Source organism: Grammomys surdaster, unplaced genomic scaffold (genome assembly GCF_004785775.1).
Source record: "Grammomys surdaster isolate TR1022 unplaced genomic scaffold, NIH_TR_1.0 169, whole genome shotgun sequence".
In the NCBI taxonomy this organism is placed as follows: domain Eukaryota; kingdom Metazoa; phylum Chordata; class Mammalia; order Rodentia; family Muridae; genus Grammomys; species Grammomys surdaster.
This window is the reverse complement of record NW_021604617.1, coordinates 8641761-8704859: the sequence shown is the minus strand read 5'-3', so window position 1 is coordinate 8704859 and position 63099 is coordinate 8641761. Positions and strand designations below refer to the sequence as shown.

The following is a 63099-nucleotide window of genomic DNA, read 5'->3' as shown; positions in this document are numbered from 1 at the left end:
GTGTGTGTGTGTGTGTGTGTGTGTGTGTGTGTGTGTGTGTGTGTGTGTTTTGTGATTCAGCCTCTTAATACTTTTTGAGGGGTGGGGGAATGCATTTGAGAGTGGGTCTTTCTATGTAGTCCCGGCTGTCCTGGAACTTGCTATGTAAACCAGGCTGGCCTTAGCCTCACAGACTTCCTTCTGCCTTTGCCTCCAGAGATCCAGAGTTTATGCCACTACTTGTGGCCTCCCTTACACTTTGAGGTTATGCATTTGAGTCCATTCTAGGAGACACAGACTTCTTTCAAAATAAGTGTACAACACAGACTTCTTTCAAAATAAGTGTACAACTCAGTGGGTTTTGTTGTTACAAAACTGTGCAAACGGCTCTGATTGAGCGTTCCCACTCACACAGAGAAACCGTGGGCACGAACAGTCATGCCCTCTGTCTCGTCCTGACCCCTGATCCTGGTAGTCACCAGCCTGTTGAATGGACTCACAAAATACATGAAAAACACTTCTGTATAAAGCTTCACAGACAATTCTGGAATAGAGGATTACTCTCTCACTTTGTAGGCCAGCCTGGTCTGTCTTACGACCTTCCTACCTCAGCTTCCCCCGGACTAGAGTTAGATACCATGATTAACAATCTACCTTTAGTTAGAATTTGTTGTATTATTAAATCAAAACGAAGGACGCTTGTGTCTGAGATCCAGGACCCTGGTGCAGATCTGTAGGAGGGAGAAACTAGTCTAAACCCAAGGGAACGGCCATAGGCTGCTGTGCTTAACGATGGTGGCTTCACCTTTGGAGTGGGTGGCTAGGCGCTATGCCCAGAGAGATGCCCTCCCGGGGCTATATGATGGCTGTAATGAGAGGGTTGCCCTTCTGCATCCCCCATTTCCTCCTTATCCATCCCCCCACCCCACCCCCCGCCTCATCAGTCTCAGGGCACTGACCTGTGCTGTTCCTAAGTTCCTCTGTGAGAAAGCCTCCTGCTCTCCAAGAGGTCCAGATGTGGACTCTCGGTCTTGGGTTCCTTGACCCTCCTTTCTTACAGGTGGCGGGAGGTGTTTTTCAAAGTGAAGAAAACAGTTGGAGAGGCCCCAGATGGGCCCGCCAGTGCCTTCCTGGCCGATACCACCCACACCTCTTTATACATGGTAAGGCCTTGAGTGGGAGGAGAGCATCAAAGGGGTAGGAGCCCTATAGAACCCCTGCGAACTGCTTCCGACTTTCACAGGCTGGCAGCGCCCTGAGTCGTGTTCCACCGCTGCCTTCAGGAAGGTCCCCACCCTGGGACAGCTTGTCTCCTCCAGGCCTGGAGGCCTTGGTAAATGAGCTGTGTGCTGTCCTGAAGCCTCACCTGCAGCCTGGGTGAGTGGGGCCACACCAGGAGGTGTAAATCCGGGCTGTGAGAAGGGCCTGCTCAGAGCACCCCTGTAGAGCAGCATCCAGGGAAATAACTTGAGTAGTCTACCCCGAGTCAGGATCCATTAGCTACTCACTGACGCAGGCAGACTCCCAGGCAGCTGTCTCTGAAGCTGCTTGTCTGCTCGGAGACCATGGTCCATCCTGGCCTTTATCACTACACCCCCCCAAAAGACGTAATACCCCACTCCAGTGGCCTAAGTTCAAATCCAGACCCCTCCGTATGCTCTTCAAACCAGACCTATCAAGCTAGGCTTCACTGAGGCTGCCAAATGCCCTCAGTGCCTCTGCCAGAGCACCAGAGCTGCCATGGGGCAAGGCCCAAGTGTGGAGACTGCCTGGATGGGGGTTAGGGAGGAACGGGGAGAGACGGGATGCTTCTGAGATCCAGGGGTCCCCGTGTTACTGGGGTCTTAACGTTTGGACAGAAAGTGGGGGACAGTATCTATTCTCTAACTGCAGAGGAACACTGCTCACTGGAACCAGCTGTGTGCTTCTGCGGGGTCCCCCAGGCAGCGGGAAGACCACAGCGGTCACGGCTGCATGCCGCCGCCTCGGGCTCCATTTGCTGAAGGTGAAGGGCTCTGGAGCGAACCCCAGCCACTTCCACTGAGTTCAAATTCTGCCTTCCTCTGCGTTCCCTCATCCCCATTCAGCACCCTTAATACCCCAGCCCCCGTAGTGCAGGTCAGCGTATAGCCCCGTGATGCCCAGCTACTCAGAAGTCCTTTCAGGAAGAAAGGGTTTCAGGGCTGCACATTCCAAGGAATGGATAGGGTAAACAGAAGCTCCCACCTGGCCAGTGTACCTCCGTCACCCATCCCTGCTCTACAAAGAAAAGATGGCTTGCAACTTTTGACTCCTCCCGCCTCTCTGCCCTGGTCATCCTTCTTTCTCCATACAGACCCATCTGCTCTCTTCCCCAGGTGCCTTGCTCCAGCCTCTGTGCAGATAGCAGCAGGGCTGTGGAGACAAAGCTGCAGGCCACCTTCTCCAGGGCTCGCCGCTGCAGGCCTGCAGTCCTCCTGCTGACAGCTGTGGACCTTCTGGGCCGGGACCGAGACGGGCTGAGCGAGGATGCCCGCGTTGTGGCCACGCTGCGTCACCTCCTCCTGGATGAGGACCCTCTGAGCAGGTATGTATAGACCAGGCAGCTTATGAAGGGGATGCCCCCCTTTCAGTCCTCAATTCCTCACACCCTGCTAGCTTCTCAGAAATCTCACTTACCTGTCCTTGGGGCCAATTCTTAGGAGTGTCCAGAGGTAGGAGGATGCGGTCTAGCATTTTGAAGGAAACACTGGGTTGAAGTCTTTGTCTCCCTTAACGGTGTCCCCACCATTGGGGATAATAGTGGGACTTTGCATGGTGCTCATTCCTACCCAGTCTTGACACCAACCCTCCCCATACCTGCTCACCAAACTCAGGAGCTGTCAGGCATGTTCTCACACCCTGCCCACTTCCCTGTCTGCAGGTGTCCTCCTCTCATGGTGGTGGCCACGACAAGCCGTGTCCAGGATCTGCCCACTGATGTGCAGACAGCGTTTCCTCATGAGCTGGAGGTGCCAGTGCTGTCCGAGGGCCAGCGGCTCAGTGTCCTGCAGGCCCTCACTGCCCACCTTCCCTTGGGCCAGGAGGTTAACCTGTCACAGCTGGCCCGGCGCTGTGCGGTGAGTCTCTGCACAGGTGCCTTGACTCTGGGAGATGACAGGTTCCTTGTCACACAGGACTTTGTTTCTGCTGCCCCATGAGACTGGAAACCATTAAAGCCTCTGCTCCAGCTGGAGGCCAGACCCTACAGGCTCTGCCTCCTGTGACCTACCCATGTGTCCCTTTGTGTAACTCCCTAGGGCTTTGTGGTAGGGGACCTCTATGCCCTTCTGACCCATACCTGCCGGGCAGCCTGCACCCGGATCAAAGCCTCAGGGTAAGACAAACTCATCTCAGGTGGCTGGGAAGGTTGGGAGAAGGCAATGGACCCCTGACGGAGAGGGAAGCGCTCTGTCGTTTGTGACAGCCTTAATCCATAACCTGGTTGGCCTGGTCCTTTTCTCTCCTTAAGGCAGGGACTATGTAGTCTTGGCTGGCCTGGACTCACTGTGTAGACCAAGCTAGTCTTGAACTCATAGAGATCCATCTGCCTCTGTCACATGAGTGCTAGGATCAGAGGCATGGCCTGGAATTCTTAAAAATCTCTAGTGTCAACCTCCCCAATGCTGGGGTTACAGCTGTAAGCCTAGCCCCGTGTTTCTCTTCGAAGTTTGGCAGGTGGTTTGAGTGAGGAGGATGAGGGGGAGCTATGTGCAGCTGGCTTTCCCCTGCTGGCCGAGGACTTCGGGCAAGCATTAGATCAGCTGCAGACAGCTCACTCCCAAGCCGTGGGAGCACCCAAGGTCTGAATCCTGGGCCTTGGAGGTGGGACAAGAGGTCACTCTCCTTCCACGTCCCTAACCACTGCTCTATCCCCTAGATCCCCTCAGTGTCCTGGCTCGATGTGGGCGGGCTGCAGGATGTGAAGAAGGAGATCCTGGAGACCATCCAGCTGCCTCTGGAACACCCTGAGCTGCTAAGCCTGGGCCTGAGACGATCAGGCCTTCTGCTCCACGGGCCCCCAGGCACTGGCAAGACCCTGCTGGCCAAGGCAGTAGCTACCGAGTGCAGCCTCACCTTCCTCAGGTTGGCAGGGCTCAGTAGGAATGAGGGATGCCAGGAGCTGTAGCAGGTGGGGCGGGGGAGGACAGCAGTATTACGCGTGTCTGATGGGTCTCACTCGTCCGTTCTACTGCTCAGTGTAAAGGGACCGGAGCTCATCAATATGTATGTGGGCCAGAGTGAGGAGAATGTTCGGGAAGGTGAGTGAGCAGGGAGGGGCAAGCCTTGGGCCCCGCCCGTCCCATCTTCCCCAGCCGCTGCTCCTGGCTGGCCCAGCTGGGCAGTCGCCTGGGTGGAACTGTCAGGCCCGTTTGCCATCCTTTCCCCCTGACTTCACTCTCCTTGACACCACTCTCCTGTGAGCCTCTTTCTCAGTGTTTGCCAGGGCCAGGGCTGCTGCTCCATGCATCATCTTCTTTGATGAACTGGACTCCTTAGCTCCAAGCCGCGGACGGAGTGGAGATTCTGGAGGTGTCATGGACAGGTCAGGGGTTCTCCGAGGGAACGGAGTGCGGGATCCCAGGTGGGAGGCATGTGAGCTATATCCTGTATATCTGGAGTCGTATCAGTCTCCAAATCAGGCCTCTATAGAAATTGCTGCCCTTCTGGCTCAGAGCTGGAAGGGAAGCTAAAAGGAGTTGGGACTTTGAGGAGGCCCACCTGTGTGGATAAGGACATGGGACAGAGCTCAGTAAGGAACCTCGCTGAAGCAGCCTTCAGAGAGAAACACCGTTGGTCTGAGGGCACAGCAAGGACTCTCCAGCCTCTGCTTCCTCCCTCCCTACAGAGTCGTGTCTCAGCTCTTGGCCGAGCTGGACGGGCTTCACAGCACTCAAGATGTGTTTGTGATCGGAGCCACTAACAGACCAGACCTCCTGGATCCTGCCCTTCTGCGGCCCGGCAGGTGGGTATCCTGGACCTCTCTCCTCCACCTTTGTACCTTCACCTCTCACGGATGGCAGCCCTGACACCTCCTGTCTCTGTCTCTCTGAAGATTTGACAAGCTGGTGTTTGTAGGGGCAAGTGAGGACCGGGCCTCCCAGCTGCGTGTTCTGAGCGCCATCACACGAAAGTATGCTTTGTCGGCAAGCTGGGGCGGGGCTTATGAAGGTTAGGGGATGTGTGCCAGTCAGTGTGGCTTCTGAGGGAAGAGGTGAGGCCGGCTTTAACATTTCTGGTCTGGGTGTAACAGGTTCAAGCTGGAGGCCTCTGTGAGCCTGATGAGCGTGCTGGATTGCTGCCCGCCCCAGCTGACCGGCGCCGACCTCTACTCTCTCTGCTCTGATGCCATGATGACTGCCCTCAAACGCAGGGTCCGAGACCTAGAGGGAGGTGAGCCCACGTGACAGCCCTAAGGGAGACAGCCCTGGCCCTGGACTTCAGAGGAGGTGCTCTCCTACCTAGGCATAGGCCACGGCCTCTGTTCCTCAGCTAGGCTCAGGGCTCGCTCTGGCCTTACTCTTCGCTGCCACCCCTCAGGGATAGAGCTGCGGAACTCAGCACTGCTGCTCACCATGGAGGACCTGTTGCAGGCTGCGGCCCGGCTGCAGCCCTCAGTCAGCGAGCAGGAGATGCTGAGGTACAAGCGCATCCAACGCAAGTTTGCTGCCTGCTAGGCGCTGCCTGCCGCCTGCCGTCCACATTTGTCCACATGGCTGAAGGTACCTGCTGGCTGCCTCCTCCCAGAGATCCCCTGTGAGCCCTAGTGGAGGCCTTTGTGCTCAGGAGGAGAGGCTGGGCTGGCAGCTTGGGGCCTGGCAGCCTGCGATCTGTATTGAGGCACCAGTTCTGGCACAGAAAATAAAGTGTATACTGCCCCCTGCTGGTCTTGTGAGAAGTTGCAGTGCAAAAGGCAAGGTTATGGGAGGAGAAAAGTCTGGGGGAGAGGAGGGTTGGACACCACAAGAACAAGTTACTTCTGACAGAAACACAAGGCACGGGGGATTGGAAAAGACAGACTGTATTGTTGACACCCTCTTTGACTGACCCCCACATCTCTGCACCCAGCCGTAATATCGTGTTAGGGGATGGTCTTAGGGTAGGGGCCATTGCCAGAGCAGGGGGCTTCTGGGAGCCAAAGCCAAACTCAGTTTGTCTTCTTGAGCACGTGGATGAAGTAGCAGGGAATGTAGGCCTGGCCAGGCTTGTATGGCTTGAAGTCACCCAGGACGCTGTGCTGGCACCTGCCTCCAAAGGCTGCTTGGACCAACTCCGTGAAAGACGCCAAACAGTGTGGGTAGTAAGAGAGCCGGAACTTACTGCAACAGGGCCCCCAGCCAAGTATGAGAGCTGCTGGCCTCAGATATCCCCACCACTACCACCTCTGTCCTGCCAAACCACGCCATACCTGAAGCCAGGAGACCCATCTCTGCCAGCGCCTGGCACCTGCACTGTGTAGTCCAGGGTTACCATGTGGGCTTTGTTGTTCACTGCCAGCACTGATGTCGTAATGTCCTTGGTCAGGTCACTCTGAGGACATCAGCTGCGTTAGCGTCCATAAGCCACCATGGGACTTCTGCCCCCCACCCAGCTCCACCTCCCACTGGGACCAGCCCAACCTTATAGTAGATGTTCTTCCCTGGGGGTGCACAGCCTGTGCTGAGGATGTGGTCGTAGTTGCGGTGGTCGATGACCAGCAGGCCCCCAGGCCGCACCATGCTCGCAATGTTCTTTAGCGCCAGCCGGTGCTCGCTCTGGTCACCTGGGTGCCAGGCAGGGCCACAGACACCATCTGCTTGGGCCTCCAGCCCCACCCTCCCTCCCATGTCCCTCCCAAGTGCCAGCACTGAAGAAGACAGGCAAAACACAGGTCTTCCTTATCAAAGCAGCCGGCCAGCCAGCCGTCTGCGGAAGTGGGGGAGCTCAAGACAAGCCACAGCCAGGCCCACCAGCTTACCTTTGCAGTCTGGCAGGTGAGCAAAACTGTTCCCAAGACAGATGACAGCATCAAAGCCATCTCCTGCTGGGACATCTTTGTCCAGAGTCAACCAGTTGGCTTCTTCAATGACTGGAGGCCAGGGGAGGAGTTCAGAATTATAGCACAGCAGAGCAGCAACCACCTCCTCCCAGAGACGCTTAGGGACACGGGGAGTGAAGTGGGAGAGTGCCACTGTTGGAAAAGCCAGCTGTCCACTTAGGGGTTCTTGTAGGGAGGACAGACAGGATGCGGTAGACAGTTAAAAGTAGCTATGCAGGGCCTAGTGTATTGGTATACACCTCTAGACCCTGCTGAAAGGGAAGCTGAGACAGGAGAATCACTTGAACCTAGCCTAGCCAGACCAAGCAACACGGGGAAAAACATAAAAAGTGCTGGCAGTGTTGCTCAGTGGTCAAGTGTCTACTTAGCATGCCCAAGTTCAATTCCTAGGACCAAAAATACAACAGACCTGCTCTTACCACCTGGAATCCTACTCTGATGCCAAAGCCTTCCTTTTTAGGAAGATAACAGGAACTGCGCTGTGCCCTGAGGAAAACCAGTCAGCCCACCCGCATGAAAGAGCCAGGGCAGAGAAAGGAGTGAGCCTGGAGATGCATGCTGGGGGTCCTGGCTGAGCTGACGTACCCCACTTGTCAAAGGCTGGCTCCTTCCTCCGGTTCCAGCGCTCCTTCAGTGCATATTTCAGCATCTTGTCACTGGCGTCCACACTTGTCACGCTGAAGCCCTCTTCCACCAGCATAATCGAGTCCACTCTGGATGAGGTCAGAGATGGGGGACTGAGGACCACCAGTCAGAGGAGCCTGGGCGGCCCAGTGAGCATGACGTTTCCCCACACATAACACTCCAGAGTCCGTTCCTCTGCTTCCTGTCCCAGGCCATCTCCACGGACCTCAGATGACCCACTAAGAATATTCCTTACCAGGTAGCAAAAAAAAATTTTGAAAGGTTTTTAAGCCTTGCTTAAATAGTGAGTTCCAGGACAGCTGGGGCTACAAAGAGAAACTCTGTTTCAAAAAAAAAAAATGTTCAAAATTTAATTTTATGTGTCTTGCCTGACTATGTGCATCATGTGCACGCCTTGTGTCTGCAGAAGCCAGGGAAGGGTGTTGGGTACCAAACTCGGGTCCCCTGTAAGAACATAAGCCATCTCCCCAGCTGCCTCTTATTAGAGATACGGTCTCATAATATAACCCTGGATGGCCTGGAACCCACAGAGACCCACCTATTCAGGCCTCCCCAAGTGCTGGGATTAAATATATGTGCCACCACATCTGACATCAACACTTTTTTAATTTAAATTTTCATTTTTAATTGTGTCTGTATGTGTATATGTGGGTGCAGTGCCCTCCACGACCAGAAGGGGACGCTGACTTCCCCAGAATAGAATTACAGATTATGAACCACCTGATACAGCTGCTGGGTACTGAAAACCTGTCCTCTGCCAGAGCCATAAGGGTTCTCAGTAGTTGGACCATCTCACCGGCTCAGTGTTAAAAAAAAAAAATCGTAACCAGGCACTCTACAAATGTGCATTTAAGAACCTGGCATGCTGGTGCTCCTGGAAATTAACTCAGCCAGAGGTGTCCGTATGTGTCCTGTGCGGAGTTGGGAGTGTGGCCCAGACACTATCCTGGTCCGTGTCCTCTCCACCAAATGGGAGCCTTTCACCTCTTGGAAATGAATTTCTTTAGTACTGGTTAGAGAAAGCCACTACTTACCTCATGGGGTTTTGTTACAGTTTGCACACACGTACTCCTGGCACAGCACTTGGCTGTGCAAACGTGTCACAGATGTTCTGTTCACACTATCAGAGGCCATCACAGGAGGAACAACGCCGGAGCCAAGTGCCATCTAGCTTGACCCAAAGCTCTGCTCTGTCCCATGAGCCCTTCTTGGCTCACACCCTTGCCCCAGTCTCCCTGGCCCTCTCCCGCACTGGTTCGGCAGATGCTCTCCCATGCCCATACTACCCCGATGAGCAAGGACTCTTGATCCCCTAGTACTGCCTGCCAGGCTCCACCCGACAAAGGCTGCCCCGACTGGCCTTCCTGTGGTGCAGCGGTCCTAGGCAAGTCAGCTCGTTGGGACTCACCCTGTGCCACAGGCCACGTCCAGCACCCGGTGGCAACCGTGCTGGCGCAGCAACCCAAGCAACCACGCCTTGTACTCGGCAGTACGGCTGCGGGTGTCCCCGATGTAGAGCTGCCACACACGTGCGGCCTCCCCATCCGCATACTGGTCCGGGAGCCCTTCAGCCGCCACCCCCAGGGAGCGGGTACGGTACACGCTGTCCACCATCCTGACCTGTGCCTGGCTCTCAGGCCTCGAGCTCCGCACTTATAGTCCTCAGGCAGGGCGGCCCCACCTGGCCAATGGCAGGTGAGCGCAGGGACACGCCCCTGCTGGGCCCGGAGCCAGGCAGGCTGCCCCCGCAGTGAGGATGGCGCAGCCCGGCAATCCTGGACGTGGCTTTCTCAGTAATAAGATAGGTCAGATAGGACGCACTAGGGTAGCCAGGAGGAGCTAACAAAGTAAAGCAATGAGGGACCATTCCACCCCTACCCAAGTAGGAAAGGGAAGAAGACTTTGAAATCCACCCGAAGCAGAATTAGGCCATGCCCAGCACAGTAAGGTGTCTACATTATCACTACATATCATTTAGTGGAGGGGACACTCCACTAAAGAGAGCCACTGTGTCGGGACATCGTGCAGTCTTTGAGAAAGAAGCCGAATTGCCCATCCAAGTACAAGAGTACCTGGAGATAGGCCTGTATCTCTCCAGGCCCGTCCCGTCCCACCTCACCGGCCTGGAGCTACCTAAGGAAGCCTGGGCCTTCCAATCCATGGGCTGTATATTCTATACTCTCCTAAAGACTGGGTGTAGTAAGGTTGAGAGAGGAGATTATTTGTGCTCAAGAATTGGGGAACAACCTGGAAACATAACAAGCCTTCTATCTGCTCTCCATGGGGGTGCTTACAGGGTGAGGTGGTCAGGGACAGGAGTAAAGGCGCTCAGCGTCCCCACCCTGGCTAGCATTACTTCATAACTCGAGGGTCAGTTTAGTTCATCCACTCACTCTTTTTCCCCCACCAAGGACAAGAGCCCAGCAGGGCTAACGCAGGTTCTGGAAGATGTGTGCGACCAAAGACTCAGATGTGGAGAAAAACCTTCCCCACCTGCCCATACCCTTCCAACTCCACAAAGACTAGTTACAGCAAGAGAAGAAAGGAGTTTCTCTCCCTTAACCTTTCCAGTGCAGGGAGAAACCTGGAGATGGAAGTCACCCACAGTTATGTGACTTTTTTATAATGTGTATGGTTGATCTATGTCAGTACATGTCTGGTGCCCATTGAGACCAGAATAGAGCATCAGATACCCTGAAACTGGAATTACGATTGTAAGCCACTGTGTAGGTACTGGGGATATTGAATCCTACAGAGGAGTAAGTGTTTTTTTGTTTGGTTGGTTGGTTTTTGTGAGAAAGGGTTTCTCTGTGTAGCCCTGGCTATCCTAGAGTTTACTCTGTAGACAAGGCTGGCCTCAAACTCAGAGATCCGACTGCCTCTCCCTCCCGAGTGCTATGACTAAAGACGTGCACTGCCACCCTAGCTGCAGATAGGGCTCTTAATGGCTGACCTATCTCTCCAGCCCACATTTTGTTAGCTAACTTTTTGTTAGCACAGAGCCAATCTCAAATGGTTCTGTGCAGGCTCAGCTTTGGGGACTCAATGTCCCTACACACAGGTCTCTGACACTAGGCTCAGAAAGACTCTCAAGGCTGAGCGTGATGGTGCACGCCTGTGAGTTCAGTGCTTGGGAGCTGAGGACACAGAGTTCAAGGTTATCCTAGGCTACACAGAGTTCAAGGCAAATCTGGACTACATCCGTCCCTGTGGAGTGAAGGAGCAGAGAGGTGAAACTGTGTTTAGGAATTTCAAGTAAATCCAATGCTATGTATCAAAACATTTTGGGGATAAACCTATTAGACTTTTTTTTTTTTCGGTTTTTCGAGACAGTGTTTCTCTGTGTACCCGAGGCTGTCCTGGAACTCACTCTGTAGACCAGGCTGGCCTCAAACTCAGAAATCTGCCTGCCTCTGCCTCCCAAGTGCTGAGATTAAAGGTGTGCGCTACCAAGGCCCGGCCCAGTGTCTCAGTCTTAACATGAGTGCTGAACACTGTACCACTACCTCCAGAGGCTAGACTGCTTTTCCTCATTAGATAGGGTCTCACTTCCAGGCAATTCTGCTTCAGCCTCCTAAATGCTGGGATTACAGGTGTAGAACTGTAAAACTAGATACAATTTTTTTCTTTGTTTTTGGAGGAAGGCAAGGTCTCTCTGTAGCTGGCTGGTCTAGCACTTGTATATAGGCTAGGCTGATGTTGAACTTGCAGCAATCCTCCTGCCTCTGCCTACATGCTGAGAGGATGCACAGCCACACCCAACTAAAGGATGCATTATTCACAAAAAGCAGTTTGTTATTTACCTTAAGCTACAAGAAAATAATTTACCTGTCTGGTTGATGTGCTGAGAGCAAATCTGTTTACCACCGACTTGAGAGGAAGACAGTGGAACCGAGGTGGGTGCATTGGGGCACATTTTTTTTTTCTTCTTTCCAAGACAGGGTTTCTCTGTGTAGCCCTGGCTGTCCTGGAACTCACTCTGTAGACCAGGCTGGCCTTGAACTCTCGAAATCCGCCTGCCTCTGCCTCCCAAGTGCTGAGATTAAAGGCGTGCGCCACCACCGCCTGGCATTGGGGCACATTTATGAGGGTGAGAAAAATGTAGTAATGACTCAATGGTAGGGAAAAGACCCACCAAGCCATCGTGATGGCCAATTTTGTCTTGAAACATGGTCTCACTACGTAGCCCAGGCTGGCCTGTGCTTTCTGAGGGTTACAGGTATAATCCATCACACTAGCCCTACTTTGGGGTTTTTGAAATGGAAGTCTTGCTATGCAGCCATGGCTTGCCTGGACATACAAAAGGATCGGGTGGATAATCTGAAAAGCTAGACAGGACACTTTCATTTTCCCTGTCATTTCACACACACACACACACACACACACACACACACACACACACTCGAGGACAGATGTGTCACTTAACCCTCTTTGAGTGTGCCTGAGGACCTGGGAAGATCTCAGGGAATTAAAAGCTGCTGGAGAAATAGTGCCTCCAGCAGGGCTGGGGTATACCTGGGTGGTAAAACCACTCACCTTGCATGGCAAGACCCTGCGTTTGACCCAAGCTCCTCAGTAAACGGATGGTATCACACTGCTACAGGGTAGGCTTAAGAGTCTAGCAAGTCATTTCTGAGGACAAGCCCCAGACCCAGTGTGACTTCACCAGAGTCCTGTTCCTTTGTGGGGTGGGCTCCGCCTGGTTTCAGCTTAAGGTCCACATGAGTAGTGCATGGCACATGCTTGTAACACAGCTGGTTCACAAGTTCAGGGACAGCCTTGGCCAGTAAGTTCTAGGTCAGGCTGTGCCAGAGAGACCTGTCAACTAAAAATACACCCATGTGCCTAAAAGGTCAAGCACAGGAACCTGCTGGGGGGCCCAGTCTAGTTGGTTTTTATGGGACTCACCTAAATAAGGCCTTCAGGCCATTCTCCTTTTTATCAAAGGTTTCTGGTAAGAGGAACTCAGCTTAAATCCAGTTCCAACTAATGCTTCTGGGGGTGGCAAGTTACAAAACTGCAGGCAACACCCAAATTAAAAGGTTTCTATAGCGGAGAAGCCAGCCTGGGCAGCCAAATCCTGCCTCTGTCCATCTATACTGGGCCAGGTTGGCCTGCTGGGATGGGCTGGTGGCAGGGGCACTCTCAAGGGTGCAATAGCAGGTCCTCTGGAGGAGGGAACAGTCCCTGCAAGAGCTTAGGCCAAAGTGCAGCAGTCCCTGTAACACTGCCCTCGGGCCTGGGCCAGGCCAGGATTGGGTCACTGGGCCAACACCCCTAGGTCCTGATAGGGCTCTGCTTTGTCCTACTCTTAGTACCAGTGATGCTGTGACGGATGAAGATGTGCCCTATGGTGCTGTGGGTTAATGACAGCAAATGACCAAACTAGATGGTCCAGAGGCCGAATCCCTGACTCCTAACCCTGGGCCCAGCCCCCTCTCTACCCAATCCCCTGCCAGAACAAAGTCCAGGACAGGTCCTGCTTCTAGACAGGGATCATCAACCTTGGAGATGGAGAAACGGCTGGACCAAACTAGTTCAACCTCAAAGGCCCGCCCTAGGCCCCAACAAAGGAGGAACTTCCTGTCACTCTCCACACCCGGGTCCCATCCCAGGGGAGTGGGGAGGTGGGGGAGAACAAGGCGAGGGGGCGGAGGAGGAATTGTCGTCCCACTTGACCCAAGAGGTCCTATTCAGAATCAGATCAAGAAAGTCTGAGTCTGTGGCTCCCGGTGGTGGCTGAGTTCTGCAGGTACTTCCTAAGAAGCACCAGCTGCTTCTTGGTTTCCTTATGCAAGTGCTGGGGGCTGAACTCAGGGCTTCCTGTGCTCTGCCCCGACCAACTGAACACCGGGTTTCTCCCATGCCTCACCTAAGGATGTGCTGCCTCCCCAGCCCCCTATGATGCAGGTCTAACATACCCTGGCTGGCCATGAACTAGTTCCGTAGCACAGGGAAGACCTGAAATTGCAACCTTCTTCCCTCAGCCCAAGTTTCTAGAGTATATTAACCATTAGGTCAAGGCCAAGAAACCACACCAGTTCGATATGAACTTCTGAGTGTCGGGTATAGACAGAAGGGGCCTTGGTGGCCGTGGACAGTGGGGAGACAATGAGTGCCCAGCGGACGGAGTGTCCAGGCACAATCACTAGGAAGAGCAGAGGGATCAATTCAGAGCAAGGTCTACCATCAGGCAAGGGCAGCACACAGCAGGAGGGCCAGGAGCTGCTGCTGCGACCTGTAAACACGCTGCACAAGGGACAGCAGGGCCTTGGAGAGGGAGGGAAGGAGGGCAGCCAGGTGCCCAGGACCTCAGTGTGCAAGAGTCTCCAGGACCCAGAGCGGGAAGGACCTTGGGAAACATGGGCAGCTGCTGTGAGGGCCAGCTGAGGGACAGGGTCAGTCACCGTGCTCAGCCTCGCCCCGTGCCACCTACCTTGAACCCAGCAGTTCTCAACCTGTGGGTCACGATCCATTTGGCAGAGTTCCATCTCCAAAAATATTTACATTACAATTCATAACAGGAACAAAATTACAGTTATGAAACAGCAACGAAAATAATTTTATGGCCAGGGGTAGGGGGGGTCACCACAACAGGAGGAATTGTATTAAGGGGCTGCAGTGTTAGAAGGTTGAGAACCACTGAGTGACCCCAAACCACCCCCGGTGCTCCCAGAACCTGTTCCTCCTAGCAACTGCCAGGTTAAGCCTCCAATGACAGTGACAGCCATCAAGGCCCCAGGACTGGGGGACACAGGCAGAAAAGATCGATGAGGGGACACTCTGGAGGATGAAGAGGACCCAGGAACCAAACCGAAAGGCCAAAAGGTGTTTACTCTGGTAGCCCTGGGAGACAGGCTGGGCAGAGCATGAGGTGCCCTCAGAAGGAGTGGGTGGACACGGGGAGCTATGGTTTTGCTTCCCAGTGGGGTCAGGTTAGGTGCCCTCTCTGCAGGCTCTGGCGTGGCTCTAGCTCTGGTGTCCAGCTGCTTTGTGCCACACCTCCTGAGTTCATCCTAGAAGAAGTTCTGAAATTCACAACCCGACAAGGACCAGCAGGAGAGAATGCCTGGTGGAGGGAAGAGGCAGGCCTGGCTGCGGAGGCTGCACTGAGTCCTTCCTGGGGCTCTGTCCATCCTGGGTGAAGGGGGCCCTGGTGAGCATCGTACCTGTCTTCTGCTCTTCACCTCGGGGATGCTGGGTGGGACCCAGAGCTCATGAAGGGGGCTGTATAGAAAGAGCTGCCTTCTGCTCCTCCTCCTCCTCTTCCCTTTGGAGGGGGTCTCCCAGCACCCAAGATCCTTCCAGCTCCTGCTGTTGTTCAAGGGAAGGAAGAGGTCACAGCCAAGGGAGGAGACTGAAGCTGGACAGCGGCTGTCCTTGCTGGAGCCACAGGCATCCCAAGCTCCTCAGCCCTCAAGTCGAGGTCTTGGTTCCAGGACACTGAGTTGGGCTCACAGCTCATCCGGGGGGCTGTGTGGGAGGGGAGAGGCCTTCTGTACACCGTCTTCCTCCTCGGGGTTGGCATCCTCCTCCAGGACCCCCAGTTCCTTCCTCTGCTTGCTGCCGCCGCTGCCACCGCTGGAACCCTTGACCCTGCCGCGTTTCTTCTTCGCTTTCTTCCCTCCCAGGGACGCTATGTCCCCCTTCTTGCCAGACCACCGCTCTGCCAGGCAACCTGAGGGAAGGTGCAGAAAGGCCTCAGACCCGGCTTGCTTGGGAGCAGCACTGAAAGGGGGTGCTGGGAGGAGCAGCTACAGGGATGTCTTCCACCCATCTCCGTGTTACACACTTGCCTCACCGTGGCCACCAGGCTCCTGTCTGTTCCTGGGCCTGGGGTCACTCACGTCTTCTCCTCAATCGCCTTGAGTTAAGATGCCCTCTACTTCCCTGCCCCATGTTCTCGACCTCCCCTGAGGGACGGCAGATGATAAACACCACCCTGCCTCCTCCTGCCCCAACTCACTGGTGTCTTTGCCCTTCAGCACGTGGTTGGCACAGAGGAATTCAGTCAGGTCCTCCTCCTGGTGGTTCCTGTACCAGTCCTCAATCACCTCTTCAAACTCTTCCACCAGCACGTCACACTGTGAAGACAGCACTAGGGACTAGTGGGGCCAGGCACCCAACTCTCTCGAAGGGCATTTGGCTACAACACCATGTTCCACAAAAGTACAAAGGTGCCAGTATGGTGGGCATGCCTTTAACCCCAACACTCTTGATGGAAAGGCAGACATATTTCTGTGAGTTTGAGGCCAGTCTGGTCTACGTACATACTGGGTTCCAGGGCTACATAGTGAGAACCTATCTCTAATAAACAAAGGGATGGCTTTGAGTGGCCCTCCTCAGTGGCCAGCCAGTCCTGCCTACCCCCACAAGTGCAGGCTGAGGGGCCCTTACCTGTTTCTTGAGGTCAGCCACCTCAGCCGAGGTCTCATTCCATAGCTCGTAGGGGATATCCATCACCACCTTGACCCCTTTGTGGACTAGGTTGTGCAATGTCTCAAAGGTTTCCGACATACCCTGGAAGAAGCGACCAGACCTGGGATGCAGCGCCACCCCTGCCTCCACCTCCCTCTTTCTGGTGTTTGACACTTGTGTGTACACATCTAAGGCTGCTCATCCTCGGCCCTGGCCCCTCCCCCTCTTCAGGCTGGCTCTCCACCGCCCCTGACCACACACACACACTCCAAGCAGTCCTCTCAGCCCTGCATGTTCAAAGCTATCTGCAGGTGCTCTCTGGCCTTGTGAACTTAGATTTCATTCTCAGAATGTAAGATGTCCTTGGCACCTTCCCTAGTGGCTAGACATTCCTATTCAAGACTTCAGATAGTTTCCAATCACCATTCTTTATTTTGTAAATACCAAATAAATATTTTTGGTTGTATTATGTTATGATGTTTGATTTTTTTTTTTAATTGCAGTTTAAGGCTGGAACTGGCAGCTCAGACTTTTAATCCCAGGATTCCAGAAACAGAGACAGAGGCAGATGGGTCTCTGAGAGTTCAAAGCCAGCCTGTTCTAAATATTGAATTCTAGGTCAACCAGGAGTGTATAGTGAGGTCCTGTCTGAAAATTAAAAAAATAAAATAAAAGTAAGATGAGCATGGTGACCCATGCTTTATCCCAGCACTCAGACAAAAGCAGATGGATCTCTGGGAGTTTGAGGCTAGCCTGGTCTACATAGTGAGTTTCAGGGCAGCCAGATCTATGTCACAGAGAGACTCTGGCTAAAAATACATAAACAAAGAAAGAAGTAAGTAAATAAATTTTTTAAACTGCTGTTTCAGCCAGGGGTACACAGAAAAACCCTGTCTCTAAAAACCAAATATCAAAACAAGCAAACAAAAGCCCCTGCTGTTTGAGTTTCATAGAAACCTGACCTGAGTTTCATAGAAAGTGTTCAGTAAAGGTGGACTTGGTTTCAGAACAGAATTTCAATGTTCTGAAATGGCTGTACACAAACTCCTGTCACACTGGAGATATAGGTAGGTAAAGCAGAGGCTCTCAGGGCCCATGACCACAAAGCCAAAATAAAAATTAACTCCAAAAAAAAGAAACCCACTGAAGACAGGGTGCCCTACAATACCAAACATTTGGCCAACGTTTACTTCTGATCTGTGGGTGTGGTGTACGCTTTATGTTTGTGGATGTGCACATAGAGACAGAAGGAACCTTGGGTGCTGGGTCTCCTCTCCCCCTCAACACTGTTTGGGACAGGGTCTCTCATTTGCTGATGTATATGCCAGACTGGCTGGCTCCGGAGCTTCTGGGCAGTCTCCTGTGGCTACCTCCCTCCTCGTTACAGGAGCCCTGGGATAACAGGCACATCTTCCTGCATTCAGCTTTATGGGTGCTGGGATCCAAATTCAGGACCTTACACAGAACCACCTCCCTGGCCTAAGTGCTGTCTGATGTCTATACATTCGTTGTTCCTAAATACCTAGGGTGGCGTAAAAATTTCTTGGATAAAAAAGGGTTGCAAGTGCCTTTTCTTTTTTTCTTTCTTTTAAATCAGATTCATTGATTTTATGTGTGTTTTGCCTGCCCCATGTGCACGTCTGGTGCACCTGGGTGCTGGGAATCAAATCTGGGTCCTCTAGAGAGCAGTGAGAGCTCCTAACTGCTGAGCCGGCTCTCCAGTTCCCGACAGTATGCATTACTCTAAGGAGCTCTCCTCCGGACCCCTCTTGGCTCCAGGTTCTTCTTAGCTTGTGTCTCTCCTTGGTAAGAACAGAGCTCAGCTGAGGGTTAATGGACTCTTTACGCTGTGAAATAAACTGGAGAGGCTTCCGAGGTAGCTCTTGTCCCCAGACCACGTTTCCCCTTTCCTAGAGAGAATTCACACACACAAACACATACACACACACTCTCACACATTCTCTCTCTCACACACATACACTCTCACATAGACACACACACACTCTCACACTCACACATACACACTCTCTCATACACACTCTCTCTCACACACACACTCACAGACACACACACACAGGGTTTGGGCAGAGCTCAGTGATAAGTGTGTCAGCCTGGCTTGTGCAGAGTTGTGGCTTCCACCTCCATACCATGAAAAACAAACTAGGAAAGTCCAACGCACTTCCGCCTGGCTTTCCACGTAAGTGGTAATATGTAAGAGGCTTTGCACCTCGTGGCTTCCCCACTGCTCTGGAGACAGAATCCCGCTATGTGCCTTATCTGGCCAAGAGCTTACTATGCAAACTGTGCTGGATTAAACACTCATAGATTCAGGGTTGGAGAGCACTGGCTGCTCTTCCAGAGGTCCTGAGTTCAATACCCAGCAACCATGGTGGCTTACAACCATCTGTAATGGGATCTGGTGCCCTCTTCTGGTGTATCTGAAAACAGCTACAGTGTACTCATACACATAAGATAAAAAAATATATATATAAAAAAACCAAACCCTCAGAGATCTGCCTGTCTGTGTCTTGAGTGCTGGCCACCGCTCTGCACCTCATGTCCCAGCTTGACTCTGTGAACAACGTCACACACATAACCTAGCATCCCCATGCTCTACGAACTGTTTCTAACAGTATGCTACCATTTTTAAATTTGTTTTCTTTTTGTTCTTTGTCTCCAATGTAGCCCAGGCTGGCCCCAAAGTTCAAGGTCATCCTGGCTCCTAAATTCTGGGATGAACAGGTGAGTCACATTGCACTTGAGCAGGAGAAAATACTTTAAAACACTCTTTATGGAAGCAACCATGGATCAACTAACTAAATCCACAAGCTTTAAAGACAAATCCAAAACTTCTGCCTGAAATGCTTAGGGGGCTCACGGGCTATGGTGGACATCCTCAGACAGAAGGGAACTCGGGGCAAATGTGGGTGGCAGGCACAGAAGATGCAACAGATAAGAGCCTGCTGTAACTGGCTCCTTCTCCAGGGAAAAGCTGCTGCATACACAGGCACCTAGCAGGCGTCTGAGGCGGCGGCTCTGGGTGGCTCACAGAAGGAAGTGATAATCACTTCTCCCACCTATTTATTTATTTATTTATTTATTTATTTGGTTTTTCGAGACAGGGTTTCTCTGTGTAGCTCTGGCTGTCCTGGAACTCACTCTGTAGACCAGGCTGGCCTCGAACTCAGAAATCCGTCTGCCTCTGCCTCCCAAGTGCTGGGATTAAAGGCATGAGCCACCACCGCCCGGCTCCTATTTATTTTTTTAAGACAGGGTTTCATATACTCCCAATTTGAATTGGCTATGTACCTGAGGCTACCTTTGAACTCCTGACTCTTATCCTCCTGTTCCATCCGAGAAGCAAGTGCTATAATTGTAGTACCTTCAAGTCTCTGTCTTCCGACACCTCTCCTCACACTGCTGTGAGAATCTTGCTGACTCCTAGTGTTTTTGATACCCACATGAGCTGCCAACATGGGGCCTTTCTGCCCGTGCCTGACACGGAGAAACAGACCTCATGTTGCTGTAGAGTCAGGGCTCAGCGAGGAATACCAACGGCTATCCTAGAACCTGAGGGAGGGAAGGGAGGACGGTCCCAGGCACGACCTGCCAACCACACACATACCAGCAGACACACTCAGACTCACGAGGGCCTGGCCCCAAAGAGACTGAGGCACAAGCTCAAAGCCAACCTTGGCAAACCGGTTGCTGCCAGTCCTCTCCTTGTGCAGGCTGTAGTCCAGAAGCCTCTTGCAAATGGTCTCAGTGACTTCAATTAACCGTAAGTCCCTGCGAGACAGCAGCGGAAGAGGTGCTAAGTTCCCCTCCCCTCCTCATGGAGAAGCGTCCGTCCCTCCAGCCCTGCTGCCCGACACCTGCACATCTCACCAACGGGGAAGGCAGAGCTGGAAGGAAGACAGGTCATCTGGCCTGGGGGCTCTGAGATGCTGGAACACAGACCAAAGAGACGACATTTTAACAGATCTAAGGGAAGGGTCTGTGTGCTCGAGTATCTATGGGATCAAACCAAGTATCTCGGTTTGTTTAGGGCAAAAGCCTATCACTGAGCCTAACCCTAAATCAGTTTATTTTAAAAAATCTATTTGTATGCGTGTCTGTGCGTATGTGTGTGTGTGTATGCATGCGAGTGTGTCTGTGCGTGTGTGTGCTCACGCACTTGCACATATGCCACACGTGTGCAGGGCTGATGGAAGCCAATAGAAGGCATTGAGTCTCCTGGTGTCAAAGCAACAGGTGGTCGTAAGCAGCCCGAAGCTGGGGCTCTACAAGACTTGCAAGTACTCTGAACTGCTGAGCCATCCCTCTGGCTCCTACTTTTTAGAAAATCTGTGGTCCTAAGAATCAAATCCAGGACATCAGGCATAACAGACAAGACCTCGGCTACTTCCACTTTTTCCCTATAACGTAAAACGCATCAGTCTTTTTTAAAAATAGACTTGTCATATTAGTGAAGACATCATGAACAGGTCTTTCCCAATGCTTCCTAGAAACAACTTATTAACCACTTGTTTTTCTTCCTGAGGCAGGGTTTCAGTCGGGTGGTGGTGGCGCACGCCTTTAATCCCAGCACTTGGGAGACAGAGGCAGGTGGATTTCTGAGTTCAAGGCCAGCCTGGTCTACAGAGTGAGTTCCAGGACAGCCAGGGCTACTCAGAGAAACCCTGTCTCAAAAAACCAAAAAAAAAAAAAAAAAAAAAAAAAAAAAGGAGACAGCGTTTCTCTGTGTAGAACAAGCTGGCCTCAAACTCTGAGACCCACCTGCGTCTGCCTACTGAGTGCAGGGATTAAAAGCGTGTGGCACCATGCCTGTCTGTTAACCATGTGTACAAACAAATTCCTGTGTGTGCACTCATGTGCAGATATGCACACACATAGAGACCAACAGCAGGCGGATGTGTCTTTAATCACTTTGCGTTTTTGGAGACAGGGTTTCTCTCAATCTGCAGCTTCCCTTCTGGACAAGACTGAGGAGCAAGTCTCAGGGCTCCATCCAGCCCGGCCCTCCCATCACCGGGGTCGGAGGTGAGCACCACTCTGCCTGGTGTCATGTAGGGGCCGAGGACCAGAGTCAAAGCCCCCCTTGCACAGCAGGCACTTTGCCTATAGCCATCCCCAACTGTTAGCCGCTGCTTTCCTTCTGTTGCCGGGAAACCCACCTTCCTCAGCCTCCTCCATGCCGGGATTAAAGGCGAGCACAAGGTACCCAGCAACCGTTTCTCTCACATCATTTGCCTGCACCCCATGACCTCAGCCTCTCCACTGGGATCTGGCAGACCTGTCTACGCTGAGCATGGCCAAGCTTACCTGTCAGGCTGTACCTAGCTGGTTGTTGCCCTGTCTTAGGAGACTAGACATCAAGGTGAGCACCGGTCATGGCGTAATGTCCATTACACTCGCAAACCGCCAGCTCTCTGAGAGGCTAACCCTGAAAGCAGGTTTGTCCCGCCCACCGCACATTCATGTCAGCATGCGTTTCTCAAAGTGTCCTCAAGGCATCTTGTTTGGGGATGGGCTGGTCCCCAACTCTGTGGCAGGGAGGAAAAAACAATAAAGTGGGCCAGCCTAGAGACTCATCTCGGGGGCTCTGCACTGTGTGCTCTGAGCACAGAGATAAACTATTTCCAACAGATGCTATTACTGCTTATCTCATGAAACAAAAATGTCTGAAGCGAGAAAGAGAAGCCAGAAGTTCAGCCACGGCCAGCTGAGCTGGGAACTCCAGGTGACTGCCTCAACTTCCTGCTGGATGCTGGTGAGAGCTGGATTTGACTGTTTCTGTCTGTTGTTCTTTTACTAGGAAGCCTAGCATGAGGGAACACCAGTTTGCAGGGGACTTCTGATGGAGAACTCCAGCTGGCCACCTTAAGGGTTTCCCCAGTGGATTTCTCCTGGAAGCTTTGACACCTGATTGAATGTTGTCCTTGTTGGCTTCCTTCCTCCCTCCCGTCCTACCTGTTACCTATTATTATTTATTATTATTATTATTACTCTGGCTTCTGTACACTTAATAGTTCACTACTTAAGACTAAAAAATACAGCTGTATGTGGTGGTATGCACTTTTGATCCCAACACTTGGGAGGCAGAGGCTAGCAGATCCCTATGAGCGGAAGGCCAGCCTGGTCTACAGACCGAGTTCCAGGACAGCCAGAGCTACACAGATAAACCTGTCTTGTAAAACCAGAAAAAAAAAAAAAAAAAAAGAAAGAAAGAAAATTAGAAAGACAAAAGTCTTGCCACATAATAATTAGTGGCTTGTAATCATAAATCTCCACAGGCACTCTCAGGGGCTAGCCTTAGTCTAGATAATCCCTCACAGACATGTGCAGAGGCCCTTTCCCTAGGGGATTCCTGACAAAGTGGTAATTAATACTGACACCATGCCTGAGTAGGGCATGAGCACAAACATGCTAGGATTCTGCCTCCGCCTCCCGGCTGGGACAACAGATCTGAGATACTGTCCCCAGTACACACCATTTTGTTCCACTGCCCTCCTGCTCTACTCTGTGCTCTGGGAGATCCAAAACTCACTGGGCAGACCCAGGAGGCCTCAAACCTCCTGGAACTTTCCTGCCTCTGCTTTTTTCCAAGTGAAGGGAGATGGGTAGGCTCACTGTGCCTAGACATGTATCATTCTGATGGCGAAACATGTCTTTTTTTTTTTTTTCATGTAAAAAAAATGTTTTTAGGCCGGGCAGTGGTGGTGCACACCTTTAATCCCAGCACTTGGGAGGCAGAGGCAGGCGGATTTCTGAGTTCGAGGCCAGCCTGGTCTACAGAGTGAGTTCCAGGACAACCAGGGCTACACAGAGAAACCCTGTCTCGAAAAACCAAAAAAAAAAAAAAAAAAAGAAAGAGAGAAATAATTTTCTGGTTGCAGGGTCACCACAGCATTAGGAACTGTATTAAGGGGTTGCAGCGTCAGGAAGGAGAAACCACTGTCCCATTGTTTATTTTTCACAACAGAGTTTCTTTGCATATCTTTGGCTGTCCTAGACTGACTAGGCTAACTTCGCACTCCTAGAGATCTGCTGGCCTCTGTCTCCCGAGTGCAGGAATTAAAGGTGCGCACTATTACGGCCTGGCTAAGAACCACTGTCGTCGGGCTGAGCTCTCTCCAGCATGCTCATGTTGCTCTTTTAAATCCCATTTTCTTGTGTATATGTCTGCGTGAGTGTAAGGTTTGCTGACAAACCTTTTTGACCTGCTGAACCACCTGCTGGCCCTTGTGCCATTTCAAAGTTTCTAACTTTTTATTTTATGTGTATGGGTGTTCTGCTTGCATGCTTGTCTGGGTGGCATGTGCATGCAGTGCCTGAACAGGCCTTAGGAGGATGCTGGATCCTCTGGGATTGGAGTTACAGATGATTGTGTGGTGCTGGGAATTGAACCAGGACTCCTCAAAGGGGAAACAGTGCTTTTAAGTGCTAACCCATCTCTCCAGCCCACCTCATGTCATTTTAAAAGGATGATCTTAACTGACATAGGTGTTTTTGTTTTTTATATTTGTATTGGCCAAAATAAAAATCTGGTAATCCAGCTGACACACACCTTTAATCCAGTACTCTGGAGGCAGACGCAGGTAGATGTCTGAGTTCGAGGCCAGCCTGGTTTACACAGTGAATTGCAGGACAGCCACAGTTACAAAGACTCTGCCTCACTCAACTAAGTATGTAAAAGACAAAATTTTGGTAATCCCATGTTAGCAATTTTTTTTTTTAAAAAAGATCTATTTATTTATTTTATGTATATGAGCACACCGTCCCTGACACACCAGAAGAGGGCACCAGATCCCATTACAGATGGTTGTGAGCCACCATGTGGTTGCTAGAAATTGAACTCAGGCCCTCTGGAAGAGCTGCCAAGGTTCGTAACAGCTGAGGGTCTCCGGCCCTCCACGTCAGCAATTTTTAAATAAATCACACTGGATAGCGAGGTCCGAGTGGCTGGGAGTCATCACGTCTCCTGTTGGTCTCACTTTTCTAGATGAGAAGTTTAAGGCATAGAGAAAGGACTTATAAAGGTCACCTAACCTGTTAGTGGCAGAATCAGTGGACAAACTGTGTCTGTTATTATGGCCAAAGACCTTGTTGTGTGCTTGCCTGGATGGAAGAAAACAGGAACCACGACCCTGCTTCCCCAGTCCCCCTCCAACAAAAGCAAACAAACAGCACGCCAGGCCACTGCGACACTATTCACTTACGACTTAGTGTACTTGACTCCTGACGCCTTCCGGTCCAGAATGCCGTAGCCTGTGTCAATCACTTCCTTGGTCTTTCCGGTTTCCTCAAAAGCTGACTTCAGCTCCACGGCAACATACTTGCACACTGGAGAAGGAAGACACAGGGTGGCCACTGAGTGCACAGAGGTTCTTCTGGGAGGCCAGCAGGCAGCCAAACAAACCAGGTGGGTGTCCTTTCTAGCCTTGGTCAAACCAATATTCTGTCTGGAAATTAGTTCCTGGCCACAAGTAGAGTACACTGTTCTATGTCCGTTCCCAGCCCATCCATATACCTGGAATCCCATCATTAAAAAAAAAAAAAAAAAAAAAAAGGCTAGTATGTCTAATGAGGACTAAGGCAAGGGGGCTATAAATTCAAGGTCAGCCTGAACAACACTGGCGACCGGAAGAAATGTCCAAACACAGTCAGTTGTGGTGGCACGAACCTTTAATCTCGGCACTCAGGAAACAGAGGCAGGTCGATCTGTGAGTTCAAGACCAGCCTTCCGTACATAACAAAATCCAGGATATCAGAGCTACATGGTGAGACTTTGTCTCAAAAATATTAGTCCTAAACAATTAGCAGGACTGGGTAAAAGGGCTCAGTGGCTAAGAGCACTTGCTCTTGTGGCGGACCTGGCTTCTGTTCCCGGCACCCACATGGCAGCTCAGTCATCACTTAACTCTAACTCCAGGGGAACCAATGCCTCTTCTGGCCTCTGCAAACACTGCAGTGAATGAGGTACACACACACATACATACTACATATATCCATACACACATACATACATACATACATACACGTCTGGAGATACACACATACACACTGAATAAATCTTTAAAAATAGTAATAAAAAAATAATGAGCCGGAGAGGTGGCTCAGCAGGTAACAGGGGTCACTCCCAAACCCAGTGACCAGAGTTCTGTCCCCAGGACCCACAGGTGGGAGAAGAGAGGAGATTCATGTAAGTAGCCCTCTGACCTCCACAGGCACACTTCGGTATGTGCCTGTCCACCCTTCCAGCTGCCCAACAAATAAGTAAATGTAAACAAAATTTTTGAATAAAAATAATAAAATACTCATGCACATTAAGCTGACAGAATAGAATGAAAAATATTATCCTTCTACTCACAATGAACAACCGTTAATGATTTGCCCTGCAGTATCTAATATTTAATAATCAATCTCAACAATTATACTTTGTAAACAATTACATATCATAATGTGCTTCCTGTAAACATGAACTTCTGTGTAACCATAAAATATGGTACTCAGAAAATTCATGGGAATCATCCAATAGTTCATATTAAATTTCTCTACTTGCCCCTGAGATGTGTTTTATGGCTGTCTTATTTCTTGACTTCATGTGTTTCCAATAATTCTCTCTGGCTGCCAAGCCTTTGTGTGCAAGTATTCTCTTATTTCTTCCTACCCTCCTCGAGCAGTTATTACACTACTGCCCTATGCTGAGTACTGGGTACAGGGAGGTGCTGAATAAGGCCCCACCAGTGCAGACCCTCTGTGTGAAAGAGAAAGGCGTGTCACCAATTAACAAGGAGGCTATCATCCTCAGGGCGTGAGGCGCCCTTGGCTCTGGGAAAAGTGTTTAATGCCCTCTAGAGGCTTCTCTGACCCAGTCTCCTGACACTCCATTAAATCTCCCCAAGAAAGTTCTGAAAAACTCACACACGCTCCTGCCTTCACTGGGCCTCTCTGGGAACCATTATCCCTGTAAGATCCAGTTTAGACAGAAACCAGACTTGTGGGAGACTCATGGCATGGACCCCAGACCCCCATCGACTGCCACCCACTTTCTCTGGGCAGGTTCTCCTTCCTCTGTGCTGAGGCCTGTTCCACTCAGACTACTAAGCCCGGAGGCAGGCTCTGTGAGCCAGACAACAGTCAGCAATTAACAATAACGATGCATACTAAGAAACATCAATGAATGCAGTAGTAAGAGGTGCCTGAGGGTCAAACTTTGCCAAGTCACTCCGTGACTGAAAATAATCTCTACTGATTACAAAATGAGTTTAGGCTTTTTTTGTTTTTGTTTTTTTTTCTTGTTTTGTTTTTCGAGACAGGTTTTCTCTTTATAGCCTGGGCTGTCCTGGAACTCACTCTGTAGACCAGGCTGGCCTCGAACTCAGAAATCCACCTGCCTCTGCCTCCCAAGTGCTGGGATTAAAGGTGTGCACCACCACCGCCCGGCAAGTTTAGGCTTCTATGGTCTAGAAGATCCTTGCCAGCTCCACGATTCTGTGTCTATGGATGTCTCCTAAGGAAAAGAAATGAGCTTCCTGGACTGTGAATAAGAAAAGGAGAAAGATGGGGGCTGGAGAGATGACTCAGCTTTAAGAGCCCTGGCTGCTCTTCCAGAGGTTCTAAGTTCAATTCCCAGCACCCACTCAGTGGCTCACAACATCTGTAATGGGATCCGATGTTCTCTTCTGTCTGATGCCCTCTTCCATCATGCAGGCACTTATTGCAAATAGAGCATCCATATGCATAAAATACATACATAAATAAAAACCTTTAAAATCATTAAAAGAAAAACAGAAAGAGAGAAAGAAAGAAAGAAAGAAAGATAGAAAGAAAGAAAGAAAGAAAGAAAGAGAGGAAAGCCACGCAGTTCTGGTGTACACCTTTACTCCCAGCACTTTGGAGGCAGAGGGAGGCAGATCTATGAATTTGAGGCCAGTTTGGTCTACAGTGCAAGTTCCAAGATAGCCAGGGCTACACAGAGAAACCCTGTCTTGAAGAAAGAAAGAAAGAAAGAAAGAAAGAAAGAAAGAAAGAAAGAAAGAAAGAAAGAGAGAGAGAGAAAGAGAGAAAGAAAGAAAACAAGGAAGCAAAACTCCAAAGACTAGAGAAGTGTGTCAGTGATGCATCCTAGCACAGGTGAGACCTTTTATCAGGTATCTTCTAGTGAGTTTACGTTAACTCTAGTGAGTCTCACTTAAAAACAAAAAATCCTATGTAGTGTGTGTGTGTGTGTGTGTGTGTGCGTATGTGGGTAAGCACATGGAGGCCAGAGTTCCTTTCCAATACCGTTCTTTTTTTTTTTTTCTTCAGACAAGGTTTCTCACTTGAACCTGGAGTGTGATGATTTGGCTAGACTGGCTGCTCTCCAGGTGCTGGGATAACGGGTACGCGAACATTGCAGCATCTGGCTTCTTTAAGTCTGTCTTGGGGATCTGAACTCAGATCCTCGAGCGTATGGGGCAATCGCTCTACCCACTGAGCCATGTCCCCCGCCCCCATTCTCACATTTAACAGCTCAAATGGGAGGCTTAATGTGTCTCAAAGCAACAGGCCCACTTCCCAGTGCTTACGGAACATCTGGCCTGTGTGGATCTGCCCGGTGCAGGTTTTGAATTAACATAAAATGGATTTTCAGAATACTCGGGGGAGGGGACCCTCGAGGATGAAGAAAGAAGGGCAGTGGCTGCAAAGGTCTGAGAAGAAACTGAAAAATGAAGAGCGGGACAAAACGAAGGTCTCAGTTCCTTCTCCTCTCAGTTTTTAAAATCTACCTCCTTCACCTGAGTCTCCTCAGCGCTCTGTGTTCTCACAAAGTGACCTCTTGATCCTGTGAGTGCGACTCTCCTCTCTCCACACAGGCTCACAGCCCCTCCATATAATCCTATGTAATTCAAAAAGCCTTTTCCGCCTGCCAATAAATATTTGCAACCCAGCCCGTCCTCAAGAAGCAAAAATAAACCATACACAAATTAGGTTGTAGTGAAAGCACAACGGGGAATTTTTCAGGTTCCCTTTTCTCCGTCCTATGGACCTTCTCAGTTCCTCAAACTCGCCCTTCGCCTTCTAGGCCGGCAGGGCATCCTCATCTGCCTGTTTCGGTGGTTTCTGCGGAGTGGGTTCCTCTGCACGTTCCTTGTCCTAGCCAACTCTTAATTTCGAAGCAAGCTTCCTATATGAGACCTTCCCTCCACCCCCACCTCTAGACGTGATGAGCAGCTGCCCCTGGGCCGGCCCAAGAGCTCGAAGCTCTAGATGATCCGACAGTCCCAGCACCCAGCAGGGCCAGGGAGACCCCAGCCCAGAACCTGCCAGGCCACGACCCTTCCCACAGGCCCCGCCCCCTCCCGCCCCCCGGGCTGGCTACGCCCCGCGGCCCCGCCCCCTCACCTTCGCATTTGCTGGGCAAACGCACCCAGTCGGTCTCCTCGGCCCCGGCGGGGCTCGGGCCCAGCTTCGGGGCAGGAAGAAGCAGCAACGGCAGCAGCAGCAGCAAGGGAAGCAGGAGGCAGCGGGGCGCGAGCTCAGACATGGACTCCATGGCCCGGCCGGACCCGGAGCGGAGCGGACCCGGCAGTGCTTCCTCCGGCAGCGCGCGCGGAGCAGCTTCCCCCGGCCGCTTCCGGGACTGCACACGTGCCTCGGTGTAACCACGGCAACGGCGAGCCCTGCCCCGCCCCCTCGCCCCGTAGCCTCTAGAAGCTTTCGAAACGGACCAAGGCCCGCGGACGACGCAGCCAATGGGTTCGCTCGGCGTCTGTTTTCTAGCCAATGGGAAAAACGATCTTTTTTTTCCATCTTGGCCAATCAGAGAGCAGATGGTGGCTTTGGCGCCCTATAGCGATCTCACCGCCATCTAACGGAGGATCAACGAGAGGTTGGAGCCTCCGTTCCTAACGGGTAGAATCCCCATCATACCTTGGATGAACCAGCCTTGGGCGCTCTAGCCCTGGATAACATGCTATCTTTCAGGGGTTTGTTTGTTTTCTGTCTTTTGTGCTTCGAGACAGGGTTTCTTTGTGTATCCCTGGCTGGCCTCGAATTCGGAGATCTAGCTGCTTGTAGGTGCGCCTCCACACTGGACTTCATGTTTTTTTCCCCTTTAAGGGGTAAATAAAAAGTCTTGATCTGCACCTTCAAGGTCTACGCAAGGCAGGGAGCACGTAGTGGCTATGGAATACTTTCACCAAAGATATATTCCCGTACAGTCTATAAGGGTACCCAGACTGCCCTTTGGGAATCAGTTGGGAGGCCAGAACCAAAGTCTTTTCCATAAAGCAGCGAGACTACTACATACCAGCCCATTGAGAAGGACTTCCTTCCCAAGGCATGGACTTTCATCCCAGCATGGAAAGACGGCCCTCTCTTCCCTTCCTCCCTCCCTCCCTCCCATTTTCCCTCTTCCATCATACACGCAAATACATTCATACATACATGAAAAAAAAAGTCTTTATTTTGGAGGACAACTGGAATCGTTGCTTCCTTCCACCATGTTGATTCTGGGCCTCAAACTTGGGTCCTTAAGGCTTTACGGTGGCCACCTTTAACCACTAAGCCAACTTACCAACCCTATCCATGGCTTTCTTCGTAAAGTTGCAAACCCTCACTAGATACCAGCTTTTAAATGTTGTCATTGCAGGCACTCACTCTAATAAATACTTAGGGACTCATGACAGCCCCATGCCCAGTAACTTTGCATTTCCCCTTTATGAAAACTAGAATTAAGGAATAAACGGGTAAGACTGATCCTCCTAATCTCTGAGGCTTGCCTGTTGGGAAGCTCAAATCAATTCATGAATTAATGGGATTAGAAAAGAAAACCTTGCTAGGCAGTGGTGGCTCATGCCTTTAATCCCAGCACTTGGGAGGCAGAGTCAGGCAGATTTCTGAGTTCCAGGCCAGCCTGGTCTACAGAGTAAGTTCCAGGACAGCCAGGACTACACAGAGAAACTCTGTCTCGAAAAACCAAAAAAAAAAAAAAGAAAGAAAGAAAGAAAGAAAGAAAGAAAGAAAGAAAGAAAGAAAAAGAAGAAAAAGAAAACAAACCTAGAGATGTTGCTCACTGGTAGGTCCTTGCCTCCACTTGCCTGGCATGTATAAATCCCTGGTGTTCTGTCTCCAGGCTGGCATAAAGCCTGTCCAAGCCTATATAACTCCAACATTCAGGAGGCAGAAGGAGGATTAGAACTTCAGGGTCATCCTTGGCTAGTCAGGGGGTGCAGCCTGAGCTACATGAAGCCCTATTTCCAAAACAACAAAACAACAAAGCACCTTGAAGTGTGTAGAACAAATGGATAAACATCCCAGCGGTTTTTTTGGTATGGTATCTCAGTCTCTTCTGCTCTTTGTTTGGATTCTGAGGTCCTAAAAGGCAGGAACCTGGTATTGAACATTTCTATTTCCCTTCTGCCTCTGCGATATCAGGGTACCTGGCACTAGGAGATCCTTGTTGAGAGCTCCCTGGCTGAACACAGACCTTAGCGCCAGAGTGGTTGCCTTGTATGCATGAGGTCCTGGACTCAGTCTGGCACCAAGTTCACACTGGGCAATATCAGCTAGGTGGGATAGTGCACCTCCATAACACCAGGACTTGGAAGGCAGAAGAACCACAGTTTTTGGAAGAAGCAGAAGGATCAAGAGTTCAAAGCCAGCCTTGGTCCTAGTGGGACTGTCTGACTTCTCAGCATTGCTTTAAACTGCCTTGAGCTCACTCCCGGAAGCTTCTAGCAAGTGCGGCTTTGTCCATAAAGCTCGGTTTCCATCGAGTTTCCTTGCAAGACTGGGTGGATTTGCTGCCTTTACGAAGACCTCCATAACCAACCTGTCCTTTGGAGTCAGTAGTGTCTAGTTTAAAGCAGTTTTGTCTGTAAGCCCCATCCCTCAGACTTCTCTAAGAGCCATAACACCCATTCCCAACCTTTTGAGGAGGAAAGGGGCCAGGTCAGGGGTGGGGGGTGGGGGGAAGCCCACGATGAGGCCACAAAATCTCTCTAATCCCTGAGTTTACTCCAAGATCAGACCATATAATCTCTCCAATCCCAGGCTACTCGGGAAAGCTCCACCCCACCCCCAAGAAACTCTATATAAAGCCTGCCTCCTGCTCTGTTCTCTGCTGCTACTCTCCTGAGCAGAGGTAGCCACCGTCCTGTATGTTTCCCAATAAATCTCTGGTGTGAGGTTTGTTGAGCTGAGCCCTGTGACTTTATTCTTGGCTCCTGACACTTACAGTATTGGTATCAGGGCACTTTGGCTAGATGGGGCTATGGTGTGTGGAACGTCACAATACACAAGATTGAAACAGCCTCCGGGATGTCTCCACTTGCCCTAGGCTCTGTTAGATTTGGGGAGGCCCAGAAGCTGCCCACCATCCTTGATTCACAAGACTCCAAACTCCTCCTGGAGATAGCATTATTCAGCCACAGAGGTGATTTAAGGGGCTGGAGCAGGACAAGGTTGAGGGGCAGAGCAAAGGAAGTTGAAGCTGAAGAAACTCAACTTCTGGACCCAGGGCTGCGGAGGGGACACTCTAATTAAAGCCTGTGCCCAGCACCTGGAAAGGGACAATGTCTAGAGGAATTGAAACAACAGATGGACCCCTCCCTGAACCTGGCCACGGGGGAAGAATCAATTCCTGTGAGGACGGGGACAGCTTTATTTCCAGAAGCTGTGCCCCTGCTCCCAAAGGACCCACAGAAAGAGGCAGGAGATGGGGCTGGGAAAATGGCTCAGTGGTAAAGTGTTTATCCCACAAGCATGAAGACCAGAAGTGAGATCCTTAGAACCCATATAAATATATAAGAATGGCATCCCACCAGTAACCCCAGTGTTCTGTGGAGATGGGCTTCTTGGAGAAAGCTGACTAGGTAGACTAGGCTTTATCTGTGAGCTCTAGATTTAGTTAAGAATTCAAGGGTCAACTAAAGAGACCTTGCCTCTCTACTGTGTATACATATATTCGGTATTCAGGAAGCAGAAACAAGAAGTTCTCAATGAGTTTGAGGCCAGCCAGACCTATGTAGTGAGACTCGGTCTTGAAGAAGCAGGAGTGGAAGAAAATGCAGAAGAGGAGGAGGGAAAAAAAGAGAGGAAAGAAGGATGCAGAAGAGAGAGGAAGAAAGAAAGGAATCAGCAATATTCACCCAGCATCTGCTAGGAGCCAGGTGCTACAGAGGTGTATCTTAGGGTTTTACTGCTGTGAACAGACACCATGACCAAGGCAACTCTTATAAAGGAAAACATTTCACTGGGGCTGGCTTACAGATCAGAGATTCATCTCTGTGAGATAATCTCACAGAGATGGATGGGTACCCAACACCCACATTTGATAGCTCACAACCATCGGTAACTCCAGCTCCACTTCTGGCTCCTATGGACAGTATATGTGATTGGAAGTAAACCCCTCTCTCCTTCTCCTCTGTGGGATCTCCATGCAAGGGCTCTCTTTAGGGAAGAAGAGAAAACCAACAAAGCCAAATGTGGTGATTTGAAAAATGGCCCCCATAGGTCCATGGAGAATGGCACTATTAGGAGGTGTGGCTTTGTTGGAGGATGTGTATCAATCACTAGAGGGTGGGCTCTGAGGTTTTAGAAGCTCAAGCCAGACCTAGTGGCTCACTCTCTCTTCCTGCTGCCCGTGGATGCAGATGTAGAACTCTCAAGTACCTCAGGTAGGACTCTTAACTACCTCTCTAGCGTCCTGTCTGCTCCCCACCACAATGATGATGGACTGAACCTCTGAACTGTAAGCCAGCCCAAATGAAATGTTTTCCTTTATCAGAGTTGCCAGGCTGGAGAGATGGCTCAGTGGTTAAGAGCACTGACTGCTCTTCCAGAGATCCTGAGTTCAATTCCCGGCAACCACATGATGGCTCACAACCATCTGTAATGAGATCTGATGCCCTTTTCTGGTGTGTCTGAAGACAGCGACAGACAGTGTACTCATATACATAAAATAAATAAATCTAAAAAAAAAAAAAGAGTTGCCTTGGTCATGGTGTCTGTTCACAGCAGTAAAACCCTGTCTCCTAGCTGATGCTGGGTGAATATCTGTCAAATGAATGACGACCCTTAATAAATAGTGCATAGGTTTGCAATTTACTGACTTCTGCTGGTAGTATTGGATGTGATCCTGATGCCCCGGGAATCCTGGCCCTGCTCTCTTCTGTCAAGTCTGTGCAAGTTAGAAGCTGAGTACTCCCCGCTGAATCCCTGGCTCCACTCTGCCCTCTCACAGAGGTTGCCAGGGTCAGGAAACATAAAGGACACTTGTCCAGCGACTGACAGTAGTGGAAGGAGAGAATCCTTGCAACCCGTCCCCAGACCCCAGACTCACTCTGCAATTTCCACGTTCCCACTCTTTCTCCAGAGAGCCGACCCAGATGGCTCCTTCTTCTATGTCTATGTCTGGTACCACACCATGTCCCCCAGACACACAAATGAAAAGCTTTGTGATGTTCTTGTGTTGTATAAGCCTTTTGTATTGTGCCCAATTACTGGGCACACCCTCCTGCCCTGTCTGATGGGAGAGACATAGTCCTTTTCCTTCCAAAGTCTCAGCCTGGGAAGGGAGGCAAGACTCCAGTCCCTGATAGCTCTATTTACAGGAAGAGGCAGACCACATACAGAAAAAACAAACAGAACCCCTCCCCAGTTTGAACAAGGAACACTGAGGGGGGGTGGATCATGAGATCCGGGTGCAGCTGGCCTCCCCACAGCCAGGGCTTTTCGTTTCCTGCCCCAGGGAGCAGTAGTGTCTGGCATCACCACCCTGAACTCAGGGGAGTGGGTAAGATCTAAGCTCAAAGACTCATTACTATGTCCAGATTCTGTGGGTGGGGGGCAGGGACTTGCATGAGGGCGGTGGCCGTAGGTGCTGGCCCGCCAGCACACAGAGGCGGCTGCAGGTCAGGAATACATCCAGCAGAAGCAGTTTGAAGAGGAGCAGACGCAGAATGCTCAACCGCAGGACCTGACGCTGTGTCTCTGCAGAAGAAGGAGCCATTAGGAGTCCCCAGGAGCCCATGACAGGGAGGGCCTGTCCTCTGTGTTGGCCACTCTCTCTCTCTCTCCACCTCCTTCTCCAAGGAGATTCCTTCCTAGTGTCTGTCTAACCTTAGTTTCTACTGCTAATAATTAGTGCCTTCTTTCTGCTTAGCCGTCATTTTATTTGTCAGGGGAGGCAGGCTGTCCGGAATGAGCATCTGATGCAAAGAAGAAAGAGTTCAGTATCTCTGGGCAAGAAATGGACGTTGTGATTATTAGTCAGTGTTCTTCTCAGCACCTCAGGTAATTAAATGACACATAGGCTTTCGTACTGAGACCTCCTGTCACCCCCCTACCTAAGGAGCCATCAGGTCCCTTATTTTCGCTCTCATTGGCACTGCCTTACTGGGGTCCAGGAATTAGGCTAGGATCCAAATTCCCAACCTTATCCCAGGGAAGGCTGAAACCTAGGCTAGCCCCGAGGAAAGCAGTTCCTTAACTGGAAACTTCTCAGTCCCCAACCTCATGGGACCCATGGTTGAATTAGAGCTGAATGCCACCTGCTGGGTACCAGTACTCAGACTTCGGTTCCCAGCCACCATCCCTCCCTCATCCGCTGACCACTTACCCCTGAGAGGTTCCTGAGAGCAGGTCCTGTCTGTGGAAGCTTCCCCTGTTAGTTAAGAAGGGAATGAAAAAAAAAGAAGAAAAAAAGAAGAAGAAGAAGGGAATGAGGACTATGGAATGGACTGACAGCTCACAGTCCCAGACCTATGCCTAGCCCTGGTCAACTTGCAGGGCATATGGACATATGTGGAAACCCTGTGCCCACTTGTTAGCCAGTCCTAAGGAGCCATTCCCACCGCCCTGCCTGACAGTCAGCCCTGACAGGCATGGCAGTCCCCTCCCACAAGGAACCTACGCTTTCACAGCTTCTGCTGTAGGCAGGGCATTACTGAGATGACCCAAATGCTCAACCATGACAGCGCTTGCTATACAAGCATAGGACCTGAGTTCTATCCCCAGGACCCATTTAAAAAAAGAAACGTGACAGCCAGGGCTATGCAGAAAAAAAAAAAACTGTCTCAAAAAAACAAACAAGCAAACAAGTAATGGTGGCCCACATCCAGCAGGGGGGGGAGGTGCCCACAGGCAGACCCTCAGGGCTCACTGGCTAGCCAGCCTGGTCTGCTGGGCTGAGGAGAAGTCTTAGCTGCTAAGGAGCTTTCCTGAGTTGGATCCCCCCGCATCCTCAGTAAAAAGCTGGGAGCAGGGCACCATGATGCACACTGGTAATCCCAGCACTCAGGAGGCAGAGGCAGGAAGGAGGATCTCTGAGTTCAAGGCCAGCCTGCTGGTTTTCATAGTGAGTTCCAGGACAGCCTGGGCTACACAGAAAATCCTGTCTCAAAAAAACCATAAACACACATACACACACACACAAACAGAGAGAGAGAGAGAGAGAGAGAGAGAGAGAGAGAGAGAGAGAGAGAGAGAGGAGAGAGAGAGAAGAGAGAGAGAGAGAGAGAGAGAGAGAGAGAGAGAGGAGAGAGTTCAAAATAATAATATATCCTTTTTAAAAACTTAAAATAAATGGGCAGAACTCTGTGAGTTTGAGGCCAGCCTCATCTACAGAGGGAGTTCCGGTACAGCCAGGACTACACAAAGAAACTGTGTGAAAAACCCTGTCTTGGAAAGTAACTAACTAACTAGATAAGCAATGAAAATGAAATGTAGAACAGCGCTTGGCACAGAGTAAAGTTGGTAATATTGGAGGCTTATTTTTTTAATTATTGTTTGCTTACAGGCTTTGCTTACATGTATACGAACTGTTTATAGATTATATATATATATATAAAACAAATGTATATATGCACCTATGAAAAACCCATTGAAAGTTACTAATATCTCTTAGCAATCACAATCAGAGCCTAGATTTGCTTTTGCTTTGGTTTTTGAGACAGGGTCTCATGCAGCCCAAGCAGGCCTTGAACTCCCTATACAGCCAAGGATAGCTTTGAACTCCTGATCCTCCTCTCCTGTCTCTACTTCTCAAGTGCTGGGATTAAAGGCTCAAGAGGGAGCCTGAACCATATATCACAGCTGCAAAGCCCAGGAATCATGAAGCCACTCTACAGGAGCCAGGGTCTGCCCTTATGCTCGTGACCCCTCACGCCCAGCACCTCCCTCTCCTCCCCAACATATCCTGGCCCCACAGTGTGGAAAGGGACAGGACTCCAGGCTCCATCCCTACCTGACAGCTGGAGGGGGGGTGTACTCCGGTTCTGGCCCCCAGCCCCAGGCCCGGTGTGGCAGACCAAGGGTTCCCAGGCTTCCAGCTCTTCAGAGGGCAAGGAAAGCTGGGCCAGGCTAGTCCAGGTGCCGTCTGGTGCTGGAGAGGGCCCGTAGGTGAAGGCGTCTAGTGCACTGCCATTGCCAGCTGAGAACCAGACAGGGTTGTCAAGGCCAGGGGGTGCCGCATCGAGGACCAGGCAAACCACCAGAATCTGCCGCCTTCCATCCACCAGCAGTGTGATGGGTGGAGCCAGAGAAGGGAACGGGGTGCCAGCGATGCCTGCAAGAGTGAGAATTTTGATTTCTTTAAAAACAGAAGTAGGAATGTGCTTTCGTTTTAATCCCAGGTGTGGGGACGTGGGGACGTGGGGACATCGTGGGAACGTGGGAACGTGGGGACGTGGGGACATGGGGATGTAGGGCCGCTTCAGATTCTCCACAGCGGCTGACTGTGTTTTGCTCCGTGCTCTAGCAGGGGGCTTAGTTTTGCCAGCTGCAGATAGTTTCTCCAATCGTGTGACATTTGGAATTCTGGGGGCTTTTTAGAGGGCGTATGAATGCTAGGGCTCCGAGAGATGGGGTAGGGGATGGGGAGTGGGGGTGTGGGTGCGTGTGGGGGTGGTTGGTGGGTGGGTGGGGGGTTGTTGTTTGTTGGTTGGTTGTTGGTTGCTGTTGGTCATGGTTTACTAAGTAGTCATGCACAAAGAAGAAAGCAAAAGAAGAAATTAGATATCTTGATCTCGCGAAGGGCAAACCTGCCCCAACTTGGTGCGGCTAACCAGCAGTATCAGAAGTCTAACAATACCATCCACCTCCTCCTTCCTATTCTTTTTTTCTCTTCTATGCGGTGTTAGGGGTTGAAAGAGTAGAGAAAGATGGGCAGTGGTGGCGCACGCCTTTATCCCAGCACTTGGGAGGCAGAGGCAGGCGGATTTCTGAGTTCGAGGCCAGCCTGGTCTACAGAGTGAGTTCCAGGACAGCCAGGGCTATACAGAGAAACCCTGTCTCGAAAAAAACCAAAAAAATAAAAAAATAAAAAAAAAAGAAAGAAAAGAAAAAAAGAGTAGATAAGGGTGGAAGAGAAAAGAACCACAGAGTTGCCAGACACCAGCCGAGACCTTTCCTTCTTCTCTTTCTTTTTAGTGTGTGTAACTTTAATTTTTTCAAACCTTATTTTTTTTGAAGATTTATTTATTATTTTATTTATATGAGTATACACTGCAGCTATCTTCAGACACACACTAGAAGAGTGCATCGGATCCCATTACAGATGGTTGTGAGCCACCACATGGTTGCTGGGAATTGAACTCAGGACCTCTGGCAGAGCAGTCAGTGCTCTTAACCACTGAGCCGTCTCTCCAGCCCTCAAACCTTATTTTTAATGATGGCTCTTCAACACTTTAAACTCCCTTGTAGCCCACCACCCACCAGGGGGAGTGGGTAAGAAAGGATACGGGGGAAGTGGACCTATTTAGAAATGGTTCTTTGGAGCAACCCCTGTCTATGTTATTAGGAAATCAGCAGTTCAGTTAACAGGTCAGCAGGAGCAGCTCGATCCAGTCGAAAACATTTCACGGATACACCAGGAGTTCAGTTCAATAGTGTTGGATTAGCAGTATTGGTAGCACAACCTGGCAGAGACAGCCTGGTCTCAGGCTTGGCTCAGCACTAATCAGCAGCAGGGACCAGCAGGGATGCCAGGAGAAGTCTGCTGTGCCTCTTTCAGGGAAGCGAAGGTCAGTGAAGATGCGAGGCCCACAAGCGTTGCACAGCTAGCTGTACCAGCAAACCAAGCTCAGCCTTCGTCACTGTCCGTTGAGTTCTATTTCTATCCCACCAGACACCACAGGTCTTGCGTCAGCATATGTCTTGCCTCAGCACGTGTGTCTGTCTCAGCTGACATCACTCTGCCAGTCAGCATGAGTCCAAGGAAGCAGAAAAAAAAAAAAAGCAACAAATGGAGCTCAGCTATGCAGCGTAAGGCGGACCAACACATGTGTGTGTTAGCGAAGAATCCTTCATCATGTGTCCTTTCATGTGCTGGCTTCAGCAGAACACCATCCAATACAACTGACTTTTCCTAGAACCCATAAGTTTCTACTTCCTGTGTGTGTGTGTGTGTGTGTGTGTGTGTGTGTGTTGCATCTGTGGTATGTGTGTTTGGATATGTACAGGTGTGTGGATATGAACGGACTGCCTGTTTGTGCATGGAGACTGGTGGAGGATATTAACTGACCCGTTCCATCATCTGTCCCTTTGCTCCCTTAGGACAGGGTCTCTCACTGCACCTGGAGCTAGGTCTGTATCCAGGAAGACCCCAGTGTGATCCTCCTGTCTCGGCTCTGCCCAGTGCTGTGTTTACAAGCACACTTAGAGCGATGCACAGTTTTTCACATGGGTGCTGAGGATTTGAACTCAGGTCCTCATGGTTGTGCAGCCAGAGTTCTGACTCACTGAGCTATGTCCACCTTTCTCTTACAATTCATCCATCCTCCATCCTGCTGTTCTTCCTGCCCTCTATTCATCTATCCTTCCTGTGCCCCATCCTCACCCGTTTTGAGACAGGGTTTCTCTCTGGGACCCTGCCTGTGCCTCCCAAGTGCTAGGACGAAAGCTGTGCCACACCACAACCCAGTGACTCCTTCCTCTGCCAGCTGCTGGGTCTATAAAATTGAGACTGACATTGCCTGGGCCTTCGAGGAGCTTTGACCTGTGGGAAAGGCATTAGCTTTATAAACCATGTTGTGCTGCCTGAGGAAAGCTGGTACCTCTGGGGGTGGGGTGGGGTGGGGAAGAGAGGAGGAGGACCTGGGGTGAGAGCAGAGGAGGCTTCAAATATACCTGGAACATCCCTTCTTGGGAAAAAAAAATACCCAAGCCTTGTGTGGCTATCCACGTCTATAATCCCAGACCGTGAGGGGCTGAAGCCGGACGGGTGAGTTGTACGGCATGAGGCACACTCAGCTGAGCTGTTTAAAATAGGAGCTGACAAGATGGCTTGCTGAGGAAGGGCTCGTTTCCAAATCTGAGTTCAAACCTGGGAGCCTCTTCCTGGTAGAAGACAAAAACCTGACTCCTGGAAGTTGTCCTATGACTGCCAGACTCACGCACCCGCCCATGCACACACATGAAATATGAGAATTAATGTAGATGACAGGAGGAAGCGATGAAACTCGGATGAAGGAGTCTCTTTACTACACGAAGCCCTGGGTTTGGTCCCTAGCACCAGGGTGAGATGACAAGACAGAATATCGCCATATAGGAGTGAGCTAGCAATCATATAACTTAACAAATGGTTAAGCCGGGCGGTGGTGGCGCACGCCTTTAATCCCAGCACTTGGGAGGCAGAGACTGGCGGATTTCTGAGTTCGAGGCCAGCCTGATCTACAGAGTGAGTTCCAGGACAGCCAGGGCTACACAGAGAAACCCTGTCTCGAAAAACCAAAACCAAAACAAAAAACAAACGGTTAACCTTTTCCTACATTCAAATCTGATTTTTTTTTTCTGCTTCATTTTGGTTTGCTTTTGAGACGTCTTACAATGAATCCCAGGCTGACCTCAAACTCCTCACGCAGTCAAGGACCACTTTGAATTCTGGATCCTCCTGCCTCTACCTCCAGAGTGCTGGGATTACAGGAAGGCACACACCCCAAAGAGTAGACTTAGCACACAGCATGCCAAGTGCTGGGGATTAACCTCTCCCAACAGAGCTGTGGCCCTGCTCCTCAGCATGGAGTTTTACTCTATTTTTTATTTATTTTATTTTTTTTAGATTTTACTTTATTTTACATGTATGAATGTTTTCACAGCAAGTCTGTCCATGCGCCACATGCAAGCAATGCTCGCACATGCTACAAGGGGCATCATATCCCCTGGGACTGAAGTCACAGGTGGTTGTGAGCCACCATGTAGGTGCTGGGAATGAAACTCATGTCCTCTGTAAGAACAGCCAGTGTTCTTAACCACTAAGCCATCTCTCTAGCTACTTTTTCCGCCTCTTAAAAAAAATGTACTGGACTGGAGAGATGGCCTCTGCCTCCCAAGTGCTGGGATTAAAGGCGTGTGCCACCACCATTAAATTACATTCTTTTTTTTGTTTTTGGTTTTTTCGAGACAGAGTTTCTCTGTGTAGCCCTGGCTGTCCTGGAACTCACTCTGTAGGGCCTCGAACTCAGAAATCCACCTGCCTCTGCCTCCCAAGTGCTGGGATTAAAGGCGTGTGCCACCACCACCTGGCTTTTCTTTTTTTAAAAAAAAAATTACATTCTTATAATATTTTAAAAACAAAAGCATTTACTTTGTATGTTGGGCTATATTGCACATGCCTTTAATCCCAAAATTAAGGAGGCAGAGGCAGGCAGATCTCTGAGTTCGAGGCTAGCCTGATCTACAGAGTGAGTTCCAGGACAGACAGGATTATACAGAGAAACTCTGTCTTAAAAACAACAACAACAAAATTTACTTTTTGTGCATAAGAGAGAGGAGACAGGGGGCCGGTGGCGCATGTGCCTGTGGAGATCATAGTACAACCTGTGGAGTCAGATCTGTGCTTCCTTAATGTGAGTAAAATCTCCAATATCAACAACTGGAAATAGACAGTATGAACTCTTATGTGGCCAGGATAAAGAAATGGCCCAGGTTGCCAGAGAGGCTTTGCCATGAAGCATGTCCAAAATTTTGCCATATGACACGGTAGACCTCAGACAGAGCTGAGGTTGGCCCAGCTCTCCTGTGAAGAGTATACATACGTAATGTAGTGCTTTGGTAAGTAATCTTTGGAAATACTTTTTTTTAAAGATTTATTTTATGTATTTGAGTGCTCAGTCTGCATGTGCACCTGTGTCCCAGAAGAGGGCCTCAGACCCCATTACAGATGGTTGTGAGCCACCATGCGATTGCTGGGAATTGAACTCAGGACCTCTGGAAGAGCAGTCAGTACTCTTAACCACTGAGCCATCTCTCCAGTCCAAGCTTTGGAAATACTATTTGTGTTAATATTACCAAGGCCTTGCAAACAAAGGGACTAGAGAAGGCTGGGAGTGAGACCCAGGGACCTCAGCCTCCTGAAGCGACTCCCAAATTGTTTTTCCACACCCCAAGCACTTCTGTTCCAAAGCCCAGGCCAGTTGGCCTCTACCTCCCTTCCAATCCCCAACACTGGGTAGAATGGAGAGGTTAGAGTGGGATGGGGGCATGTCCTCTATAGGGTACTTCCTGCTGACTAGGGTGGATGAATTCCTTTGGGCAAGCCCAATCTTCATTGTTGCAGTCACCCCAGGCTAGGGACTCTCCTATTTATGCCTCTGCAAGTTCCCAGAATTAAAGATCTGCAATTGGCAACAATCATGCCTCCCCATCCCTCTACACAGACTGAAATAGTTATCAGCTGTGGACAAACTGAAGCAGCCCCACATCCCATACCTGGGATTAAAACAGAAACATATTCATATAACATTACTGGGTTTTTAAATAAACCAGAACTCTCACTACACAGGCCTCCTCCTGAGCCATCTCCTGGTAAAGGAAATCTCCATGACACACTTGGGGTGAGCCTAGATCAAGTAGACCCCTGACTCAAAAGTCCAAGACTCCCACCGTACATGCCCATGCTTCAGGTGGTCTGGAATCCTTGGCTTGCTCCTTGGCTAACTAGAGCAAAAGCCTTGCCAAGCCACTGCCGTCTCGCCACCTTCCCTAAGTTGGAAGAGAACTTGAGACACTCCGGTCCTGTTGGAAGCTGATCCTCTGAGGGCCAACAGGACAGTCCAGGACCTCCCAGTGTTTCCCATAGTGCATCACCTATAGTCCACAGTACAGGCCTGGCTCCCTGAACCTCCAACTTCTGCGGGTTCCCTCCAACTTGCTCTTTTTCCCTTTATGAGTCAGTTCTGGGGTTGAGCCTAAACTTCATGCAGGTTAGCAAAGCAAGTGCTCTACCACTGGGCTCTACCCCCTGTCCCCTTTTCACATTTTCTTTTGAGACAAACCCTCATTAAGTTGCCCAGACTGGCCTTCAACTTTGTCCTCTCCTATCTTAGCCTCCTGAGGAGCTGGGGCTACAGGCCTACATCACCAGCCAGAGGATGCCTTTCCATCTCTATGTTTCCAAGACGGACAGCAGGGGCCAGGTTGTGGTGGCGCACGCCTTTAATCCCAGCACTTGGGAGGCAGAGGGAGGTGGATTCTGAGTTCTGAGGTTCTGGTCTACAGAGTGAATTCCAGGACAGCCTGGGCTATACAGAGAAACCCTGTCTCACACACACACACATACAAAGACGAACAGCAGATCCTACTGACCCCCCATCTGGAGAAGGACATGAGACGTCAGAACCAGAGGACCGTGGATTTCATGCATCGCTGTAGAGGCTCAGCTGGTACCAGGGGATGGGCTCAGTGACAGCCAAGGAGGGAAAGCAAGAGGGACTTACCTGCAGGTAGAGCCTGACTCCTGAGGCCCAGGAGAAGCAGCAGCCATGTCTTCGCCATGGCCCACTTGTGAGAAGGCATGACCCAGTTGCAGCTGTGAGCTACCTGCTGGGGAGGAGGCTCCTCTAGTCTGACTCCCAGGCCACAGGCCCAGCTGCAGCTCTGAGGTGTGGGCTAGGGGAGGAGGCTACCCTAGACTGCTTCCCAGGCCACAGGCCCATCTGTACCTCAGCTGCTTGGCCCTACCCCCTAGTTCTTTCTGGGGAGGAGGGGCGTCAGGGAACCCAGGTGTCCCGCTCCTATCCCAGGAGCTAGGTGCCCACCCTCTCATATCCTCCTTCCTGTCTGAAGAACACTTCGAAGTCCTCAGAGGCTCTTCTCTTTGAGACAAGGTCTTCACTGTGTGGCCCTGGCTTGCATGGAACTCACTGTGTAAACCAGGTTAGCCTCCAAATCACAGATATCCACCTGCCTCTGCTTCCAGAGTACTGGCTGGGATTAAAGGTGTGCGCCTCCAGCCCCAGATTCTCAAGGCCATTTCCAAGCCTAGTCCCTGGCTCAACTGGAGAGCAGTTGCCATCCACTGGACAGAGAGCCCAGGGGGACTCCACATGCGGCTCTTTACGTCACCCTCCAGCTACTTCAATTCACAGATGAGCAACCGAGGCTCAGACAGACTGAGTGACCTGCCCAAGGCCGAGGCTGGCAGGGCCAAGGTTGAACAGCTTCCCCTTCTCCTTCTCCCTTTCCTCCTCTTCCTCTTCTTCCTCCTCTTCCTCCTCCTCCTCCTTCTTCTCCTCCTCTTCTTCCTTCACAGGTATGGGTGTTTTGCCTATATATATGCTTATATGTATATGTATATGTATATATGTGTATGTATATATATATGTAGCATGTATGTGTCTGGTACCCAAGGAAGCTAGAAGACAACATTGGATCCCATGGGACTACAGTTACCAATGGCTGTGAGCCTTATGTGGGACTGGGAATTGAACCCAGGTCTTCTGAAAGAGCAGCCAGCGCTCTTAACCATGGAGCCTCTGCTGCTGTCCTATCATTTAAAAGATGCTCAGAAAACCTCTTGCCGTATGGTTACAACCACCTCTGTTCTTACTATTACCTTAATTGTTATGTTGGGGGCGGGGGTGAATCCCTAGGGTGTCCTGAAGGCTAAGAAAGCGCCCTGCCATTGATCTATGTCCCCACACCAAAGCCTCTTTTCATTTTTAATTTAATTAATTAAATTGATTGGCTCATTGGTTTATTTATTTTTGCTTTTAGAATTTTTATCACCGGGCGGTGGTGGTGCACGCCTTTAATCCCAGCACTTGGGAGGCAGAGGCAGGCAGATTTCTGAGTTCGAGGCCAGCCTGGTCTACAGAGTGAGTTCCAGGACAGCCAGGGCTACACAGAGAAACCCTGTCTCAAAAGATTTTTATCATTGCCCGGCATGGTGGCACACACCTTTAATCCCAGCGTTTAGGAGACAGAGACAGATAGTTCTCTGTGAGTTCAAGTACAAAGTGAGTTCCAGGATGGTCGGGGGCTACATAGAGAGACCCTGACTCAACACACACACAATTGTTCTTAAGTACGTGTGTGTGTGTGTGTGTGTGTGTGTGTGTGTGTGTGTCTAAGGCATTGAACCCCTGGAGATGGAGTTACAGAGGCTTGTGAGCCACCTGACATAGGTACTTGGTACCAAACTCAGGTCCTGGGTGAGAAGAATATGTGTTGCTAACTGCTGAGCCATCCCTCCAGGCCCTACCTTGGTTCTTTGGAGACACAGTCTCATGCAGTGCAGCTGGCCTTGAGTTTGCTCTGTAGCCAACGCTGACCTTGGTCCTTCTGCCCCCACCTCCCAAGTGTTGGTTTTTTTCTTTATGTAATTAATTTATTTATTCTTTGGCAATTTCATACATGTATCTACTCGCACTTCTCCTCCCCCACCCCCCTACCCCCACATCCCGCAGCTGTCTTTCTACAACCTTTATGAGGTCTCTCTCTTTTTCTTTTTTTTTTTAATAACCCAGTGAGTCCAGTTAGCAGCGCTTGCTGGAATGTTGGCTAGTCTTGTCAGAATCCTGTGCAGGCAGCCACAGCTGCAGTCTGCTCATGAGGGCGGCAGCCAGCATTTTCACAGCTTGCCTCCCCCATCCGTTGGCTCCCATGTTCTTTCCAGCCCTGCTTCCACGATGTTCTGTGGGCCTCGGGCGGTGTGTGGGCTGATACAGACACCTTAGTTGGAGCTAAGCATGCAATTGTTGCTCAGTCTTCTCATTCAGGCCAGTTCTGAGACTGCATTAGCTGCTCCTCCTTGCAGAAGAAATTTCACTGGCCAAGGTTGAGGGCAGTATTGAACTGATTTGGTTTTGAGACAGCGTTTTCCTGGGTAGCCCCGGCTGGCTCACTATATAGTACCCCAGGCTTGTCTCAAACCAAGGATGCACCTGCCTCTGCTTGGCAAGTGCTGGGATTAAAAGTGTGCCCCTCCATGCCTGGCTGTACTTATTTTTTAACATGAGGACCCACTGTGTTGCACCCCTCTTCCCCCAATAGCCTCAAAAGAGCTGAGCAGGCGGCCCATAACATGCTTCCCTGCCATTCCTGAAGCCCTGGGTTCCATCCGGAACATGCATAAACCAGGTGAGAAGTATGTTTGCAGTCACAGCACTGAGGTCAAGGCAAAAGTGTCAGAAATTCAGCCAGGCAATGGTGGCACACGCCTTTAATCCCAGCACTTGGGAGGCAGAGGCAGGCAGATTTCTGTGTTCGTAGGCCAGCCTGGTCTACAGAGTGAGTTCCAGGACAGCCAGGGCTACACAGAGAAACCCTGTCTCGAAAAACAAAAAAAGTGTCAGAAATTCAAGGCCATTCTCAACTACAAAGAGAATTTCAGACCAGCCTGGACTAGACAAGACCCTGTCTGAAAAACAAAAAAACAAAAAACAAAACAAACAAAAAAACAAACAAAAACCAACTTCAAGTGCTCCAGAAGAGTAAAAAATACTCTTAATAACAGCTGAGCCATCTCTCCAGCCCTTCCTTCCTTCTTTTTCTTTCTTTTTCTTCTTCTTTCCTTTTTCTTTTTTCTCTTTCTTTCTTTCTTTCTCTCTCTCTCTCTTTCTTTCCTTCCTTCCTCTCTTTCTCTTTCTTTTTCTTCCTTCCTTCCTTCTTTTCTTTCTTTCTTTCTTTCTTTCTTTCTTTCTTTCTTTCTTCCTTTCTTTCTTTCTTTCTTTCTTTCTGAGCAGGATCTCATGACATTGCCCAGGATAGACCCAACTCTTCATCTTCTTGCTCTAAATCCCCCAAGTGCTTCGGTTACAGGCCTCTGCCACCAATACGAGCTGATTCCTACTCAAGATAGCAATTCTAAGTGGGTGGATGTGAGGGCTATCACATTATAGTTTTGCTGCAATTCCCTAATGGGTGGTAACACGGAGAATAAGGCCTTGTTTATTTACTTACTTTCAAAGGCTCTCATGCAGCCCAGGCCAGCCTTGAATTCTTCTCTGTTGTCCAGCACGCTTGCATGGCTGCTGACTTTTTCAAGCCTGTGGTCTTTTGTTGTTGGGTGTTTGTTTGTTTATTATGGGCATTGGTGTTTTGCCTGCATGTATGTCTGTGTAAGGGTGTCACATTCCCTGGAAGTGGACTTACAGATAGTTGTGAGCTGCCATGTGGGCGGGAATCGAACCACAGTCCTCTGGAAGAGCAGCCAGTGTTCTCAACCAATGAGACATCTCTCGCAGCCCTTTTGTTTGTTTGTTTGTTTTTGTTTTGTTTTGTTTTTAGGGACCAGTAAATGAATTTCAAACCTAGAATGCGCAGTGCCCCCATGTCTAGAGAGTTCATGGCGTCTGAATTCTGCTTTCTGTTGGAACCAAGCTTAGGGTGCATGCATGTCCTTCCGGCAGAATGCCAGAGGGTTCCAGGCCAGCCAGGACTGCAGTTCAAGGCCCTGCCTCAAAACGGAAAAAAAAAAAAAAAGCAAAAACAATTGTGTGCGTGTGTGTGTGCGTGTGTGTGTTAGTTTAATATTACCCACTCCAGCTTCTCTCCCTCATAGGAGACAGGTCTGGTGTGAGTAAAGCCCACAGGAACTAATTAACCTGAGAGTATTTGCAGAGTAGCCCTTCCTGACCTTGAAGGCACTGGATTACACGTTGCTATCTCTTCTACACACAGCTTTATTTCTTCCTCTTCTTTATCCTCATGTGATGCCAGCTTCAGCCCACTGTGCCACTGTGCTGGGAGGGCAGTTTTAATGGCCACTTGCCAGCCCTCTCCTGACCCTGTGCAAGGACCTGGGTTGGGGGTGTGGTGGTGGCTTTGGGTGCTGCAGTCTCCATGTGTTCCCAGGCCTTGCTCGGCCCAGGTGCAGCATGGTGGCTTCCCGCCCTGGAGTGGGAGGAGGGGAGGCAGGTGTCCCTAACGACTCTGCCTCTGTCATTCTCCAGTCTGGGGAAGTGATGACCCAGGCTCTGCAACCACAGTGCAGATGGGAGAGGGGCCTCGGGACAGAAAAAGGATTCGCAGTGCTAGCAGCTGCTGGCTGGGCGACCCATCTCCAGCCTAGCTCTTGCCTCCCTCTTGGATGGTGGGAACAGTCAGTCTGGAAGCTTCCCCTTCCTGATCCTCACATCTGTTCTCTCTTTCCAGAAGCCCCAGAAGGTCTCCCTGCCCCTGAGGCTTCAAACAGCCTCACCCAGGGTGAAATAAGAATGTCCGTGTATCCATCCACCTGAACCTGTCACTTGCAGGTCAGCTATAAGACCCAGGCAGCTCACAACCTCTGCCTTGGGCCTTAACTGTCTGTTTCTAGCTGAGGAACCCAGGCTGAGTAAAACTAAGTTATATCGTTGAGAGCATTTATTCTAGCCAGCCTCATGTGTGCTGGGCAAACTCTCTACCACTGAGCCGTATCCTCAACCTGGATCCTGCCTTTGAAGAATCTCAGTATTTGGCTTCTACATGACCAGGGTGATATCAACTGCAGACCAGGGAGTCCAGTGCTGCTGACCTGTGCAGCAACCTTAGCCATTAGAGCAAGGAAGGATGCTGGCAGCCCTCCTCTTGCCTCTTTTTCTTTCTTTCCTTTCTTCTTTCCTTCTTTTGTGTGGCGCATATTGTATATGTACAGGGATGATGGGTTTGTGAACAAGAGTTGCACAGAAAGAACATAATGGAGTCGGAGGACAACTTCAGGTGTGCACCTTGGCCTTCCACCTTGTTTGAGACAGGGTCTCTCTTCTTTCTTTCATTCTTTCTTTCAGATTTATTTGTTGTTTTACGTAAGTACACGGTAGCTGTCTTCAGACACACTGGAAGAGGGCATCAGATCCCATTACAGATGGTTGTGAATCACCATGTGGTTGCTGGGAATTAAACTCAGGACCTTTGGAAGAACAGCCGGTGTTCTTAACCGCTGAGCCATCTCTCCAGCCCCAGGTCTCTCTCGGTGTCTGCATTGCTCACTCCAGGCTGGCTCCACAAGCTTCTGTTTCCATCTCTTGTTTTGCTAAGGTCACTAGGACTCTAGAGCATGCTACCATATCCAACTTTTAAGAGGGTGCTAGGGATTCAAACTCGGGTCCTCAGGCTTGCTGGGAAAATGTTTTACCCGCTGAGCCATCTCTTCAGCACTCTCCCTTGCCCCACCCCCCATCTTGCTAAGTAGCCCAGGTTGGCCTTAGACTACTCTTCTCCTGCCTCAACCTCCCATGTGCTAGGATTACAAGCAGGAGCCACCCCACCTGGCTCACCTACATGTCTCTGTATGGTTTCGCTTGGGAAATGTCTTCTGCTCTTTTAAATGTGGATGGAGTGGCTGGAGTTCATGTGATAAACCCAGGCCAGCTTTCTCATCTCCAAAAAATTCTGATTCAGTCTACGGGATGCCAGGGAAGTCGTAGCATCTCAAGCTTATTAACTGTGGGCTGCTAGTAAAACTTTATGGCTTTAATTAGCCAACGGACTACATTAGCACCCCTTCCAGGTGCTGGAGCCGACATAGTAAATCCTGAGTCTCGGATGAGCATCTGTGAAAATGAACTTGGATAACCTTGCATTCCAAGGGTCCTGTGTTCTCCCCTCCTCTTCTCTCTCTCCCCGCTCCCCCCCCCATCCCACCCCCGTCTCTGAGACAGGGTCTCATGGAGCTCAGTCTGCCCTCTTGCCATCTTGAACTTCTGACCCTCACACCTCCAATCTCCCAGGTGCTAGAGTTACAGGATCACACCACTGTGCTTGGTTTTATGTAGTGCTGGGGACAGAACTCACGGCTTCATGCACACCAATGCTCTGCCAACCCAGCTACACCTCCAGCTCAGTTCTACTTACATGTGTGTGCACGCGCGCGTTTGTGAAAGTTGGAGAACAACTTACACCCAGAGTTGGTTCTTATTTTCCCCTTGTCAAGGCGGGGCGGGTCTCTCTTGCTTATGTTACTGTACATCTATCTATATATCTACATTATAGATATGTAGGGATATGTAATGTCTCCTTCATCTCAAGGTCCCCGCACTCACTAACTCTTACCTTTCTACTTTTGCAAATGAGATCTGAAAGGCCAAGTGTGGGAGCTCACGCCACTCAAGCAACTAAGGTGGGTGGGTGGTGAGTTCAAGGCCTTCCCGGACTACAAAATGAAATCCTATAAGAAGAAAGGAAGGGCTGAACGTTTAATCAGTACTGGACCTTGGTGATCTTACAGTGATGTCTCAAGGCCAGCCTTCAGCCAGGGTGCCAATCCAAGCTACCATCAAGGTACCCTGAGTGTACCTTCACCTTCTGTCTTAGGTTTTTACTGCTGTGAACAGACACCATGACCAAGGCAACTCTTATAAGGACAACATTTAATTGGGGCTGCCTTACAGGCTCAGAGGTTCAGTCCATTATCATCAAGGTGAGAACATGTCGGTATCTAGGCAGGCATGGTTCAGGAGGAGCTGAGAGTTCTACATCTTCATCTAAAGGCTGCTAGCAGAATACTGACTTCCAGGCAGCTAGGACAAGGGTCTTAAGACCCATACCCACACCTCCCAACAGTGCCACTCCCTGGGCCAAGCATATACAAACCATCAGATGTTAAGGATCCTCGTGTGTCCCCTGTGGGCACCAGAACAAGCACCACGGCCATGCAGAGCCAGTCACCTCATCTCTCCAGGATTTCCTCACACGGTACTGGATCCCCTTGTCACGTTCATGTCCCCTGCCTCAGTGTGGAAGGTTCCATCCTGACCCCCTGTTCAGGTCTGTTCCTGGAAGGAGCCATTTCTAGTGTTGGTGAGGAAGGGCGGGGAAGACTGATACGATGACTCTGGAAAATCTAAGGAGAATTTAGTAGAGTCATTGACAGACGTGAGCAAGGATAGGGGGTTCACAGGAGGCAAGGCAGGGGGATGTTAAACCAGAGGGCTGTGTGGAGGAGCTGCTGCCAATGTCACCCTGAAGAGGGGAAACAGAATGGAACCTGTCTTATCCTTCTTTTCTCTCCTCCTGCTGCCCTCTCCCACTCCTGGCCAGACCCCAAAGCTGGAAGGCAAGGGAGCCTACTGCACTTACTCTGTCAGGTCCAGGAAGATGGATAAACTAGGATGAAGAGACAGCTGCAGGGGCTACAGGAGAGATCACTGAGGTCCCTCAATAATGGCTTCCAGGAACAGAAAGATGGCTCAGTGGTTAAGAGCACTGGCTGTCCTTCCAGAAGACCAGAGAATTCAATTCCCAGCACCCACATGATGGCTAAACAACCAAGGGTTCTGTCGCCCTCTTCTGGCCTTTTGGAGTACTGCATGCATGTGGGTACATACACATGCCTCTGCCTCCCAAGTGCCCGGCGCAGCACTGGATCAAATACACTTAAAATCATTATAATTCATGGGCTCCTTATTTTCTCTGGCATGTAGCATGGAACCCACATCACATCACCACATCACATGCTGCATTACACTATTGCTGTAAAAGTACACAGAGAATGAAACTGTCATAAGCCCTACTCCCTTGACTTTTGTCCCTGGCAGTGGTCCCAGCCCTGGGCAGTGTGCACAGCCACATGCTGTCTGTCACGCCTCGCACCCAGATGCCTTCAGTTGACAGTAATAGAAATCACTTTATCTTATGGTGCTATGACAGAATACCACACACCAGGTAATTTATTTATAAGGAAAAGAAATTGCGCTCGGGATGTAACCCAGTGATAGAGTGCTTGCCTAGAACGCGCAAGGCCCAGGGTTCAACTCTCAGTTCCCAAAAGAAAAAGAAAAGAAGAAATGATCTCTCACAGTTCTGCAATATGAAAACCCTAAAGAGGTCCAGCGTTACATGAGGACCGTTGTGCAAGAGGCGCTGCAACGGAGGAGCTCAGTTGGTAGAGTGTTTGGCTAATGCATATAAACTCCTGTGTTCCATTCCCCAAAGCACACAAACTGGACATGGCGGAGCACCCCTGTAATCCCAGCACTGGGGAAGTGGAGGGCCAGAAATTCAAAGTTGGGTTTGGGAGATGGTCAGCAGTTATCGCCTGCTATGCAGGGGTGAGGGTCAGACTTTGCCCACAAACCCAGGTAAATGCTGGGTGGGTGTGGGGGGCCTGCCTACAATTCTGCAGAGACAAGGATCCGCAGTCAGGCACACACACACACACACACACACACAGACTATATTGTGAGTTCAGGTCAGCCTTGGCTACAGGAGACCTTGAAAGCATCATGGAGACGGGGATAAAGTTCAACAGCTCTACCTGCTGAGCCATCTCACCCACCTTTTGGGTTTCAGTGAAGGGTTGTTTACAGTGAAGGGTAAACAACCTTGCTGTGTGCTTTTAAATTTTTGCCAAGTATGCGTTACTTACTAATTTCTGGGGTGTGCCAGGTCCAGCTGTTTATTTATTATATTTATTTACCTCTTTCACTATGTAGCTCAGGCTGGCTCTATGACCCGAACATATGGCATTACAGACATGGGCCACTGTATCTTGTCAGGCTAGCTTTGATGACTTTAGAAACCTGAACATTAGAGCTGGGAGACACTGTGGGAGACGATGAATCCTTGCCTGCCACAAAACCAAAACAGACAACAAATCCCAAACAACAGCAAAAACAAAACCGAAAACCAGGGATTTGATCACTAGTACCAGAATTAACAAATGTGAAGAGCGCGCGCTTGGTTGGGAAAAGCAAAATCACAGTCTGGAATTTCGCGCGAGAAGACTCGATCTCAAAGATGAAGACGACCCTCCGAGTCCATCGCGCAGCCTGCGCGCGCATCTGAACGTGCCGAGGGGAGGTGCTTTTTACAGCCACGCCTCTCCACGCCTGTCTTAATGGGGGCAAAACCTCACTTTTTGGTTCACTTATTGCCCCCCCCACCCCAAACACATCTCCCGTTGTGGAATGAGAGCTGGAGGTTAACCGCGGCTGCAGCTTCTGCACAAATAGCTCGGGTTCTGGAGGTCTACCCTGGGCTAGGTTCCTTGACACGGTGTGGGCCTCCCCTCCCCTTTGCAGGAAGGTGGTTGCTCCCACGCCGCCCGGAAGTTCTTGTGGCCCGTTCCCGGGCGCGAGCTGGTGGCGGAACATGGACGTGGGTGGCGATGTCCGCAGCGCGAGCGGAGCGCTGGCGTCTGCCGAGCCGGCGCCTGCCTCGGTGACCCTGGCGGAGCTCCTGCGCCTGGTTCAGAAGGGACAGGAGCTCCCGGGCCTGGAGAAACGCCACATCACTGCGACCCACGGCGAACCCTCCGCGTCTCTACTCCCACGGAGGCCCAAGCCCTGGGAAGACGCGGGCTCCGCCGCCTCATCCCGCACCACCGCCCTAGACCCGAGGGCGCAGCCTCCGGCCGTCGAGGAGCCGTCCAGGGGCAGCCCAGCCGCCCAACTCGACGGAGGCCCCAGGGGTTCCTGAGGCTCGAGGTGTCTCGCAGCTGAGATCCGGAGGGCGTCTGGACACTTGCCACCTTTCCTCATCTTTCTGCATCTGCCTCAGCCAGACCCAGTGTTCCTGGGGGATTCAATGCTGCCCAGCAGTTTTGTTTTCGGACGCTGAATTTCAACTCCATCCTGTGTTGTAGTCCATTTGTGTAACTGAAACAAGTTCCTCTGGTCACAGTAACAGGGCACGATCTCCTGGGGCAGCTTGTTGTGATGATACGGATAAACTGAGACCGATATAGCTTTGCAGTCGTTTGGGTTTGGTGAAAAAGTTCCTTCCCGGAATGATACATAGAAATCCTGGTTCTTGGGGGGGCTGGAGAGAGGGCTCTGGTCTCTACAGGCCTTGAGTTCAATTCCTAACACATCACATGGTGACTCACATTTGTAATGGGAACTGATGTCTCTTTCTGGTGTCTGAAGACAGCTACAGTGTACTTCTATTCATAAAATAAATCTTAAAAAACCTGATTCTTGGAACCAACTAAGTCCTGTAGTGGGAGCAGAGGCAGTTTGATGTTGATGCCCCACCCCCCGTGAGAGTAGGCTTCCTCCTCCCACCATGCCGCCGATTCCCAGTTAAGCTCTGGCTTGGCAGCAGGTGCCTTACCCACTGCGCCATCTCCTAGGCTGAAACTGCAGTTGCTGGGAACTAAACCCAGGATTTCTTCAGAAAAGGGACATCAGGTGCTCTCAACCTGAGCCCCTTTCCACTCTCCCCTACTTCACAAGACTTGTGAAATCAGGTGCTAGGTGTCAGATGCCCTGAGCCTGGGTGAACAGCTTCTAACCACTGAGGCTACCAAAGTCTGCTTTTGGAGACAGGGTCTGCCTCCATAGTGACAGCAAACCAAATTTCCCAGCAGTCTTTTTTTTTTTTTTTTTTTGAGACAGGGTTTCTCTGTGTAGCCCTGGCTGTCCTGGAACTCAGAAATCTACCTGTCTCTGCCTCCCAAGTGCTGGGATTAAAGGCATACACCACCACCGCCCGGCCCCAGCAAGCCTTTCTTTCAAACAGGCTCAGTGGTTGTTCCCTTGTATTCTTTTTTCTTTTTTTAAAAACTATTTATTTATTTATATAAGTACACTGTAGCTGTCTTCAGACACCCCACAAGAGGGCATCAGATATCATTGCAGATGGTTGTGAGCCACCATGTGGTTGCTGGGATTTGAACTCATGACCTCTGGAAGAGCAGTCAGTACTCTTAACCACTGAGCCATCTCACCAGCCCCCGTTCCCTTGTATTCTATAAAACCCAAATGGCAGTATGCTAGCTGCCAGTGTGTATCCATGGAGTTAGGAACTAACAGACCTGACTCATCTCCAGCAATATGGACAGCACCACGACTGGTTTGGGGGTTAACTCATGGTTGGAGGGCAACACCACATGATTTTTGAGAGCCTATGTAACCCTGGGTGGCCTGAGACTTAGGTGTATAACTCAAGCTAGCCTTAAATTCATTGTCTGCCTCGCAAGCATCATCACAATAGGCATTTTAATTACCTTTGGGTCTGGAAGCACACACTAAGAACATTTGCTTTTGCTGAGAGCCTAGAACTGGCCCCAACCTCCACATCCATGAGCCTTCCTTTGCCAGTAACTCTAGCTCCAGGGCATGGGACACTTTCTGGCTACTTTGGGACCCAATCTGATAACATATACTCACACACAAAAATAAATCTTAAAAATAATCTTTTACTATATAGAAATAAAAACTTGCTTTAAATTCTGAGCAAGCCAGAACTTAGAAGCCTTAGCTCGGCTCATCCAGGGCCTCTCACACTGCAGGCAGCACTCCCAACACTACAGTGCTAACTTAATGTTCTAGAGCCATGACTGTTCTCCAAGACTGCAATGCATTTCTGGTCACCTCGTTTCCCAGTGCTCTGTAATAGTTAACTGATCTCTGGCACTGAAGTCAGACCCATCCACCTCTGCCCCTATGGTGCTGTAACTGAAGGCAAGCATCACTCTACACCCGCTGGCCCTGTCGGATATCCGACTCAGCTTCACAGCCACCTTTTGCAGGGCCCCATGAAGCCAAGGGTACAGGAAAGCTCAAGGCAAACCTTGGTTAAGAATGTGGACCCCTGGTATGGGTTTTGAGGAAGGGTACACAGAGGAATCATTAAGCCAAGCTTGAAATGTAGTGGGCACTTCCTGGGTACACGTGGTTTAGGAAACAAGTCTATCACTGCATTGGTTTTTGTCTTTAACATTTTCTGTGTGTAGCCCTGGGTATCCTGGAACTCTGTAGAGCAGGCTTGCCTAGCCTTGAACTCAGATCTCTGCCTGCCTCTGCCTCCCAAGCGCTGTGACTAAAGGTATGTATCCCCAGGCCCAGCCAAACACTAGTTCTTAGTAGAAAACAAGTGGTTAAACTTTAGTCCCTCTTGCAGCTCAGAATGAGACAAGCTTAACAGACCAGTGTGCACAGAATAAGCAGGCTGTCCTCACAAATGACTTCTGGGTGCCAACATGGTGGGTACCACCATCATAGAGTTCTAAGTACAATGTATGGATGTATGTGTGTATGTTTGTCTAGCATAGTGAGTCCCCACCCTAAATCCTGAGCTATAGGAAAGGGCTATCGCCGAAGGTCAGAGTACAAATGCTGTTACACTGACCCAGGGACAGGAGGCCTGAGAGGTTACAAAGTGGACAGTGAAGTTCCAACAGAGCCTCACACCACAAGACACTGGCATGACCTTTGTCACCTTTCTAACTGCCTTGTCTGAGGAATAAGCCCCCAGGCTTATATACCTATAATCCCCAGCACCTAGGAGGAGGAGGAGGCAGGGCTGCTGTGGAGTTTAAGGCCAGCCAGGGTTATACAGGGAGAGCCTTCTTTGAACAAACCAAACAAAATACAAGGCAACCCACCCTGACAAAAATAAAAGGGAAAACCAAGACCCTCTTCATCCAGATTAAGTGTGGGTCTGGCCCACTGCTTTAAGAGTCTTGGAGGGGGTGGGAGGGAGATCTGAGCTAGTTGCCCACCCAACATTAAACACCAAGACGGAAGGCAGGATGAAGCATCGTAACTCTTTCCTCCACAGCCTGCGTTGATTTCAGAGACGAGCAGCCAACATGGAGCAGCCAACAATCCCTTTCCATGGAACTGGGCTGTGTTAAGTACTTCGATGCTCATACACTACTGTTGTTTTCCTGGTCCCTTTCTTCAATTTTTGAAGACAGAAAATAATCTTCTCTGAAGATACTTGATAATTTTAAACAACAAAAACACTTCCAGTGTGTGCTTTTGGAAAACCTAAGGAAGGAAAACACAGCTGTGTCAACAAACCAACCTCAAACTGGGACTGAGCAAGCTACAGCATCAGAGTGCACCAGGCTATGGACTCCTGCAACAAAACAGATAACTGGCCTGCACATTCCTTCTGGAATTAGTTCATGATGTGGCTTCTTTGCTGCAGGCTACAAGCCCACAGCAACACACTGTCTAGTCCATGGCCTCAGTCAGGGCTGCCAGGCCCTGTCCCTCTAACATGCCAACACGCTTGTTCCTGCCTTCACACAGGAAGAACTGTTCTCCTTGCAGTGCTAGGTCTAAAAACTTGTATCCTTAGCTACTTCTCAACTACTAACTATAGCTCCAGCTCCAAGGGACTTTTACTTGACAACCATGGTCCACCAGAAGTCAGACAAGGTGCCGACAAGACAGCTCAGTGAGTGAGACTTTTTACCTCGAACACTACCCAATAAAGATTCTCAGAACTGATAAAAGAGAAGTATCTCGGGGCTGGAGAGATGGTTCAGAGGTTAAGAGCACTGACTATTCTTCCAGAGGTCCTGAGTTCAATTCCCACCAACCACATGGTGGCTCACAACCATCTGTAATGGGATCCAATGCCCTCTTCTGGTGTGTCTGAAGACAGTGACAGTGACCTCACACCCATTAAATAAATAAATAAATCTTAAAAAAAAAAAAAAAAAAAAAGAGAAGTATCTCTGACCCACACAAGTGCTGGTCTGGCATGGTCTCCGTGAGGGACAGAAGGACACGGTTTCTGCCCATGGAACAGGGCCAGGTGTGAGGCTCCATGAGTGTGGATGGCTGCTATGGGTGTGAAGCCTGTCTGTAGAATAATTTACGTCCCTCAGGCATGTTCTCCCTGTCAACATTATCATGATACTCATGAGTCTGGGAGGCAAAGGCGCGGCTAATGTCTCATCAAAACCGTAAACGCTGGGAACTTCGGTTTTGTTTTGGTTTTTCGAGACCACTGCCCGAAAGGACAATCTTTAAGGCTGTGGAAAAGGACTCTAAAAACATGGGTTCAAAAACATACAATTTCTCGACGGGCGGTGGTGGTGCACGCCTTTAATCCCAACACTTGGGAGGAAGAGGGAGGCAGATTTCTGAGTTGGAGAGTTCGAGGCCAGTCTGGTCTACAGAGTGAGTTCCAGGACAGCCAGGGCTACACAGAGAAGCTCTGTCTCGAAAAAACACCCCCCCAAAAAAACCATACAATTTCTCAAAAATTCATGTGATACGAATTACATGAGGGGCTTCAGGAAGGTCATGGAACAAAGGCAGCCAGACTGAGCTGTGTCAATGTGGCAGGAGACAGAGACTCAGGGAGTAGTGATCGCAGGAGAGCCCACTCAGCTTTGTTGTTTTTGTTGTCTATGCTTACAAGGGCAGACTCACTCCTGAGTCCAGGGTCAGACAGGAACAGAGCAAGGTTAGGCTCCGATGTGGTAGCAATGGTAAGTTCAGGATGAGGTACCACCAGCAAGCTCACTGTCTGTGCTTAATAGAAGTGGGCATATCTCTGAATTATTTTGCAAAATTAAAAGAGTCCATTTGCTGTCTCCTAAGAATTAAGGAACTGGGGTCACGGGGTGCCGATTCATAGGAACCTGGAGTAAATGTCTGGATTGACTGATTGATATGTAAAATAAAAAGCTGTGTTTATAATCAGCAAGAGATGAGCTATCCAGTCTCAAGCAGAGCACAGTGCTGTCTAGAGATCTCCAGAGAAGGCAGAACAAAGAGAAAGCAGGCTGTCAGGCTGTCCAGAGCAGACACAGGCTGCCAGCTTGACCAACTTTGACTTTGAGCTGTTAGGTTCTCTGCTCCCAGACACCCCTCTTCCTTAGCTCTTTGGCAGCACTCGTGCATGTAGACTGTTGGCAGCACAGCCTCACCTGCTCTAGTTGAGCTGCCGGATAAGCTGATTGATCCGGTCTCCCCGGTAGCCAGGTGAGCCCATCTCCTTGAGGAACCCCACTCTATTCTTGGTAGCATGACGGGCCACAGACAGGTGGAAAGGGGACAGGAATGAAGAGATCTCCTTGAAATGCTTCCCAGGGAAGGCAATTTCATGGATGAGGTCTTCGAGGCAAATGACACCAAATCTCCCTGAAAAACAAGAGGGTGTAGATTCCTTTGTTCATTACCTAGCCAGGATATAGTTAAAAAAAAAAAATGCTGGGACTGTCGGGTCCAAGGATATGCCCTGGATCTCAGTCACAGCCACCCCCAGGCCGCAGCACTCACCCAGGTGCTCCTCAATCACTGTGTTGTCTGTCAGAGGGACAGTCTTCTTGTTGATCTTTGCTTGTCCACGTTTCAAGATGAGTTCCCGGACAGACTTCAGATTTGGAAATCTACATAAGGCACAAGGCAGACACTGGCCACTAAGAACTGGCTGAGAAAGGATTCCCCACCTCTACCTCCCACAAGCAGGGAGTGGACTACTGGGGGACACAACTGAGGGCAAGGATGAAGAGCAGAGTGGCTCATGCCTGCAATTCTAGCGCCTGAGACAGTGAGACTGGAGGGTCCTGAGCTATACACAAGGCTGAGGTGAGCCAACTAACCAGCCAACTGGAAATCCCAGCACGGGCTTCAGTATATAACTAAAAATTTAGACTTTTTTTTCTTTAAGACCAGGTCTTATTTTTGTAACCTATGCTAATCTCAAACTTGCAGCAATCCTCCTGCCTCAGCCTTTGGTGCACAGGGATTGTAGGCCCAAGGCATCATGGTTAGTTCTAAAATATTTTTTTCCTTTGATAGTCTTGCAGCAGCACAGCTCAGGCTGGCCTGGGATCCAGATCAACCTCCCTGCTGTAGCCTCCAAGTGCTGACATGTAGGCGTGAGCCACCACATCCAGCACAGATCGCTACCACCATGCTTCAAGAAGCATCGATCCCCGGCTCTTTCATCTTACCTAGTCTTAACCTATAACTGAGAAAGCCCCAAACTCCTGGGCCATTATCAGTGTCACCTGTCCTCCCCAGGGCCTAAGGTTCTTTATTTCTGGTGACTGGCCACAGCAAAATGCCCAACACACAGCATGAACCTTGGAAAATAATACCCTGTATATGTGTTTTACATACTCTAAGTGCGAGGGAATTCACATGGAAAATGGGACTCACCCCCAGGTCACATAAGGCTCCACTGTGCGCAGCATTCTCACACTTTCCGGGGTGACCTTGACAAAGACTCCACTGAACAGCTTCTTCAGGCCAAGTTTCATGATGGTGCTCTTTACCAATGAACTCACTCCTTCAATCCTGAAACCAACAGTCAGGTGTCTGACCCCAGTCTATGCTGGCCTGTTTGCAAGAAATTCTGAAATACTGGACAGTTACTGGCTACACAGAATTCAACTTAAGAGCTCAGTGCGGGGGGAGGCAGAGTGGAGACAGAGCATGTCTCATTTTGTAGAGCAATCTCTGGGTCGTTACAGGACAGTTCCTGAATGATGGATTGGTGGGGGCTGTCAGGTATGTCTACCTAAGCAGACTGCTTCAGCAGGTGGGTAGTAAAAGCATGGGACAGTCACAGCAGATCTGAGTAGGACATCAGAGCCAGGGAGGCCAGTCTAGGAAGCATCAAGAGAGCAGAGCTCTGAAGTCTTAAACTCAGAAGCTTTCTACCAAGAGGCACGCAGCTATATCTGAGTGGGGATACATATGAGGCCTGCTAAGTGTGGACACTGCTTCCTAGCACTGTCCCTGTATCTTCATTGTCACAGACATATGTCCAGGAACAACACTAAACTTCATGTCTTGTTTATCTGTGCTTTGGCGCTGGGATTAAAGGCATGTGGCCCACGCCTGGCCTCCTTTCATGTCACATGTGAAGCTGTGGCTCCTACTTTAGAAAGGGTATCACTAAAGAGCCCCACCTTCACCCTGAGTGTCTTCGTCACTGACTGGCCTCATGTCACCTGTGGTCCTACCCTCGAATCCTAGCACATCTGCTGTAGTAGGTTAGGCTTTATCTCCCTACAGAAACAGCTAAAGCTGAACAAAACGTTTACCTATCCCGGGGACTCTGAAACCACACAGGTGCCATACCTTTCAATGCGTATAACGAAGGCCAGGGAATGCTTATCAGGCACTTCCAAAGCATGAGGCTTCACTTCTAGTCGCTGGACACGCACCTTGTCGCGTTGCTGCCGCCAGGAATCATGTACGAAAGATTCTAGTCGTCTAAACTTGAATTGTTTCCCTTTTCTCTATGGCAGAGAAGACAAACATCACCGTCTCTTCCCTTCCGCAATGAACCCAGGAGCCATTAATAAGAGAGCCCCTCTCTCCCATGTTCTGCAAAGGTGGGCAGATAATGGACATACGAGGAAGCCAAGACAGAACTGAGAAATCTTAAGACATTATGAAGACGAGTCTCTGGTAAGCTTATATGCTGGTAACATTTGACACAAGTGTTTATGAGACCCAACACTGTATTAACCATCATTAAACACAAGAGGATTTTCTTCTCTTTTCATTCAAAAACCTTGTATATACTATATGAGGAATCCGCACACACACACACACACACACACACACGATTCTGTTTTGAGATGGGTTCTCATTATACAGCCAAACTCCCCATTTTCCTGTCTTAACCTTCCAGAATGCTGAAATCATAAAAGTGTCCCACAGTTGGCCATTTAATCTCAGCATTCTAGAGGCCGAATTAGGCTCATCCGTTAGTTTGAAGCCAGCCTGGTCACACAGTATTTCAGACCCCGTCAAAGAAACAAACAATAAAAAAACAACAAAGACTTTAAAATAATGTCTTTTTTTTTCTGCCAAATTTGGAGTTTTACCACTTAATTTGAACTTAGAAAATGTCTTCACTTTTCCCTTAAACGCTGTTCTAACATTTTGCTCCCAGAAAGATGCTGGGTAAATCTTTGCTTAAACGAAGAGCTTGACTATATGGGAGAAACCACTGAGAGATCTGATAACAGTTCAACAAACTTCCTTTAATAAATCCACTCACTACAAATCCCAATAACCCTCGCCCCTTGCTCCCCACAGTTACCTACCTCTCTCTTTGCCAAAAGTGCCTGCTTTGCCTGAGTGGCCTTGAGGGCTTGATAAGCCTTCCTCTTTTTCAGGAGATTTTCTGGAACCAAAGGAATCTTTTTTCTTTCCCTGATAAAGAAAAAATTGACATCAACGAAAATTACTAAACCAACATTCAGTGGCTTTCCAAACCAACTCAAGATCCTGGTCTTCCTGGGACCTGTGGTTTCTGATCAGTCTTCACCATGGATCTGTAATACTCACTCGTCCCCGAAAGCCTTAAAAATCACGGGAAAACCTTTGGTCTGGGGGTTCGTTTAACAACTGTAGCCTATCACAGTCACTACTGGCCAGGAAATGATAGTAAAATCCGGGAAGGGTTGGGGCTATTACAGATCCACACGAAGAGTAATTAAAGTCAAGCTAGAGTGAGGTTGGGGAGAAAAATCAAAGTAGGAGGGGGACTTAGGGCGAACCAAACTCTGGCACTCTCGAGCTACTCTCCCCTCCGAACCTCAGTTCCTTTCCTCGCTGCCTCAAAAGTCGCCCCAGATATCCGATCCGCGGTCGCCGAGCCCTACGGCATCTCAGTCCCCACCTTCACTGCATAATGTGGATCCCTTTTCTTTTCTTTCCACAGTCCACGGTATCCTTTCGTATCACCAGAGTAAAAGCAGAAAGGATGGCATCGGATTCCAAAAGCCCCACTAGAGAGATACAAAGACCAACACACTCACCCTTCCTCCGCCATCTTTCCAGTGCTTCAGCTACTGCTCATGCGCAGCCTCACCAGGCGGGGTAGAGCGGCCCGCCTCTATTTCTGCTTGATCATAGAGATGGGACTCTCGCTCACGCTGGAGGACTCAGGCAGCCCGAGATTCCTTAGCGGCTGTGAGTTTCTAAAAAATGGTCTTGCTAACCATGATTCCAGAAAAAAAACCCTCCAGTTTCCTTCGCATCTTTTCTAAGCTTTCTAGAGTCTGATACTAGTCTTAGATCGAGCCTTTTTCAGTTAGGCTGTGGGGTCTCGAACCCGCCCTCTTGTGAATAATGTAAGAACTTCCCACAAGCACCTGCAGCTTCCGCTATGGCACCGACGCCACACTTCCGGCATGGGCTCTACGGAAGTTGACAGCCTTGCTTAGGTGATGCTTTTATCCCGGAGACTTGAAGGACCGACTTGGCGCTCACATTTGGGTAGCGGTTATTTGTGAAGGATTTGGGGAAATAAAAATGTGTCTCTGACTCTGTGAGCCTTTGAATTCCTTACATTTCTGCATCTCGGCTTCTTTATCCGTACAATGAATAGGTATGCGCTCCCAGTAGCCGCTAGGGGGCTCTTTGAGATTTACAAAGTGTTTGCACCAATTGAGTAAACACTCGAGCCAGAAACTAGAAATGCTTCATTTTTATCTCCGAGCCTTCACTTGTTTAAGTATCACAGATTTTACTCCCGTTGCCACATTCTAGCAGTGTTGTTTTATGCTCTAGCCTAGGACAATGTCATTATTTAATAGCACTTGAAGGTGTCGCCACAGCCTTTATCCTACTACACCTTTGGCTCATGGGCAAGGAGACTTTCTTTTTTTTTTTTTTTTTTTAACGATTTATTTATTTATTATATATGAATACACTGTAGCTGTCTTCAGACACACCAGAAGAGGGCATCAGATCTCATTACAGATGGTTGTGAGCCACCATGTGGTTGCTGGGATTTGAACTCAGGACCTCTGGAAGTGCAGTCAGTGCTCTTAACCACTGAGCCATCTCTCTAGCCCGCAAGGAGACTTTCTTATTTCCTCTGTGTCTCTTCTACACGTCACTACACCACTTCAGTACAGTGGGACTCTGCAAGGAATTAGTAAGTACCCGAGGATTGGGACATAATGTTGACACACACTAAGAAACTAGTCCAGTCAGAACGCTAATGTCATGGCCAGCTGTTCATCACCAGATGAATGTCAAAGGCTGGAGTGATCGTACAGCTGTTAGAAGACTCAGGTTTGGTTCCCAGCACCCACATGGCGCCTCTCAACCTTCTGTAACTCCATTTCCAAAGAATCCATGACC

At 49.9% G+C, this 63099-nt stretch overlaps 6 protein-coding genes across 9 annotated transcripts in view; 2 read left to right on the top strand and 4 right to left on the bottom strand.

Moving 5' to 3' along the window:
• Pex6 (peroxisomal biogenesis factor 6) overlaps positions 1-8017 on the top strand; it is a 15200-nt gene extending 7183 nt beyond the window's left edge. Inside the window, exons 4-18 of one of the 2 annotated variants that reach the window (XM_028766736.1) lie at positions 1040-1142; positions 1223-1356; positions 1873-1984; positions 2337-2545; positions 2882-3077; positions 3258-3334; positions 3668-3800; positions 3878-4083; positions 4198-4259; positions 4435-4543; positions 4847-4963; positions 5054-5131; positions 5252-5391; positions 5539-5720; positions 7497-8017. In XM_028766736.1, the coding sequence (XP_028622569.1) occupies positions 1040-1142; positions 1223-1356; positions 1873-1984; positions 2337-2545; positions 2882-3077; positions 3258-3334; positions 3668-3800; positions 3878-4083; positions 4198-4259; positions 4435-4543; positions 4847-4963; positions 5054-5131; positions 5252-5391; positions 5539-5675 (1813 nt within the window). In that variant the 3' untranslated portion in view covers positions 5676-5720; positions 7497-8017. Of the gene's footprint in view, positions 1-1039; positions 1143-1222; positions 1357-1872; positions 1985-2336; positions 2546-2881; positions 3078-3257; positions 3335-3667; positions 3801-3877; positions 4084-4197; positions 4260-4434; positions 4544-4846; positions 4964-5053; positions 5132-5251; positions 5392-5538; positions 5883-7496 lie in introns of those variants that run through there. The other variant, XM_028766735.1, reaches the window with a different exon arrangement.
• Positions 6002-9307, bottom strand: Gnmt (glycine N-methyltransferase). Its single transcript, XM_028766737.1, has 6 exons — positions 9090-9307; positions 7622-7749; positions 6956-7066; positions 6618-6760; positions 6407-6528; positions 6002-6317 (listed from the first exon to the last, which is right to left on the bottom strand). Exons 1-6 carry the CDS (start codon positions 9293-9295, stop codon positions 6146-6148), a joined length of 882 nt encoding a protein of 293 aa, XP_028622570.1. The 5' UTR covers positions 9296-9307; the 3' UTR covers positions 6002-6145.
• Positions 9308-14213: 4906 nt separating this feature from the next.
• Positions 14214-28692, bottom strand: Cnpy3 (canopy FGF signaling regulator 3). Of its 3 annotated transcripts, XM_028766739.1 has the most exons (7): positions 28490-28692; positions 24322-24445; positions 19988-20046; positions 19792-19931; positions 16079-16201; positions 15648-15765; positions 14214-15359 (listed from the first exon to the last, which is right to left on the bottom strand). In XM_028766739.1, the coding sequence occupies exons 1-7, from the start codon at positions 28638-28640 to the stop codon at positions 15136-15138; spliced, it is 939 nt and encodes a 312-aa protein (XP_028622572.1). In that variant the 5' UTR covers positions 28641-28692; the 3' UTR covers positions 14214-15135. The 3 variants fall into 3 exon arrangements, 2 of the variants coding, with proteins under 2 accessions (XP_028622572.1, XP_028622571.1); XM_028766738.1 differs by lacking the exon at positions 19988-20046 and having other exon boundaries at positions 19792-19888; XR_003711331.1 differs by lacking the exons at positions 14214-15359; positions 15648-15765 and having other exon boundaries at positions 16089-16201; positions 19792-19888.
• A 5116-nt stretch (positions 28693-33808) lies between these two features.
• Ptcra (pre T cell antigen receptor alpha) lies at positions 33809-42951 on the bottom strand. Its single transcript, XM_028766783.1, has 4 exons — positions 42805-42951; positions 36336-36656; positions 34710-34754; positions 33809-34081 (listed from the first exon to the last, which is right to left on the bottom strand). Exons 1-4 carry the CDS (start codon positions 42881-42883, stop codon positions 33912-33914), a joined length of 615 nt encoding a protein of 204 aa, XP_028622616.1. The 5' UTR covers positions 42884-42951; the 3' UTR covers positions 33809-33911.
• Positions 42952-51237: 8286 nt separating this feature from the next.
• CUNH6orf226 (chromosome unknown C6orf226 homolog) lies at positions 51238-53144 on the top strand. The gene is made up of 2 exons (XM_028766693.1): positions 51238-51311; positions 52312-53144. The coding sequence occupies exons 1-2, from the start codon at positions 51238-51240 to the stop codon at positions 52706-52708; spliced, it is 471 nt and encodes a 156-aa protein (XP_028622526.1). The 3' UTR covers positions 52709-53144.
• Positions 53145-54411: 1267 nt separating this feature from the next.
• Positions 54412-61868, bottom strand: Rpl7l1 (ribosomal protein L7 like 1). The gene is made up of 7 exons (XM_028766578.1): positions 61767-61868; positions 61050-61158; positions 60073-60233; positions 59146-59283; positions 58261-58370; positions 57909-58122; positions 54412-56007 (listed from the first exon to the last, which is right to left on the bottom strand). The coding sequence occupies exons 1-6, from the start codon at positions 61778-61780 to the stop codon at positions 57914-57916; spliced, it is 741 nt and encodes a 246-aa protein (XP_028622411.1). The 5' UTR covers positions 61781-61868; the 3' UTR covers positions 54412-56007; positions 57909-57913.
• Between the last annotated feature and the right edge of the window lie 1231 nt (positions 61869-63099).

Bases quoted from the DNA above. Each gene is read 5' to 3' on its own strand.
- Ptcra (XM_028766783.1), bottom strand. From the start codon at position 42,883: ATGCCTTCTCACAAGTGGGCCATGGCGAAGACATGGCTGCTGCTTCTC. The intron at 36,657-42,804 runs GTAAGTCCCTCT...TCACTCTTGCAG, and splicing joins GAGTCAGGCTCTACCTGCAG to GCATCGCTGGCACCCCGTTC. The intron at 34,082-34,709 runs GTAAGTGGTCAG...CTTCTTCTGCAG, and splicing joins CTCTCAGGAACCTCTCAGGG to AGACACAGCGTCAGGTCCTG.
- Rpl7l1 (XM_028766578.1), bottom strand. The intron at 60,234-61,049 runs GTAGGTAACTGT...TCTCTGCCATAG, and splicing joins CACTTTTGGCAAAGAGAGAG to AGAAAAGGGAAACAATTCAA. The intron at 59,284-60,072 runs GTATGGCACCTG...TGTTGGTTTCAG, and splicing joins TTCGTTATACGCATTGAAAG to GATTGAAGGAGTGAGTTCAT.
- Gnmt (XM_028766737.1), bottom strand. From the start codon at position 9,295: ATGGTGGACAGCGTGTACCGTACCCGCTCCCTGGGGGTGGCGGCTGAA. The intron at 7,750-9,089 runs GTGAGTCCCAAC...GACCTCATCCAG, and splicing joins GACGTGGCCTGTGGCACAGG to AGTGGACTCGATTATGCTGG. The intron at 6,318-6,406 runs GTATGGCGTGGT...GCCCTGTTGCAG, and splicing joins GATGGGTCTCCTGGCTTCAG to TAAGTTCCGGCTCTCTTACT.
- Cnpy3 (XM_028766739.1), bottom strand. From the start codon at position 28,640: ATGGAGTCCATGTCTGAGCTCGCGCCCCGCTGCCTCCTGCTTCCCTTG. The intron at 24,446-28,489 runs GTGAGGGGGCGG...TTCCTTCTCCAG, and splicing joins TTTGCCCAGCAAATGCGAAG to TGTGCAAGTATGTTGCCGTG. The intron at 20,047-24,321 runs GTAAGTGAATAG...TCTGTGTTCCAG, and splicing joins GGAGTCAAGTACACTAAGTC to CATCTCAGAGCCCCCAGGCC.
- CUNH6orf226 (XM_028766693.1), top strand. From the start codon at position 51,238: ATGGCGGAGCACCCCTGTAATCCCAGCACTGGGGAAGTGGAGGGCCAG. The intron at 51,312-52,311 runs GTCAGCAGTTAT...TCCCCTTTGCAG, and splicing joins AAAGTTGGGTTTGGGAGATG to GAAGGTGGTTGCTCCCACGC.